Source organism: Glycine soja, chromosome 1 (genome assembly GCF_004193775.1).
Source record: "Glycine soja cultivar W05 chromosome 1, ASM419377v2, whole genome shotgun sequence".
In the NCBI taxonomy this organism is placed as follows: Eukaryota; Viridiplantae; Streptophyta; class Magnoliopsida; order Fabales; family Fabaceae; genus Glycine; species Glycine soja.
Window position 1 is genome coordinate 18195150 of NC_041002.1, and position 72089 is coordinate 18267238.

Consider the following 72089-nt stretch of genomic DNA (forward strand, 5'->3'; position numbering starts at 1 on the left):
CTTGGAAGTGCGCTAAGTGCGCCTGTTGTGCTAAGCCTGAACTACTCTCTGTAAGTTGAAGCTTGATGTTACGCTAAACCTCACATCTCAGGCTAAGCGCATGTTGTAGAAAATTTTGTGTTGCAGAAAGCGCTAAGTGCAGCCTGCTGCTCTAAGCCCCAGATGCTCACTGGACCTTACAACTTCAAGTTGGGCTTAGCGCAAGGCTAAGCTAAGCGCTAGTGTTTTAAACTCAAACGTCACATTGGCACGCTAAGCGCGCCATACAAATTTCAGTTTTTAAAAATCAAAGGCAGAGGCACTTAGGTTGCTACCTTTGCACCCAAACCTCTGCACCCTCTCAACTTTGAGCAAATTCTTTTACTTTCTGCTACGTGTGTATTGCTTCTCTGCATCATTTTTACTTCATTTCAAGAACAATCCAAGTAAGTTAGCACATTTCTATTTTTACTTTTCATTCTTCAAACCTTAGGATAGATGACTTCTTGTTTTTCTTAGTTAGTTGTTGTTAGGTTAAGGTTATTAGTTTTAGGGTTAGTCAATGCAGGATTTTTGGCAACCTAGAAGCCCATTAGAGGCAATGTGGCTGAAAAGGGGAGAAGACCCCTGAAGTTCTATCTGGAAATCACGATGAACGCGCTAAGCGTGCCTGTGCCCTTAGCCTGTTCATCACAACTGTAAAAATTTTGGATTTCCAGATAAACGCACTAAGCGGACCATGTCACGCTAAGCACGTTCATCCCTGCTGATGAACTTAAGTGATAAGCCCGCTAAGCATATTTGTGCGCTAAGCGGGACCAGTGCTCTAACATTTAGGGTTTTGAAAATTTTTGTTCAGCACTAAACCAGACCTGTACGGCTAAGCGCCACTTTGCTTCTATAAGTTTCCCTTTGTAATAAGGCTAAGCGTGTCTGTGTGCTAAGCCCTTGTTGTGTATTGAGCTAAGCGCTCAACTGCGCTAAGCTCAACTCCCTCGCTGTCTTTTAAGTTTTTGTAGTCAGGATAAGTGCGCCCTGTGCGCTAAGCCTGATTGTCTTTCTGCTGAGGCTGAGCTAAGCGCCAGCATGCTGCACTAAGCTTCAATTCTTTTTGGTTTTGAAAGTTGTAGACTTAGGCTAAGCTCAACTGTGCGCTAAGCCTATTCTGCAGAAAAAAATGTTTCATGTGTCTTCGAGCTAAGCATCAGCTTGTTGCGCTTAGGAAAGCACCCTTTACACCTACCCAAGCCAGATTTGATAGATCCAGATTCACATCCCAAGAGGCTTTGGAGAGATACACTGACATAGTGGTGTCGCGAAAGCTACTACCAGAAAGGAATGTGGTAGTCTATTATACAGAGTTTGACAAGTTCAAGGAGGAACTCGAGAGATGCCATTGGGATGAGAAGCTGACTGATTTTTCTGACAATAGTATAGACATCGCCATTGTGAAGAAGTTTTATGCCAACCTTTATGACCCTGAAGATCACCTAAGCAGGTGAGGGTGAGAGGTCATTTAGTGAAGTTTGATAAGGATACCTTGAACTCATTTTTGAAGACCCCTGTAGTGCTCGAAGAGGGGGAGAACTTGTGTACACATTCCAGATTTGCACTCCTGAGGCCTGATCCTCAGGAGTTGGCTGCTAAGCTTTGTATCCCAGGGAGGGGATTCGAGCTTAGTGCTGATGGGCAGCCTTTGAAGATTCTGACGAAGAACATGACTACTCTAGCTCAGACATGGAGCGTTCTTTCCTTTTCTAACCTCATTCCTACCTCCCACACATCTGATGTGACCTTGGATAAAGCCAAATTGATTTATGGGATTATTATGAAGATGGACATGAACCTGGGGTACCTCATCTCCCACCAGATCTCTCTTATTGCATAGCATGACACATCCAGACTTGGATTCCCTGCCTTGATCACAGCTCTTTGCAAGGCCACAGGAGTTCAGTCAGACTCTAGATCCCTGGAGAGCTTGAGCCCTACCATTAACGTGGCATATATTAAGAAGAATTGTTGGAATCTTGATGATCCAACAGTGACATTTAGAGGGCCAAGGAAGGCCAAGGGTAAGAGATCAGAGGCCCCTACCATTTCAGCACCACCTGAGACGCCAACTCCTTCTTCTTCCATAGCTCCAGTACCTTCCTCAGCTCCAGTTATTCCTCCTACACCTACACAGATACCACTTCCAGCTCCTATATCTACAGAACCATCAGATTTTATTTTTACACCACAGATGCTACACTCCATGCTCCAGAGCATCCACAAGGGGTAGTCCATTATCATGCAGAGCCTTCAGGGCTTGGGCTTGCCATCCATCATGAGCATGGAGGAGTTTGATGCACAGGTGGCCTGGCTAGGAGGCTAGCCTTCTGCTTTTGGAGGGGGTGGGGCCTTCGCAACCCAGGAGCCTGCTTCTAAGGAGCCAATAGCAGCAACAGTAGAGGGGGAGGATGAGCTCACCCCTCCTGAGCCCTTTTATTTTGACGGAGATGCACACATGGCTCAAGAGGAGGGTACCTCCACAGATCAGATACTTGAGTCATCCTTTGCACCTGCTCCTGAGGAGATTCAGCCATCTACACCCGTCATAGAGCCAAAGCAGCCTATCCAGGATTCATCAGCAGCTCCAGCACTGGATCTTAATGAAGATCAGCCACAGGATGAGTAGGTGATGCAATCCTACCACAAGCAAGCTTCCATCAGTAGGACATTTAAATTTGTGCATCTTGAACATTTTAGTTTATTTTCAATTATTTTATGATTTATGTTTAGTTACTTTAATTTCAGTTTTTATGTTTCAGTTATTTAAAATTTCAGCACTTTGAGTTGTTTGCTTGTACCAAAAGAATGTTTGAACAGTGAATTGATTGAAAAAGATATGCAGTGGATTGTTTGGTATGAAATGAGTGTTTGAGAATGATTTGAATGATCAATTGTATGATTTGAATGGATTGGAATGGTTAGATAATTGTTTTGATCAAGCTTGTAGCCATTAGAAGAGAATAAGCATGTGATTAGAAGTATGACTGAAAATGTTAGTCAGTTTGTCAGATCGATTGTGAAGGAATGCATTAACCATATCCTGGTGAGAGTGTGATCCTTAAATTTTGAGAGAAATGACTATCATTTAGTACTGATTTTTGAGTGAATCTTTGAAGTATGGACTAAATGCATGAAATTGAGGATGATAAAGGCCAAGTTTGATTGTGATAGCCACTTAGCCAAAAAGTTGACCATGTGCTTGAATGAATTATCCCTTGTACCCAGGATGAGCTGAATGAATTATTGATTGACTGAACCCTGAGCCTATACAGTGTTATCTCCTGCTACCATGACCTACGTTGTAGGAAAGCATCATCCATTGGAAGTTCGGTTCAAAGCAAATTTGTCCCAAATTTGGGGGAGTAATTATCAAGGTAAATTTGTTCCAAATTTGGGGGAGGCACTGGGTAAGAATGGAAATGGTCAAAGTAAATAGCATACACACACTATTTTTGTACATACACATAATATCTTTGTATATATTGTGTTTAAAAAAACTATAAATACAAATGAAATTAATAAGTGTTTATGCTGCAAAATAATGAAATTAAGCTGAGTGTTTAACTAAAAGGCAAGTATGGGATGTGAATGAATGAAAAAGTGAAGGTTTATCTATGGATGAATGCTCTCCTAGAACCTAAGCTTTTGAATCCTAGAAAAACCATGATTTGTTGGAATCCTAACCCCGTTACAAGCCTAGAAAGTCCTTCGGACTCAATTTTGTGTGTTGATTGCCGTATGACATGAGATGAAATGCAAAGGTTGGGACTTGTGTTAGTTGTTTATGATGGAATGAGCCTAAACACTTGAGCTTGAGTGAAACAATGACCGTGAGGTTTGGTTGATGATCCTTCCTTGATTTTTGCCATCTTTACTAGCTTATTTCAATTATGACTCTAATGTGCATGATTCTATCTTTGAAAAGCTGCATGTTTGTGAAAATTAATTGATTGAAGCAGTCCATGATATTCAGTTCATATGGTTGAATTTCTCTGTGAAGCAAACACCATTTTTGAGTGATCACTATAGCTTGTCACTTGAAGACAAGTGAACTGTTCTTTCTTTGCTTGAGGACAAGCAAAGCTGTAAATTTGGGGGAGTTTGTTAGTCGTCTTATACGACTAACTTTTGTATAGAAAAAATTTTCCAAAACTTGTATAGTTCCCCAATTTATCATTATTTTGTAGTGATTTTTGTAAATAAATTTTGTTTTATGGTTAAAGTTGTCTCTAGAATATGTCCATTGGATTTAATGATGAAATATGAGCAATTTCAAGTGAAAATGAGGCTAAGTCATGAAGTGCTAAAAGTAATAGTTGAGCTTAGCTCATCAGTGGGCTAAGCGCGCATCCACCACTAAGCGCAGCTTCAACGCGCTTAGCGTGACAGAAGAATCTGGCAGGGCATCAATATCAAGGTCGTGTGCTAAGCGCGAGGGTGGCGCTAAGCGCAACGTCAGGAATTCAGAGCCTATTTAAAGCCTGTTTTATGCAGAATTAGGATAACAAGGGCCCAGGGAAAAGAATTCTACAGCACACCACAGTTCCTATTTCAGGAAAAGAGCTCTGGAGGCAGCAAGAGGAGCAGCTTTTGCAGAAATACCTAGGTTTTGAAAGCTTATTAATGTTAGGGTTTCGTCTATAATGGCTGGCTAAACACCCTTATTGGGGATTTCTAATGAACAGGTGATGTAATTATTTTCATATCTAATTGATTTTGTTTCTTGTGTTAAATGCTTCTTCAGTGCTTAAATTTTGTATGCTCTTGGTCTGATCAACCATTTGTGTGCCTAGTTAGGTGATTTTAACATTGGGAAATGTATTGTTGCCTTAGAACTTGAATGAAACAGAATTGAAACTTAGTCTTACAAGAGGGATCTATGGATTAAGTTTTGGTTTTAAGTATGCTGTTACAATAATGTTGTTTGGTCTAAGTCTAGTCCAACAAGAGGGATCTGAGGACAAAGCTTAGGCTAAATTAGGCTAAACTTTCGTAAGCTATTTAAGCTAAGTCTAGTCCAACCAGAGGGATCTGAGGATGAAGCTTAGTTTAAGTTAGTCTAAACCTAGGAGGGCTGTCTAAATTAAGCCCATTCCAACAAGAGGGATCTAAGGACGATGCTTGAATTGATTCAGTCCAACTAGGGATCGAGGCTTAGTAATTTAGGCTACAGCATAGAACACAAAAGCATGATCGATTAGAGAAACATCCTTATATGTATCACCTGGTCTATTAGAAAGGCCCAACACTTCTACCTACTATTGTCAATTTTACTTGCATTTTTACTATTTTTTATCCTAGACCTAGTTTAATTATGTTTTAAACCATCAATTATCAATTTTTCTTTCAACAATGCCTTATTTTTGAATTTAACCCGGTCTTAGACTAGTTTCCCTGAGTTCGATACTCGAATTTATCCGTTTTGATTTTTAAATACTTGATGATCCGGTGCGCTTTCCGAAAAATCGAATTTCCCTTAAATATATTTGTACGAAGAAAAAGTGGAACAAAAAGTAACCGCGGGGGAAATCCAATAATTATTCAACAATTAAAGCAATGAAAAACACACAAAAACAAGCTAGGACTCAAAGAGAAACCTAGAATGGCTCTAGAGTAGAGTAGAAAAACTATAAAAAAAAAGACTCCAGAAACCTCTAGTTTTGGCACCTTTTTTTGGCATTAATTTTCAATTTAAATATCAAAACTAAGATTGGTATAAAATAGGCACCAATTATAGAACAAATTTTGAGCCAAAACAACAAGCACACTTCTCTTTCACTTTTTTTTTCCTGGACACTAATTTTCATGCCAACTTGTCTGATTTTTCTTATTTTTTCCTTTTATCCAAATCACTTGGTTATTTTTTTCTAATTTTTTTTCCAGATTTCTAGAAAAATTAAGTAAAACTTTCAGCTCAAAATTCAAAGTGGCCAATTCCCAATAATTTTTACAAGTTCATATGTTCAAGCTACCAGCACCAGCGATTTCAAACTTCGAAATTTTTTAAGCATGGTATATTGATTGCCTTAGGCTTACTTTCAAGCTTCGTATGTATCTTGAACTCACTAGGCTTGTTTGCCACACTTTTAGGAGTTCAATATTCACTTAGGATCAAAATTTCAGCCAGCAATTCAATCACCAAAACTCAAATTCACAATAGACACAAGCATAAGGAAACCTAAAAGTTCAAGAAAAGGTTCACAATCAAAGACTCTCTTAGAATTTTGCATGAACATGTTAAGGAATAATTAACATGCAAGATTTGACTCAAAATTCAAATGATAGGCTAAGAATTGCAAGAATACATGAACAAATGTATCTAGAATTCAATCAACAAAATTAAAATTTAACACAAACTTAGAACATAATGTGACTATTATTATGACTAAACATGACTCTAAGACAACAAGAATGAAGTGATTTACACTTAGATTTTTGTGTTTTATTTTCTAATTAATATTTTGCAAGAAAATTTAGATCTAAAGGTTTAGCACAAGAATATTATGACTGAAAAATGGTAGAACCAAAAATCAACACAAAAACATGATTCAAGAGTATATCTATAAAATTTGAACCATAGAAATGCAAGAACAAGTGTAGATCTAAGATTTAATCGGTTTACTTTTTTGAATCTACTCTAAACATCACCAAAACACAAGACAATGAATGAGATACATGGAGAAGAAGATGAAGAACAAGTAATTAAAGTGAATTGACCAAACAAAAAGATAGAGGAAGCAAAAGAATATCACCTAGTTGAAGATGCTCTGATACCACATGATTAGCTTCTTGTGAAGCCTGTAGACCTTGGATCTTCTTCATCAATGGAGTCCTTTACTTCTTGAAGATCAATGGCAGCGAAATGGAGAAGGAGGAAAGGTGATTGGAGACGCCACTTCAAGGAGAAGATGAGTCAAGAACAAGCTCATCACCATAGGAGGTCATGGATAAGAGCTTGAAGGTAGGAGAAGATGAGTGGAGGGAGAGGGAGGGAGGGGGGAACGAATTTTATGCCTCACATGAGGTCTTCACTTTGAAGTCTAATTTCTTAAATTATCAAATTTGAAAAATGCACACACAATGCCTCTATTTATAGCCTAAGTGTCATACAAAATTGGAGGAAATTTTGAATTTCTATTCAAATTTCACTTGAATTTGAATTTGAATTGGTGGAGCCAAATTTGGAGTCAAAATTTCACTAATTATGATTAGTGAATTTTAGTTATGGTTCAGCCCGCTAATCCAAGATCAAGTCCAAGATTCTCCACTAAGTGTGCTTAGGTGTCATGAGGCATGTAAAGCATGAAGGACATGCACAAAGTGTGACTATATGATGTGGCAATGGGGTGTAGCAAGCAAATGCCCACAATCCCCTTGAGATGGTCCAAAATTTAATTGCATTAAGCTTCTCCCAATTCAATTAAATTTATCTCCCAGGACACACACATCAAATAGTGCACTTAATGCATATGAAATTACAAAACTACCCCTAATACAAAAACTAGTCTATGTGTCCTAAAATACAAGGGCTAAAAAATCCTACATTACTAGGGTACCCTCCCTACACTATGGAGCCCTAAATACAAGGCCCAAAAATAATGAACCTTAATCTAATATGTACAAAGATAAGTGGGCTCATACTGAGTCTATAGGCCCAAAATCTACCCAAAGGCTTATGAGAACCCTAGGGCCTTCTCCTACATCTTTGGCCCAATCTTCTTGGAGTCTTCTATCTAGTGCCCTTGGGGGTTAGGATTGCATCACTTATAAGTGAGGAGACTAAGTTTGTTCCTCTTTACCTGTGAGGTGCCCTCATATGTTACAACTCAGGTGTCCCATATTTGTTTGACACTCCTAAAGTTGTGTACCTTTGTGTACTCCTCTTCTGAGAGAGCACACAGCATTACATTCCTGGCCTTGAAGTTTAGAAAAAAAATTAAGCTTTTTCTACTTGATCCACTAGCTTTTGGGGATATCATTTAGCTGGTCATCATATGGTATGTCATCTCCATTTTCCACCACATCCCATAAATTTATATGAATAGATTCAAAATGGGCTATCATACGCTCCTTCCAGTAGTCATACCTTATCCCTCAAAATAGAGGTGGTTTGTTGGTGGCAAATCCTTCTTCCATATATTTGATATATATAGGATCTTTTCCATAGTATTGATAGATACTCAACCCTTAAGGCCAAGCTCTGATACCAATTGAAACTTCAAGAAACACATTAAAAATGGGGGGTGAATAGTTTGTTTATCAAAGATAAAAAAATTCGCAATAATAGAGATAGTATGCATAAAACATAGACAAACACTAGTCATCCACAGATAACAAATAGACTACAAAAAAAGAACAAAGTGGTCGTCCAATGACAGCTAGGAGTATCTTAAAACAGTTTTTCAAATAAGCACTTGGCGTAAAGTGATGTTAGAAAAAGGTAATAAGAATACTTAATAAAGTAATATGGAGAGAAGTAGAACATCTTGGTTTATACTGGTTTGCTCAACCTATGCTACATCCAGTTCTTCTTTACTTACTAGTAAAGGGTTCTACTAATCAATAATTGATTACAAACAAGTATTCTAACCCGCCACTCCTGGCTTTACAAGTATTCTTAACACCACTTTTGGTATCTTCTTAGACTCCCCTGGATCTAAGAACCCAAGTATTTTTTAACACTAAGCCACTCCTGGCTTTCACAAACGAAAGTTTAATTCAATACAAGTATTCTTAACACTCAAAGAGTGAATACACAGTTAAGCACAAATACGAACTTCTTTGCTATACAAAGGATAATAACAATGTAAAACTTCTTGTGTGAATAATAGAGTTTCTCTTCAAATATTTCTCGTGCTCTTGTTCTTTCTTTTTCTCATTTTTTTGCAAGTTGTTTCATTGAGGTTGACATCCTTTTATAGACTTTAGTGAGATATCCATTACGAGATTTGTGTCGTTATCTTGATAGGACCATTGTCTCACATAAAGGAATTGGTCAATGTGTCAAGCTCTAACTGGTGAGGATATATATGAAGTACAAACAACATCATGTGCTTTTTGTCCGCTTTGAAAGTGACCTTCAAGAGAATATTCCATGCAAGCCTTTTATTCTCTTCTATACTGTCTTTTTCTTACATTCAAATGTTAGCTATTCAAATGTATGAGAGGCAAATAGAATGTGAATAAAATAGTACATGAGAACTTCCTTTTTTCATGATACAATCTTTAAGAATGGACACACGAGTTTACATTATCATAGCGTGTTATATTGTTATTCACAAGAGTGGACGCTCACTAAATATAGCGTGTTAGGTGCCAAGTTAAAATAGAGCATACTTTCTATAGATGTGGACGATATTCCCCTGACATAATAATCATGTCCACTTTTCAAAAACTCATTAGAATATCAATAATTTATACTTATGTTATACATCAAAATCTAGGTCGAATGAGACACATGGTTGTCTAGACCTAACAGCTACATGACTTGTTCGACGAATCGTCATAATCTGAATCTAAGTCTTTTTCATCTATGGGTTGACAGACATCTTCATTTACCAGCCCTTGAGAGAAAATAGGATCATCAGGTCCTAGGAGAGTTAAGATCTAGATTGCGTTGTTCTCATCCCAAGATATATTCAAAGACCTTAGTTGGTCCATATGTTGAGGGTCGCAAATCAATTTAACTCTCAGGTGGAATAGGAGGAACTATTAAATTAGAATCAGACTCCTTAGCTTCTCCACTGATGGTTGAGATACTATCCTTGTCAATATTAGAAGTTCGCAACACGTTATAAGAAGGAAACTGACTAGAAGTTTAAGCATGCTCTTCAATTGCTTCTTGGCTGGAATCAACTCCAAATGTGAGCAGGCTATCTTTGCATTTTAGGAACTTTTTTTTGTAAGAGATTTACAATATTCAGAGGAGGGAAATTCCATGTATTGAGGAAACTCAATGGCACTTTAGGAAACCTAATGTAGCTCCATATAGAGCTTGTAGGCCTTGGATTGTCTTCATCAATGGAGTCTTTTGCTTCTTGAAGATCAATGGCAATGGAATAGAGAAGGAGGAAAGGTGATTGGAGATATCACTTCAAGGAGAATATGAGTCAAGAACAAGCTCACCACCATAGGAAGCCATGGATAAGAGCTTGAAGGTAGGAGAAGATGAGTGGAGGGAGAGAGAGAAAGAGAGAGAGAAGAAGGAGAATAAGGTCTAAACTTTGAAGTCTAATTTCTCAAATGATCAAAGTTGTCAAAATGCACACACAAGGCCTCTATTTATAGCCTAAGTGTCACACAAAATTGGAAAGAAATTTGAATTTCCATTCAAATTTCACTTGAATTTGAATTTGAATTTATGGAGCCAAATTTGGAGCCAAAATTTCACTAATTATGATTAGTGAATTTCAGCTATGGTTCAACCCACTAATCCAAGATCAAATCCAAGATTCTCCATTAAGTATGCTTAGGTGTCATGAAGCATGTAAAGCATGAAGGACATGTACAAAATATGACTATATGATGTGGCAATGAGGTGTAGCAAGCAAATGCTCACCTCTTCCTTAGGTTGGTCCGAAATTTAATTAGATTTGGATTCTCCCATTTCTCTCCCAACACACACATCAAATAGTGCACTTAATGCATGGAAATTGCAAAACTACCCCTAATACAAAAACTAGTCTAGGTGCCCTAATATACAAGGGTTGAAAAATCCTACATTACTAGGGTACCCTAAACTTGTGGGGTACCTTCCCTACACTATGGAGCCCTAAATACAAGGCCCAAATAATAATGAAATCCTAATCTAATATGTACAAAGATAAGTGGGCTCATACTTAGCCCATGGGCCCAAAATCTACCCTAAGGTTCATGAGAACCCTAGGACCTTCTCCTACATCCCTGGCCCAATCTTCTTGGAGTCTCCTAGCCATGGCTCTGGTGATGGGTCCCCTCCTTAGGAGAATTGCATCATCCCCTCCCTCTTGAAAAGGATTTGTCCTCAAATCTGTAGACCCCTCATCATCTAAATTAGCTACACCTACAAAAGGAACCAAATTAGTAATGTTAAAGTAGTTGCTAACTCCATACTCGTCTGGGAGGTCTAGCCTATAAGCATTGTTGTTGTTCCTCTCCAAGACCTGAAAAGGGCCATCACCTCTGGGGATAAGTTTGGACTTTCTCTTAGTAGGAAATCTATCCTTCCTAAGATGGAGCCAAATCCAATCCCCTTCACTAAGCACCAACTCCTTGTTTCCTCTATTTCCTTTAGTTGCATACACCTTTATTTGGTTCCTAACCCTCTAATGTGATTTCTTCACAAACTCTAACCTAGATACCCTTTCTTTATGTATAAAAAAAGTGTCAAGTGGAAAGGGAAGTAGGTCCAAAGGTGTGAGAGGATTGAACCCATAAACAACCACAAAAGGTAACTGTCTGATAGTTCTATGAAGCCCCCCCTGTTATAGGCAAACTCCACATGAGGAAGGTACCTATCCCAAGACTTGTGATTGCCTTTTAGGATAGCCCTTAACAATATGGATAGAGATCTATTCACTACCTCTTCCTGCCCATTGTTAGTCGTCTTATACGACTAACTCTTGTATAGAAAACTTTTACAAAATGTATATATTTTCCCCAATTTATGGTTCTTTTTGTAGGATTGTAAATAAATTTTGCTTTGTTTTTATTTGTGCTTAGTATTGTTGGACCTTGTGGCCTCAATAATCTTAAGACGGATAGGCTTAGAATGCAGAAGAAGCAACAACAATCAATTTAATAATGTTCTATAAACATGCAAGGCAAAATTGATTGCAATAACATAAATGAGATAAGGGAAGAGAGAATGCAAACACAGTTTTATACTGGTTCGGCCACAACCCGTGCCTACGTCCAGTACTCAAGCAACCCACTTGAGATTTCCACTATCTTTGTAAAATCCATTACAAAGTCTGAACCACACAGGAACAACCCATCCCTTGTGTTCAGGAATCCTTTACAACAAGAGACTCACAGTCTCTTAACCAATCTCATTGAATAAGAAGAATGGAAGAAGAATTCTCTCTTCAAGAGAAGAATATTACAATGAAGATCATGTAAGAATCCTTATAGATTTTGCAAGTGTTTGGTCAAGGATTTCTTTTGAGAGAGCATTTGACAATGAAGTTCTTTTGGAATCTCTCTCATTGTCTTTTGAGAGGATAAGACATTTTGGACCAAAAATACTCTCTGTCTAAAATTCGTGCCCAAGTCACCTATTTATAGGCCTTTGATGACCATTCACAAATCTAATGAAAAGATGTGACTGCTGGCAGATTTTCTGAAAACTTTCCACTGGTAATCGATTACAATGTTTGTGTAATCGATTACACAGTTATAATTTGAAGGGTTATGACTTTTGAATTTGAATTTCCAAAGTTTCGTTGCTGGTAATCGATTACAGACATATGGTAATCGATTACATGTTGAAAATTCAAATTCAAAACCTTTTTCAACAGCTATTTCTCAACCCTGTCTTCTGGTAATCGATTACACTTCCTGGTAATCGATTACCAGAGCCTTGCATGTCTTGAAAGCACTTTGTTTTAAGGCAAGGCTTGGTCTTTAGTGAATCTTGAAACAAGACTTTGTTTGTTGAAGCAATCTTGAATTATTCTTGAAGCAAATGCTTATCATTTGAAGCAGCCTTGTTAGATTCTTCTTTGACATCATCAAAATCATGTATACATACATTCACATTCTCCCCCTTTTTGATGATGACAAACATGTGATTTCTTCTAGACACCATCAAAGCTTGCATGATTTACATCTCCCTCTTTCTCAAGCAAATTCTTCTTGATATCATCAAAATCTTCATGATTTACAAGTATAAGCCTTGTGTATGGAATCAATGTCAATTTCTCTTCAATTTTAGGAAAAAAGGAATTATTTTGAAGAAGTGCTAAAGTTGATGTCTCGCTAAGCGAGCTCAATGCGCTTAGCGAGTGTCATTTGCTAAGCGAGGCATCAACACGCTTAGCGGATAGGAGGAATCTGGAAGGGAATCTGTCACGCAGGCACGCGCTTAGTGTGTCATCAGCTCACTCAGCGAGTCATTTGTCACCTTTAGGGCTTAGCGCGAGTTTGGCGCTGTGCAAAAGTTCACTTACTCGCGCTAAGCGCAAGAATGGCGCTAAGCGCGACGTCGAGGTCAGTGAGCCCTTTTTAAGCCTGGAATGGCAGAAGAGAAAGGGAGGCTGAAATACAGAGCGTTCAATAGTCGTCAGAGCTTGAGGAGTGAAATACACAGAGGCAAAGAAGCCAGGTTTTGATCTTTTAGGAAGATTTGTGAGTTTTTGAGTGATTGTGAGATTCCTAATTCCTCTTCTTCATTGTAAAAGGAGCTTCCTTGCTATGGAAGGCTAAACCCTCAGTTGGGGATTCTTGCTGAGTAATTGATGTAAACTCTTTCCCTATCTAATTAAGGTTGTTTTATGTGTTCATTGTTTCTATCAGTACTTTATTATTGCATGCTTGTGGCTTGATCACCCATATGTGTGTACTGTTAAGGGTTTTAGCATTGAAAGATGTATTGTCTTCTTAGAACTTGATAGAGCAAGATTAGGTTACCGAATGTTTGGACACGAAGTTCGGTAATTTAGTTTTTATTATGTTGTGATCATAAAGCTGTTCAATTAAGCTAAGTTCAATAAGAGACATCTGTGAACGAAGTTTAATTAGAATTAGGCTAAACTCACGAGATATCAGTGTTTAGTACTTGAGCCTTCAGCATAGAACACAGAAACATCTTTAATTAGAGAAACATCCTTAATTGCATCAATTTTCTCAGTAAGAGGACCCAATGCCTTTAGATATTTGTTTACACACTTACTTGCTCACGTTTATTGCGTTGTAATTAGAATAGAACATACTTTTACTTTCATTCACAATCATGATTTCTGTTTGCAAATGCCTGCTTATTGAATAAACCTTTACCAAATGAACAAGTTCCCTGAGTTTGATACTCGGTTCACACCGTTTTAATTATTTACTTGACGACCCGGTGCACTTGCCAGTAGATTTCGCATCCACACAAATAAGTAGTATCCCAGAGAGCGAAACAAGTATTTTGGCACCATTGCCAGGGAACGTTTTCCATCTGGAAAGTTTAGCTCAGTTTGAAGGCATTAATTCATTATTCTTTGATTTATTAATTGTTGTTTTTGTTAATATTTGTTTAGTTCAAAATTTATTTTCTTCTTTAATTGGTTAACTGTTGTTCCTGTTAGTGTTTGCATGCATAGATCTTCTACAAGTGAATTGGTTCCATTGGATTTAGAAATTGAAGCAACCTTCAGAAGAAACAATGCAAAGAGAAAAAGAAAGTTGTTGCACGATAGAATAGTAGCATCAATCCTTGAAGAGGCTCACTTTTCTGAGTCATCATCTTTTAATTCACCTGCATCCAGGGAATCTCAAATAGCAGAAATTGAAGTCGAAGTCATGGCTGAAGAGCAACCTCGACGAGTGACCCTAGAAGATTACTCAAGTACATATGTGCCGCAGTTCTTTACTAGCATTGCGCGGCCGAAGGTTCAAGCACAGAATATAACCTATACACATTCATTAATTCAGTTGATTCAAAACAATTTGTTTCATGGTCTACCCAATGAAGACTCGTATGCACATCTAGCCACTTATATTGAGATTTGCAACACTGTCAAACTGGCTAGTGTGCCTGAGGATGCTGTTAGATTGAGCTTGTTTTCATTTTCCTTGTCTGGACAGGCTAAAAGATGGCTTCATTCATTTAAAGGTAACAATCTTAAGACTTGGGATGAAGTGGTTGAAAAATTCTTGAAGAAATACTTCCTAGAGTCCAAGACTGCTGAAGGAAAAGCTACCATCTCATCCTTTCATCAATTTCCAGACGAGTCCTTGAGTGAGGCTTTGGAAAGATTTCATGGATTACTAAGAAAGACACCTACTCATGGATTTTCAGAACCGATCCAGCTCAATATTTTCATTGACAAGTTAAGGCCACAATCCAAGCAGCTTTTAGACACTTCTACAGGGGGAAAAATAAAATTGAAAACACCTGAAGAAGCCATGGAATTGATTGAGAATATTGCTGCTATTGACCATGCAATCTTGCGTGATAGAGCAGACATCCCAACCAAAAGAAGCCTGCCAGAGCTTTCATCACAAGACGCTTTGTTGGCCCAAAACAATATGCTATCCAAGAAACTTGAAGCTTTAAATGAAACATTAAGTAAGTTGCCAACTCAATTGCATGTTGGACAACCTTCACCCTCTTCTGTTTTGTAGGTTGCAGGTTGTGTTATATGTGGTGGAGCACATGATTCTGGTTGTTGCATTCCCACAGAAGATACAACACATGAAGTGAACTACATGCGGAACCAGCCAAGACCCAACTTTAATGCAGGTGGATATTCTAGATTTCAACATGGCCAACAATATAATCAACAACAGGGATAGTGGAGAACTTACCCTGGTAATCAGTTCAATAAAGACCAGGGTGGGCCATCTAACAAGCTGGAAGAGATTCATGCTCATTTCATGCAAGTATCCATGTCCAATCAAAAGAGCACAAAGTCAACCATCAAGAATCTAGAAGTCCAGGTGGGACAATTGGCAAAACAACTGGCAGACCAACCGTTAAGCAGCTTTGGAGCCAATATAGAGAAGAATCCTAAGGAGGAGTGCAAGGTTGTTATGACTAGAAGCAAAATGGTGAGCGTGAATGAAGGTGAGAAGAGGATAGGTGAAGAAAAACAACAGCTGGTGACTAAACCAGCAATTGACCCAGTGGTGGAACCTTTGAGTGAGACTGAGGAAGAAATGTAAGCAGAAGATGATCAGCAGAAAGAGATACCAATAATTATGAGTGAAAATGAAATAAGTGAGAAGGAAAAGAAAGAAAGAGAGAAAGAAAAAAATGAAAAAAATGAAAAAGAAAAAGATAATGAGAGAAAAGAAGAGAAGAGAAAGACCAAGAGTGAGCTAGCTAGAGAAAAGAGAAAGGAGGCAAGTCCAAGCAAAAGGGAGGAGGTGCCATATCCATTGGTACCAACAAAGAAAGACAAGGAATGGCATCTGGCTCGTTTCCTTGATATCTTCAAGAAATTGGAGATTACTATGCCCTTTGCAGAAGCTCTTCAACAAATGTCGTTGTACTCTAAGTTTTTAAAAGATATGCTCACACGGAAGAATAAGTACATTCACAGTGAAAACATCATTGTGGAAGGAAACTGCAATGCTATAATTTAGAGGATTCTTCCACCTAAGCACAAAGATCCTGGGAGTGTGATTATTCCGTGTTCAATTGGTGAAGTTTTTGTTGGCAAGGCTCTTCTTGATTTGGGAGCCAGTATTAATTTGATGTCGTTTTCCATGTGCTGGAGGCTTGGAGAGTTGGAGATAATGCCGACTAGGATGACTTTACAGTTAGCAGATCGCTCTGTCACCAGACCCTATGGAGTGATAGAAGTTGTTTTGGTTCGGGTCAAACACCTTATCTTTCCTGCTGACTTTGTGGTAGTGGACATAGAGGAAGATACATATATTCCCTTAATTTTAGGATGTCCATTTAAGGCTACTGCAAGCTGTGTAGTAGACATAGGAAAGAAGAATCTAGAAATGGGTATTGAAGACCAAAAGATTAGCTTTGAGCTATTTGATGAAGAAAGGAAATTGCTGGACCAGAATGTTTGTCTAGAGGTGAAGGAGAGTGAAAAAAAAAGGTTCTAAAGGAGAGAACCAACCTTGATCCGGGCTGACAAAGACTTTTGCGTCAAGCTAATGACGTTAAAAGAGTGCTTATTGGGAGGCAACCCAATCCTTTTTAATTCTATTTTTCTTGCATTTAGTTAAGTTTGATTGCTTGTGATTGTTTGAATTCAGCATGTTTAGTATTGGAAAATGGGTTAAAAAGCTTTTGTGAAGTTGTAGACAGAAAAATAACTTGAAAAAAATTTTGTTGTCCATTCGCTAAACGCATTCCTCGCGCTAAGCGCCATCTTCTTCACGTGTTAAGCGAGCTGTTGTTCGCGCTAAGCGCATCGACCCCTGATCATTGGTTGTATGGTCCTGCTAAGCGCGTCACCTGTGCACTAAGCCCAATAAACTCTCTGTCCATTTAATTTTTGGAATTGGGCTAAGCGAGTTATCTTGCTAAGCGCGCAAATCTGGTTTCGCTATGTGTGTTGACACACTAAGCGCTATTCTTCTCTGTCTGGTTAATTTCAAGAATTGGGCTAAGCGAGTGCTCTCGCTAAGCCCAATTCCTTCTCTGTTTGGAATAGCACTAAGCGAGACGAACGCGCTAAGCGCAGGCCACTACTGCATTTAAGGAGCATTTTATTCGCTAAGCGCGGCCTTGGCCCGCTAAGTGAGAGTTGTAGGACCAATCAAAGTAGCAAAACTCACCCAACGCGTACCTACGCGCTAAGCCCAAAAGCTTCTTTGGAATTTTATAATTTTGTATTGGGCTTAGCGAGCAGATTCGCTAAGCGCATGAGCTTTAAAACTCAAACATCATGATGACTCACTTAGTGAGGTCATGCGCTAAGCGAGTCATTCGAAACTTCCAGTAAATAAGGCAATTGCCTTAGGTAGTTGCCATTTTACTTCCTCTGGGCATTTTCACCCTCTGCAAAGTACTTTAATCTCCCCGCATTGCTTGCATTTTTGCTCCCTCTTTGCACTCATATTCAACAGCATAAGTAAGCTTCTTGACTTTGTTTATTTTATTTCCAAATTTCAAACTTTAGGCTAGTTAACTTAGTAGTGTTAGGTTGAATTTCTGTTAATACTTAGTTATGTTAGGTTAGTTGTTCGTTAGACTAGAATTAGGGTTTTATTGTGGATACAATGTGCTTGTTTTGATTAGGGTTAGATGGCCTAATAGGGGCCTAAGTGAAGGGGTGAGAAACCCCTGTTTTTTCTGTAAATCGCAATGAGCGCGCTAAGCGTTTTATTGCACTAAGCGAGTTCATCATTTCTATTGAACATCTGGATTTCCAGATGAACTTGCTAAGTGCGGCCTTGTCCCGCTAAGCGCGTTCATCTTCTCTGATTGAAAATTCAATTGCTAATGAACTTGCTAAGCGCGTCTGTGCGCTAAGCGAGTAATGTGTTCTCAGACACTTAGAAATTTGTGTTTTGTTGTGTGCTAAGCGTGCCCTATCATGCTAAGCGCAATTATCTCTCTATTTTTCAAATTGTTGGAATTGGGCTTAGTGAGCTTGCTCGCTAAGCCAGTGTTGTCCAGTAGAGTAGTCACGCTAAGCGCGCCTTGCCACGCTAAGCGCAAATCCTTATCTGTTTTGAAAATTCATGGAATTGGGCTTAGCGAGCTCGCTAAGCCAATTCTACAGAAAAAATTGGATCTGTGTTCACTCGCTAAGCGCGTGGCTATCACGCTTAGCGCATGAGTCATTTTTCCTAAGGCATGCTAAGCGAGTCACTTGCGCTAAGTGCCCAGTCTGATTTGCAGTTTTATTTTCTACTTTTCAATTTGAATAAATTCCTGTCTAATCTTGTGTTTTGATTCTTTTGTATTGCAGATGGCTTCCCGTAAGAGAAAAGCCACGGCTTTAGTGTCTCATGCCGGTTATGATAGATCAAGATTCGTATCACAGAAGGCCTGGGACCATTACTCAAATAATGTGCTTGCCAGGAACATTCTGCCATAAAGAAATGTCAAGTTGTATATCACTAAGTTTGATGATTTCATAAGAGAATTGATTAGAAGAAACTGGCATAAACAGCTAACCAACTTGACTAAGGGAAGCATTGATGTGGCAATTGTGAAGGAATTCTATACAAATCTTTATGTCCCAGACGACAAGTTTCCCAAGCAAGTTAGGGTTCGAGGGCACCTGATAAAATTTGATGTTGATTCCCTCAACACCTTTTTGGAGATTCCAGTGGTCATGGAGCAAAGGGAGAGCTTGCCTTCTTACTCCAGGTTTTCTAGACTGAGGCCTGATCCTCAGGAGCTTGCAGCCTGGCTGTGTATCCCTAGGAGGGGATTTGTTTTTAATGCTGAGGGTCTGCTGTAGAAGCTCTTGAGGAAAGATCTTACCACTCTGGCCCAAACCTGGAGTGTTCTATCTTATTCTAACTTGGCCCTGACATCCCATACTTCTGATCTTAATCTGGATAGGGCCAAGTTAGTCTACGGGCTTGTAATGAAGATTAACATGAACTTAGGATCACTTATTTCTAGTCAGATTTCACTCATTGCTCAATCCAACTCCTCGCGGCTTGGATTTCCAGCCCTGATTACTGCCTTGTGCAAGGCCCGAGGAGTCACCTCAGATTCTTTTACCTTCGAGTCACTCAGCCCAGCAATTAATTTGGCTTATATTAAGAAGAATTGTTGGAACCTGGATGAACCTTCAGTCACTTTTCCAGGGACCCAGAAATCCAAGGCTAGAAGATCTGAGGCCCCATCTTCTTCAGCTACCCCTGCTCCCCCTACATCAACTCCATCTATTTCTGCTCTTCCTTCACCACCAGCAACTCCAGTTCTTCCAGGTCCCTCTGCTCAAAGCTCAGAGCCTTCCTTGTCTATGCTACAGAGCCTGCATCAGGGCCAGCTCCTGATCATGTAGAGTTTGCAGGATGTGGTCCAACAACGGACAATTATGAGTGTCGAGGAGTTTCTTCAGAAGGTGGCCTGGCCAGGAGTCTTGCCTTCTCCTTACAGAGGGGATGAGGCCTCTACAGTCCAAGATGTAGAAGCAAGATTCATGATGATGATTCAAGTATGAATCAAGTAGTTTTGATGATGACAAAAAGCCCAAAAGAATGACTTCAAGATTGAGTCAACAAGTTCAAGATTCAAGATTCAAGAGAAGTTGATTTCAAGATTCAAGAGAAGATGAATTCAAGATTCAAGAGAAGAAATCAAGAAGACTTCACAAAGAGAAGTATTGAAAAGGATTTTTCAAAAACCAAACATAGCACAGTTTATTGAGAAGAGTCACATCTTTTCATAAAATGCATTGTGTAATCGATTACATGATTATGGTAATCGATTACCAGTGACAAGTTTTGAATAAAAGGTCAAGAGATGTAACTCTTGACATGATTTTCTCAAGGTTATAACTCTTCCAATGGTTTTCTTGACCAGACATGAAGAGTCTATAAAAGAAAGACCTTGACTTGCATTCAATAATCTTTTTTGAACATCTTCTTGAACAACTTTTGAGAAACCTTTAAACCTTTATTACCTTCACAATTCTTTCCTACTCATCTTTCTTCTTCTTCTTCCTTTGCCAAAAAGCCTTCTAAGTTTTCTGTTTTCCAAATCTTGTTCTTCTGCAAGTGAAAATTCTGCAGAAAAACAAAGTGTGCTATATCTTTTCATTCTCTTCTCCCTTTGCCAAAAAGAATTCAACAAGGACTAATCGCCTGAATTCTTTTTGTGTATCTCTTCTCCCTTTTCCAAAAGAATAGAGGGACTAACCGTCTGAATTCTTTTGTGTCTCCCTTCTCTCTTTCCAAGAGAATTCAAAGGACTAACTGCCTAAGAATTCTTTTGATTCTTCCCTTTCCCATAAACAAAAGATTTCAAAGGACTAACCGCCTGAGATATCTTTTGTTTCCCCTTACAAAGATTCAAAGGACTAACCGCCTAAGATATCTTTTGTTTCCCCTTACAAAGATTCAAAGGACTAACCGCCTGAGAATTCTTTGCCTTAACACATTGGAGGGTACATCCTTTGTGGTACAAGTAGAGGGTACATCTACTTGGGTTGTTGTAACTGAGAACAAGAGAGGGTACATCTCTTGTGGATCAGTTCAAGTGGAGGGTACATCCACTTGGTTATTCAAAGAGAACAAGGGATGGTACATCCCTTGTGGATCTTTTCTTGTAAAGGATTTTACAAGGTTGAAAGAAATCTCAAGAACCGGTGGTTGCTTGGGGACTGGATGTAGGCACGGGTTGTTGCCGAACCAATATAAAAGTCTTGTGTTTTTCTTCTTCTTCCCTACACTTTTTAATTTCCGCTGTGCACTTTACTTTTACACTTTACTTTTGTTTAAGTTACATAACTTAGTAGTAAAGCCTAATTGAATCTAGTAACATTAAGAAGGATAAGTTTTAATTAGTCAAGGTACATTAATAATTAATTTAACCCCCCCCCCCCCTTCTTAATTATTCTGATGCCACTTGATCCAACACGGGAGCCTCAGTTGGACCAGGAGGATGACATTCTAGAGGCCTCAGATCCCACTCCACCTGAGCCTTTCATTTTTTAGACTGATCTTGTAGCAGCTACTCCACAGCCTCCACCAGAGCCTTCCACTGCAGTACTAGATATGTCTTCTTCTTAGCCTGAGCCATCTGCACTAGTGTTAGACCTGCCCCTTCCTCAGGATTCATCAGCAGGCACTACTGCACTGGACCTAAATGAGCATGCCATGGACTCTGCACAGGATCATTGACAAGATCAGCATTTTTACTTCTTTGTTTTTCAAACAGTTTTAATATTATCTCGTCTTTAGTACATTTTATAATTTATATTTATGTTTATGTTTCAGCTTTTAAATTTCAGTTATAGTTTTTATTTTGGTTGATAGCTTGTACAAAGCGTGATTGAACAATGCATTTATATTATCTAGTGGTTGATACTTGATTTTGGAATTCAGTGTTTGTGATTGGTTTGAATTGATCAATTGTATGATATGAGTGAATTGAAATGCGTGGATCATATGCCTTCAATGAGCATGCAGTCATTAGAAGAGAAAGAACATGGAATTAGGATCATGACTGGAAATGTTAGTTGGTTTGTCAGGTTGATTGTGAAGGAATGCATTAGCCGCACCCCGGTGAGAGTGTGATCTTTAATTGTGAGAGAATGACTAACGTTAAGTAATGGTTTTTGCATGAATCTCTGAGTATGGAATGAATGCATGAAATTGAAGATGATGAAGGCCATGTTTTGATTGATGATAGCCACTTAGCTAAAAAGCTTACCTTGTGCATGATTGATTTATCCCTTGCACCCATTTTGAGCTGAAAGTATGATTATTTGATTGAACCTTGAGCCTGTACAGTTTATCTCCTTCTACCTTGTCTTAGGTTGTAGGAGAGCATCATTCATAAAAGGAAATTTTGGTTCAAAGAAAATTTGCCCAAAGTTGGGGGAATTATGGGGTGAAAGCTTGTAATGGTAAAAAAAAGAGCAACACACACAGTCATCCAATAAGCAACACGTATTTCAAAAAAAACTGTAAGTATAAAATAAAAGTGTGTGTGCTGCTATTTAAGAAAAAGAAAAGCTAAGTGCCGAAAGGCAAGTAATAGAGATGGAATAAAAAGAAAAAGGTTGATCTATGGATGAATTCTCTCTTAGAACCTAAGCTTTTGCATTCTAGAAAAACCATGAATTGATTGCAGCCCAGCCTTGTTACAAGCCTAGTAAAGTCCTTCAGATTCAATTTGTGTGTTCTTGACTGTATGATATGAGATGAAGTGCAAAGATTGAGACTTATGTTGGTTGTTGTTTGATGGATAAGCCTAAACACTTGTGCTTGAGTGAAACAGTGACCGTGAGGCTTTGGGTGATGATCCTTCCTTGATATCCATCATTCTTACTAGCTTATTTCAGTTGTGTTCCTTAATAATGATGTTCACATCTTTGAAAAGTTGCATGTCTTGTGAGAAGCTGGGATGAAGCATTGTATGTCATTCATTTCATGTGATTGAATTCTTTGGAGCAAACACCTTGTGAATAACCACTATGATTTTGTCACTTGAGGACAAGTGAACTGTTCTTTCTTTACTTGAGAACAAGCAAAACTGTAAATTTGGGGGAGTTTGTTAGTCGTCTTATACGACTAACTTTTGTATAGAAAACTTTTACAAAATGTATATATTTCCCCTAATTTATGGTTCTTTTGTAGGATTGTAAATAAATTCTGCTTTGTTTTTATTTGTGCTCAGTATAAGCCTTGTGTATGGAATTAACGTCAATTTCTCTTCAATTTTAGGCAAAAAGCAGTTATTTTGAAGAAGTGCTAAAGTTGATGTCTCGCTAAGCGAGCTCAATGCGCTTAGTGAGTGTCATCCGTTAAGCGAGGCATCAACGCGCTTAGTGGATAGGAGGAATCTGGAAGGGAATCTGTCACGCAGGCACGCGCTTAGTGCGTCATCATCTCGCTCAGCAAGTCATTTGTCACCTTCCAGGCTTAGCGCGAGTTTGGCGCTAAGCGAAAGTTCACTTACTTGCGCTAAGTGCAAGAATGGAACTAAGCGCGACGTCGAGGTCAGTGAGCCCTTTTTAAGCCTAGAATGGCAGAAGAGAAAGGGAGGCTGAAATACAGAGCGCTAAATAGCCGTCAAAGCTTGAAGAGTGAAATACACAAAGGCAAAGAAGCCAAGTTTTGATCTTTTAGGAAGATTTGTGAGTTTTTGAGTGATTGTGAGATTCCTAGAGGTGGAGGAGACATCCCCACTCCTTTGTAAGCAAGCAATTTCTCCTAATTCCTCTTCTTCATTGTAAAAGGAGCTTCCTTGCTATGGAAGGCTAAACCCTCAGTTCGGGATTCTTGCTGAGTAATTGATGTAAACTTTTTCCCTATCTAATTAAGGTTGTTTTATGTGTTCATTGTTTATATCGGTACTTTATTATTGCATGCTTGTGGCTTGATCACCCATATGTGTGTACTTTTAGGGGCTTTAGCATTGAAAGATGTATTGTCTTCTTAGAACTTGATAGAGCAGGATTAGGTTACCGTATGTCTGGACACGGAGTGCGGTAATTTAGTTTTTATTATGTTGTGATCATAAAGCTGTTCAATTAAGCTAATTTCAACAAGAGACATCTGCGAACGAAGTTTAATTAGAATTAGGCTAAACTCATAAGACATCGGTGTTTAGTACTTAAGCCTTCATTATAGAACACAGAAACATCTTTAATTAGAGAAACATCCTTAATTGCATCAATTTGCTCAGTAAGAGGACCCAACGCCTTTAGATATCTGTTTTCACATTTACTTGTTCACATTTATTGCTTTGTAATTAGAATAGAACATACTTTTACTTTCATTCACAATCATGATTTATGTTTGCAAATGTCTGCTTATTGAATAAACCTTTACCAAATGAACAAGTTCCCTGAGTTTGATACTCGGTTCACACCGTTTTAAGTATTTATTTGACGACCTGGTGCACTTGTCGGTAGATTTCGCATCCACACAAATAAGTAGTGTCCCGGAGAGCGAAACACCCATCAAGTTGTGGGTGACAAGTGGTGGAGAAAGGGAGCTTAGTTCCTAGCTTAGCCCATAAAGTTTTCCAAAAATGGCTAAGGAACTTAGCATCTCTATCAGACACAATAGTCTTAAGCAAACCATGAAGCCTCACAACTTCTCTAAAGAAGAGTGTTGTGATGTAACTAGCATCATCTACCGTGTGACATGATATGAAATATGCCATCTTGCTAAACCTATCAACCACTATAAAGATAGAGTCTACACCCCTCTGGGTCCTAGGAAGCCCAAGGACAAAGTCCATACTAATATCTACCCAAGTTGCAGATGGAATGGGTGAGGGTGTGTATAACCCATGAGGAATCACCCTAGACTTTGCATGTAAGCAAGCCACACAACTAGTACAGTACCTATGGACATCTTTTTCCATATGGGGCCAAAAGAATTTTTCCTTGAGGATGACAAAAGTCTTATCAATTCCAAAATTCCCCATTAGCCCACCCTCATGGCTTTCTTGAAGATTAGTCCTATAAGTTGGCCTATTAGAAAGGCTTGCTCCGGGGACTAAGTCTATTTGGTGTTCTATTCCCCTAAGACGAGGTAACCCAAGGGGTATCTCTTTGGGGGAATGGTCTCAAGTGTGGGAATTGTGGCAGTGCTAAGGGAAGTCTCCCTTGAGAGGAGAAGGTAGAAAGCTTTCTTGAGAAGAAGAGCTCTCTCAATATCTTCTTTTGTTGTAAAATGACTCTTCTTCTTTATAACTTTCTTAGAGAAACACTCTCCCTTTTTTCCTTCTCCTTGACCTTTGGAGCTAAGGCCTTACTATCCTTTTTTTTCTTTTGTTTTTCTAACTTTTCCTCATCCCTCTTGTCCATCATTGAAAGTTGATCCTTAGCTACCTATGAAGGTGTTTAAGGATGCAACACAAATTTAGTGCCAAGATGGGTGAGGGTAATCTCATTAGTTAGGCCATTGCAAATGATCTTGTTATCAAATTGGCATGGCCTTCCTAAGAGAATATACCCTACATCCATGGGAATTATATCACCAATAACTTCATCCTTATATGTCCCAATGGAGAAAGGTACCTTCACTAGTTGGTTAACTATCATTTCCCCTTGTTCATTGAGCCATTAAAGATTATAAGGTTTTGGGTAGGGAATGATAGTGGGGTTCAACTTGGAAACTAATCTTGTGCTACAACACTTGCAACAAGATCCATTATCCACAATGAGAGAACAAGTTTTATCTAAAATTTTGCATCCTGTATGAAAGATGTTCTCTCTTTGGGATTGGGATAGATCATAAGATTAGCCTCCAAGGAGCCTTCTAACCATTAGGAGGTCACCTTCTTCATGGGGGTAGACTTCCTCACTAGACGGGGAAGAAGTAGTCTCCTCTTGACTACTATAAATGTCTTGACTCCTCTTAATCATGGTTTTCTTTGTGGGGCATTGAGAGGCAATGTGACCTCTCCCAAGACACTTGAAGCATTTAATGAGGCAATGTGACCTCTCCCAAAACATTTGAAGCATTTAATGTTGCTAGTCCTTGCCTGGGAACTAGTCTTAGGGGTGGGTTTCTCTATGGTCTTACCCTTATCTTCCTTGGGTTTTGAAGGTGTAGCCCCCAAAATTCCTTGGGCTTGGTCCTTCCTTGGATAAGAGTGAAAGCCATAGCTCATCTAGGTCTGGGTGTTGCTAGGTGCACCAGCCATATTGCTTGTGCACCCAGCAAAAAAATTTAATTCCGAAAATGCTCTTATTACTTTCTTCTTCCCTTTAAGTTTTTTACGCAGTCATTCTTTCATTTTCTCAATCCGTTTCATATGGTTTTTTTATTGTCGTGAGAGGTGAATTGTGTCGCTTCGGTCGAGGTGATAGTGTTAAGGAGTTACGTCGGTAGTGGTTGTTGCAGTGGTTGCTTTGGTTGTTAAAGGAGATACGTCGGAGGTACGTCACCATTAATTTATTTTTGCATATATGGATTAAAAAATCCATAATTTATATAAAACTTACTGATTAATTAATCTGTAAGTTTTATTATAACTTACAGATTAACTAAGCCATATTTCTTTTAATTTTAAATAAAAATTAAAAATCTGTATGACTTATACAGATTACCTAATCCGTATAAGTCACACGGATTTACTAATCCGTATGACTTATACAGATTAGGTAATTAATCTGTGTGACTTATCCGAATTAGGTAATCCGTATAAGTTATACGGATTTTTAATTTTTATTTAAAATTAAAAGAAATATTAAATGTATAATTTTTTAATTATAAATATGTTAGTATGATTGTTAAAAAAAATTAAATTAATGTGTATAAAAAATTTATTTGTTGACTTGTTTATTTGAAATGTAATTCATTGTATTGTTTTAAATATTTTTAAATAATTGTACATTGATAATTAATTTGTAATTACTTATTTTTATATTTTGGAAATGGTATTAATTGTAAGATAATTTACACTTGTAATTTATGTATAATTTATTTAAGTTGTCGTTGTCTAAAATTGATTGTTTTGTGTGGTCATAATTTTATGAATTACAATTAAGTTTATTAAAATAATTTATTCTACTACATATAGTTCGGTTATAATTTTTTATGTATTATATGGTTATGAATTGTAAGTAGAAAAATTTTATGTTATTGGTTATGAAATTTAATGTTTTATAATATTATATTCAATAAAAAATTATGTAGGATTTTGTGTGATAGTATATGTATGATGCGGTTATGAGTTGTTTCTTTGTGATGCTCAAACTTGTGAATGTGTTGTTAAAATGGAGGAAGATCAATGGATGTATAGTAGTATAATGTCTGAAGAAGTTGATATGAATGAACAAAATGAAGATGAAGCTGGTGTGAATGAAGAACATGTTGATTGTTCTGAAGCGTTCAATACTTCTCAGGTATTAATGTGATTTATTGTTATTAAATTAATAAAATGAATGTCCCTTTGAAGACTAAACTTGTGTGGATTGCTTTGTAGGTGTTTGCTACCCGAGATGATGTTTTGCAGTGGGCTCGATCTGTTGCTTATGAAATTGGATTTGTGGCAGTGATTATGAGGTCAGACACAAACACTAGTATGAGAGGAAGGACTTCATTTGTCTTAATTGGTTGTGAAAGGAGTGGTCAGTATAGGTCTAGGAATAAAGATTTTGTAAGAAGAGATACTGGCAGTAGGAAATATGGATGTCCCTTTAAGCTTTGTAAGAAACCAGTGGTTGGAGGCCAAGGATGGATGGTGAAGTTAATGTGTGGAAGTCACAATCATGAAATGGCAAAGTCATTAGTTGGATATCTATACGTTGGTCGATTGATTAATAAAGAAAAGACAATTATTGTTGATATGACAAAGTCAATGGTGAAACCAAGAAATATTCTGCTAACATTGAAGGAGCATAATGCCAATAGTTGTACAACAATCAAACAAATATACAAAGTAAGAAGTGCATATCGTTCTTCGATAAGAGGCAATGATACTGAAATGCAACATCTAATGAAGCTTCTTCAATGGGATCAATATATTCATTGACATGGATTAAAGGATGAAGACGTTGTACGTGATATATTCTTGTGTCATCCTAATTCAGTGAAGTTATGCAATGCATGTAACTTGGTAAAAGATAGATAGTACCTACAAAACAAACAGGTACAGGCTCCCATTACTTGACTTTGTTGGTGTGACACCAACAGGGATGACATTCTCTGTTGGTTTTTCCTATTTGGAGGGACAACGTCTAAATAATGTGGTTTGGGCTCTAGAACGGTTTTGAGGTCTTTTTCTTAGATGTGATGCCCCTCCTGGAGTTATTGTTACCAACAGAGACCTAGCATTGATGAATGCAGTGAAAACTGTATTCCCTGTTTGTACCAACTTGTTGTGTAGGTTTTACATCAACAAGAATGTCAAGGCAAAATGTAAATCCCTAATTGGTCAAAAAAATGCATAGGATTATGTCATGGATGCCTGGGGGAGTTTGGTTTATTGTCCTTCTGAGGATCAGTTTGATGATTGCCTTAAGAAGTTTGAAATTGCTTGTTCACTATGGTCAATATTTGTTGACTATGTGTGGTGTTTAACAAATTTTTCTTTATGGATAATTCCCCATAAAGAAAAATTTGTTAAATCCTGGATGAATAATGTGATGTACTTAGGAAACACAACAACAAACAGGTATGAAAATTCTCATTTCTTCATTAGGGGAATTAATGGAAAAAATACTTGTATTTGTTTTTTTTTTTGTGTATTTCATATGTAGGGTTGAATCTGCTCATTGGGCTTTAAGAAGACTATTACAGAATAGCCTTGGAGACCTATGTAGTGTTTGGGAAGCCATGAACAACATGATCACGCTGCAATACACTAAAATTAAGGCATTCTTTGAGACAAGTACACATGTGGTTGGACATGTTTTTAAAGTTACCTTATACAAGAGGCTACTTGGCATGGTATCAAGGTATGCTTTAAATCAGATTGCTGCTAAGTTTGAGTGTGTACATTATGCTGGCAAAAACCCTTCTCGTTGTGGATGTGTCATGAGAACTACTCATGGTCTTCCATGTGCATGTGAGCTATCCAAATATGTTCTTGGTACTATACCACTTGAGACAACCCATATGTTTTGGTGGAGGCTAAGTTTATCAGACCAAGGGTTATCTAAGCCCCAAGTGACCATAACCGAAGAGATGAAAACCATATCCAAGCGATTTGAAGAGCTTGATGTTTATGGCAAAGTTACTCTAAAGAGTAAACTCCGGGAAATTGCCTACCCAGATCTAAACTCTATGTGTCCTCCTCCAGAAAAGGTCAACACCAAAGGTGCTCAAAAGAAACCAATCACCAAACATCAAAGGTCAACAAAGCGTGATCTGTCTTACTGAGAGTATGTTGATGTTTTACATTTTGTGCAAAATAGTAATTCTTCAGTCAAACGTAGTGCATCATTATCTAACTAGGCAATTCCAAGAAGGACTATGCCGATGTTGGATCAATTTCATCCGTTCATTCACGATTCCATTTAAAACATTGTTGATGTCAAAGATGACGGTAACTGTGGATATTGTGCAATTACTACCTTATTAGGTATGGGTGAAGATTCATGGTCGTTGGTGCGCAACCATTTGCTTAAAGAACTTGCCAAATGGTCTGATGAGTGTATCAACCTCCTTGGTGGCATAGACAGATTTGAGGAAATAAAGAGGTCCCTACTTGTTGATGGATTATCCATGGTATGTAATTTATGTTTTGTTTTTTATTTAAAATTTAGTTTAACTAAATGTAATTCGTATAATTGGTTCATGTAAGTTACTATGGATAAGTGGATGCATATAACCAACATGGGATATGTCATTGCATCAAGGTATAATGTTATCCTTGTATTGTTGTCTCTGCAACAAAGCATGACGTTTTTTCCTCTAAGAAGTCAACTACCAACAGATTCTTCTGAGCATCACGTAATATGTATTGGTCATGTCTATGGCAATCATTTTGTTCAGGTAGATTCATCATAATCCTATTTTTAAATTTATGAAATTGTGTTATCATAACTTGAAATTGTTTATGCATGTGTAACAGATTTATTTAAGAAACTGTTGTCCCTTACCGCCTCTAACTTTGTTATGGTCTAGGAATTTTCATCCTCAGGAAAAGCAGTGGCCAACTGCATATATTAGTAGAATGCAGTAGTATAGAAATTTGATGATGTTGAAAAGAGATTATGTTGATTTAAGTGAATAGTCAACATTTAGGTACCTATGACATTGTCATGTACTACAATAATATATAGTTGTCTCATTGGAAATTCACCTAATTATGTCTTATACCTTACATTAAAATGGTTTAGGGCTACTATAATACTTAGGGTTTAGTGTTACATGCGTTGTTAGAGTTAACTATGACATGAAAACCAAGGTTTAGTAAAACATCAAAAACTATGGGTTTTGCAGACTAGGGTTTAGTGTTACGCTTTAGGGTTAAATAATTTATGTTTGTCAATAGTAATATAAAAAACAATTCAAATAAAATTGTTAAAACAAAAATGTTGTCAAATAAAATTAAATGATAAACATAGTCTGTAAATTTTCCTAAAAATTTATAAATGTCTTCATGTGTGACCCGTGCACCGCCTTCATCGCGACCGCGCATATACATTGAGATCCACAGTGACAACACTAGCAATCCTTAGGCAATCTTGCATGACATTGTATGTTTCAGTGCCTTTAGTCACTATCCTTAGGTTAAGCAACTGCTCTAACCTTTCAGCTTTTGCTTGGCAAGCCTCCTACGAGATTCACAACAATGAATTAGGTATAACCAAATTGCATGTTTGAATTAAATGAAATTAAGAGCAAGATGAATATAAATGTTACCACTGCATGTCTAAGCTGCTCCACATCAGAAGGTGCATGCGCAAGTGCTTCCGCCATAGTTATTGTCGTTGTGGCGTCCCTAAATAATGACTGGTTTAATAGTAATAATTTAAATAACAAAAACCATGGGAATTTTTTTTTCTATTCTTTTCTCTCTCTTTTCACGGTAATTAAATTCAGAAGGAAAATTATCACTATAGAGTCCTGAATGGCCAGTTCACAACTCTATTCGGAGTCATTTCTTTCTAATCACTCATAACCTCTAAACTATTTTGCTCTTTCAAAAAGAAAAAAAATATACCAGCCATCATTTTAGGTCGTCACGTGAAAAATAATAAAATGCGGTCGATGAACTCTTTTCAATAAAATTTGTTAACACTTTCTTTTCAAATAACAAGATTAAACATAATTACATTCATCATCTAAAACTGTCCAAAATATGGGAGTTTGCAAAATACATAGTGACATCCAGAGCAAAGGTATCAATTGTGGTGGCTTCAGCCACATATATACAATCATCAAAATTTCTATACAATAGGTCTACCCACCCAAAAATCAAAAGAGTAAACCTAGCAGTCTGTACTAGATACACCCACCCACAAAAAGTATGTAAACCTAGTCTAAGGAGTCGTCTGCTATGATGAAGAGTCTTCACTATTCGTTGTCCCTCCAGGGCCACTCTCCTCTGTAGAGTCTACCTTAGATGCTGACATGATATCCTCTAGAGAATCCACGTCAGGGAGTGGGTCCTCATCATCCTCTGGAAAGTCAAGAGCATCTACAGCAGGCTCAAGAGGTAACTCCTCTGGGTCCTCTTCAGGATCTTCTTCAGAGGATGACACCTCTATCACTTGAACTGGCTCCACTAGTCGATATGGAGTAGGTGTAGGTAGTATCCACTCCACAGGCTGCTGAAGCGTGTGTGCGGGTTCCTCTGGATGTACCAATGAAGTAGAAGTGAGTCGAATCGTGCCACGGAATTGGCACCTCTCATTGCCTTCGAGGGTCTCCCAAACTCCCTCTAGGCACTCCATCACCACGCAATCATGGATTAACTGCGCTGCCATCGCGATCTACAAGAAATAAAAAAAAAGAGGGTAGACTCTTTCACAAGAAATCTAACTACAGGCAACAATACAATGCGTCCCATAACAGCTACACATAGTCAAAATATCCTCCTCAAGGGATTTCCTCTCTAGTAATCGATTACCAGTGCCCAAACTCGAGTTACACAGCTTCTGCACATGGAAACCTACAAATTACACTATGTAATCGATTACACCTAAATGGTAATCGATTACCAGTGTCCTATCTCCCTGTGTAATCGATTACACCCAACTGGTAATCGATTACCAGTGCCCTGTTACTCTATGTAATCGATTACACACCATTGGTAATCGATTACCAGAGGCCATCTTAACATCCTGACTCCATTTTTAAGCCTTGTAATCGATTACACACCCTTGGTAATCGATTACCAGAGGCCAAATTCCAGATACCACTCAAGATTCATAGCTGGCCAGCCGCCACACAAGCCTCCTTGCTTTGTGGTCTTTGTTCTTTTATTGGTTAACTGCCAAGAGCTCGCCTGTTTAGGTACGTCACAGGTTCTCACTGACTGACTATGTCTGGATTGGGTCGGGATTGGTCAAGCTTGGTTTTGGGCAATAGCACCCCACCTGACGTCCCCAAGGTCTCCTGACCCCCGCGACATATCTCCAGGTACCACTCTGTGGTCAACAAACAAAAGTAGGAAGACTGACTCTTCCACTCTTTCTCACATCAAGCTTGTTGGATTATGGGGCACCTGTCATATGTGGTACTAGGTGGCGATCGGGCGATGGCGCAAATCAACTCTCCCACTTCCACAAATCAAACATGAACCCACCATCCCCAATTGCCCACCTTCAGCTGAGCTTACGTACTCCTACGTAGCCCTTATCCTCGTTCCTCTCAACACCGGGTCCCCATCAACCCCTCCAAGCTTCCACAATATCCAAGAAATTCAATTTCCAAACATCATGAACTACCCTAAACCAAGAAAACGGGGCAGAGGCAGAAAACTCTGCCCAAAACACATTCACATATTACAGCTTTCCTTACTCAAATACCCCAGTAGCATTCTCTTCGTTCCGATTCGTTAACCGTTGGATCGACTTGAACATTTTACTGGAGGTTCCTAGTACATAAATCTACATTTTGACCGTTGGGATCTGCTAAAAAGTGTCCAGAACCCAATATGTACTACATTTCCCATAACCAGCAATGCACAAGCATTTTCTGCACAAGAACAAAAATTCTGCTGCACAAATTTGACAACTTTTTGCTGCACAATTTGGTAGATTTCGAAATCCATCTTGCCCACATCCAATTTTGCTCAAATTGGATCCTACAAGTCCTAAATCATGTATAAATCATATTTAAACCAAAAACAAGCTTCAGACCAAGGCAATTCAAAATCTAGGTATCTAAAACCCATCAATTTAGTGGATTTTCAAGGTTTGAGAAGTGAAAATGAGAATGGGGTAATTTTGGAGTAAACTCTCATCTCAAACAAGTCTATAACATTAATTTAAACTTGCTCAAACTGGTTTTACGGCAAAAACTCCACCGATTCAAAATTTGACCCCTCAACACCCAATTTACCCTAGAAATGGCTCTTGCTTTCACCTTTGTCACTCACTTTTCTCATTTGCTCTGCCCAAGCCTTCCTACAAGTCCTAATTGACATTTTAAAACTAGGATTAACTCACTTTAGCCTCCAATTACCAATAACCCCAAATTTAGCTTTTCAAACCCTCAAAATCTCACACTTTTCCACTCACATCACTACCATTCTCACATTTAACCCTAGGTTAACTCTCCCCATCATCTCTACCAGTTTTCTACCAACGATTTCAGCACACAAACATCACAAAGCATCATCACAAAACCCTAAAACAGAATGGGTAAATTTGGCTCACATCAAACATGTCAAGCTTAGCATGCTTTCAACAAATTCCTTCACAGATAACTACCATAAGGCATAAACCTAGTAGAACTACCCATCATATCTCCCAAAGACCCAATACCCACGAATTTCATGTGAGAAGAAGTCCACCCATACCTGAAATTCGAAGTCCCACAACGTAGAGGTGCGCTTCACGACTTCGAAAATGGCTTCCTTTTGCAATTTGGAGTAGAAGTGATGAGCAAAGTTTGGAGCTTTAATGGGCAACAATGGTGGAGGAGAAAGGGAGAAGAAAAGCAACGTGGGAGATGAGGAAAAAGCTTCTGAAAATCTGCTGAGTGAAGTGAGAGAGTGTGGCTTTTTAAAAAAAAAATTTTCTTTTTCCTATTGTTTTATTTTTTAAAAGCACTTGCCACTTGTCCCATTTTGAGTGGAACAAAAAGGGCCCACTTTTTCTCTTGATGTGACTTCATACTCAGCCACAAGGAAAGAAAAATTTGACTTTTTGAATGCTAAAATTCTGCCTCAGTTTGCGTGTCGTTTCTCTGGTTTCAGTCTCTGCGTTTCTCTACACCCGTCGGGGCCCGTTTTCGAAAGTAGGCAATATATATATATATATATACACACACTGAATAATACTTATATATATAATTATTTAAAATATATCGTTTACAAAATTTCGGGTAGAAATTTCCAAGATGTCACAACCGCTACCGGGTACTGAGGCATATTTGGTTCCACATATGTCTCATCTTGCACGATAGGTGGATGTTTGGGTGGATCCTCGAGCTGTATCGGCCTCGTAAATGGATGTGAAATCATGTAGAACTAGTCGATGTAGTCTGGTGCACACTGTCCAAGCACAACACAAATTTGGGCCACTGATGCAAGGTGATTAGAGAAATGAATCCATCTGTCGTCAATATCTTCTAAGCATAATCTTGAACCCAGACAGTGTGAAGTAATTGTTTGAACATACCCAAACTATCGCACAACCCTCTCTGGTCAGTGTATGACAACAACGGGACCCCATCGGATATGTCCAGAAAAACATGAAATCAGGTCAAACTCACTGCACTATGGTCACCATAAGGCATCCAACAAACCTCAACAGTCGTCAGTCAATCTAGACATTTCCGATGCGTCGACGCTGGTAATGCCTTCGTAGAGGTCCAACGGCAGGCACAGGGTGAACTTTCACCATTGTCTTCATCTGTAAAAGTCTCAACAATAGATGGAAAATGTTCATAAATCCAACACTACAAAAATTTTCAAAACAAAAAAAAAAAATCAAATCAACACATGAGAAAAATTTAAAAACAAAAATTAAATAAGATTCAATGACAATTACCTGGAATAGTGTGATATATCCAGCAAGTTGTCTGTTGTCGCTCTTACAAGCATCATTCAAACTATCGTACATATGCACTAGGGCAGTGGCTCCCCATGCGTAGCTTCCACTCTGACTAAGGTCTCGAAAGGCGTCCAAAAACACCATATGCATGCACTCTTGTTAGCAAAAAAAAAGTGCAACCTAGCAAATGCAACAGATAAGCTCGAGCTGCTACAATCCAGTGTCCGGCCTAACACTTGCTATAATAAATATCTCGTAACCAAGATAGTCGTACATATGCCCCATGACACTGTACTGTCTCAGCTCTGGCTTCATCTCCATTGACTTCAAGTAACTCCACTAACATCAACACCGCTTCGTCGACATGAAGAGTCTCATAGCTGTTGAATGCGCCTATGATGGGCAGATGAAGCAAAAAGGCCACATCATCGAGGGTGATGGTGACCTCTCCTACTCAAAGATGGAAACTGCTAGTTTCCTTATGCCACCTCTCCACAAAAGCTGATATAAGTTCCCGATCGCCAGTGTCCAAAAGACTTAATCCTGTGGCAGCGACTAACCCTTCAATCTCAACAGCATGCCTCCTGAATTTCTAAACCTTCCTTCCATGGGAGGATAGCTTCAATTCAGGACGTTCCTTAAATAATTTAAACAATTTAAACAATAATAACAAATACTTATTGAAATATAATTAATTTAAAACTATAAATACCTCTCCATTCCAAACAAGGATTGCAACATGATTAGCATAGGCAGTCAAAACTGATGTGTCACGCGGCCCGCCTGGATAACCCTGGTCATCAACAACTGCTTCTTTATGTTGTTCGAAGACCTCTTCAACTCCGTCATCTACATGAGGAGCATCCTTAGCAACAGCGGCAACTTCCCGTTGCCTACGTGCGAATGTTGTAGGCCTTCGCTGTTGGGGAGCTTCATCTGAATCACAATTATCTTCTCTCCCTATGGCTCTTCTTATAACTCTGCCTAAAGCATGACCTAAACCTTTGGTTCTAACCATAATCTACAAATTTGAACATACATATAAATTTATGTCAAAATTCAAACGATACTTCAATCAATTACAATACAATCATTCATAAATTAAAAAGATTATATATATATATATATATATATATATATATATATATATATATATATATATTCAAATTTTATTTTTAATTAATTTTGTATAGTGAATTAACTTCTTTATTAAAAAGCAACTTAAAAAAACTATAATTATTTCAGAACATATTTGAAAATAATATATTTTAATTTTAAAAAAACAATAAATATTTCAAAACATATTTGAAAACAATATATTTTCATTTAAAAAAACTATTTCAAAACATATTTGAAAATAATATATTTTAATTTAAAAAACAATAACTATTTCAAAACATATTTCAAAATAATATATTTTCATTTTAAAAAAATAACTATTTCAAAACATATTTGAAAATAATATTTAATTTTAAAAAAAACAATAAGTATTTCAAAACATATTTAAAAATAATATATTTTCATTTTAAAAAAACAATAACTATTTCAGAAAATATTTTAAAATAATATATTTTAATTTAAAAAAATAACTATTTCAAAACATATTTGAAAATAATATATTTCCATTTAAGAAAACAGTAACTATTTCAGAACATATTTGAAAATAATATACTATTTAAACAAAAAAAACAAAAAATATTTATAAATATAATTGAAATGTTTTTATTTTTATTTAAAAATCAACAATAACTATTGAAAAAAAAAACCAAAATAATTGATTTATTTTTAATAAAAAATTTAACTATTTCAAACAAAATTCTAAATAATTTATTTTAAATAACCAATCACATTAAATATCAAAAAACATGTTTTTTTACATTAATAATTTAAAAATTAGTAAAACATATGGATTAACTAATGCGTATATTTCATACGGATTAGGTAATTCATGAGTTATATGGATTAAATAATCTGTATAGCTTATACGGATTATCCAATCCGTATGAGTTATACGAATTAGTTGATCCATATAACTATAAGGATGACCTAATCCATATGAAATATATGGATCTCGCAACCAAACAACTCACCCACCCCCACAAATAACGCAAGAACGAAGGAAATCACTTACAATGACTGTGATGGTGGTGGCAATAGACACGATGGCGACGATGACTGCAATGGTGGTGACAACGGACGCAAACATCGGAGAAGGGAGGGGCGAGAAGAAAACCAAGGAGAGTTGCTAACGACTGTACGTACACGAGGGAGAAGCTTCTCCTTTTAAATTTTTATTGAAGGACATTTTTGCCACTTCAGGTTATTTGTTGGGTGCACCAGCAACTCTATTGGGTGCACGTAGTTATGCTTGTTCATTCCTCCTCCCTAAGTCCAACTATTAAAAAGAATAATTTCATTTGTTGTCTATATTCTTCGACACTGATACTCTCTTGTCTAAGTCTTTTCTGGAGCTTGTCCATAAGCTCCATTTCATAGTAGGAGGGAATATGCCCCTTCCTAAGGGCATTCTTAAGATCATTCTAATATTCTACTAGAGGATCCCCATGAATCTGATACCTAGCATTCGAGGGCTAGGAAACCTCCCACTGCGCGTGCCCTACGAGGAGATTGAAACTCGGGGAGAAGAAGGAACGCAGGTTCAGAGAAGAGAGGGAGAGAAGGAGTTTGAGAGAAAGAAACTTCTGGAATTCTTATTATGTCCTTTGCAAGTTAGTTACAGCTTTTATAGTGGAGGACCCATGCTTAACCATTTACGGTTAGCTGTTATTGCTAAGCCCTAACAATATGAACAATACGTAACTACCTTTCCCGCCACGTTCTACCCACAACTTGTACCCCATTTCCCAGCCTTTCCTACCCTAGTTGATAAATGTCCCAATGCTTGGGTAACTGCTTCGTCCTAGCTGAGCGTCTTTGGTGCATAGCTTCATCCTCCACGTACGTATCATCCCCCCGTTCTTCAGACACAACCTTGTCCTCAAGGTTGTAGCATTCTTGAAGCCCTTGCCAATCTTCCCACGATGCTTCTTGTCGGGACGAACCTGGCCACTAGACTAATACTTCGCAGTGCATGCCATTAGTGGTAGCAATCAACTTGGAGTCAATGATCGTGAAGGGAATGTTGGTGGTCTCCTCGGGTCGCATGTCTGGTAGGAGGTCTGCATGAGCTGCTATAGGGTCTCCCACAAAAGCTTTGAGCAATGATACGTGGAAGACGAGGTGGATACGACTGTGCGCAGGGAGCTTCATCCTATACGCGACTTTACCCAGTCATTCCTGCACCTCAAAGGGTCCATAGTAGCACTTAGTGAGCTTCGAGTATGTGGTTTCCGACACTGAGACTTGACGGTGAGGTCTCAATTTGACTAGTACCCAATCCCCAACACTGAATTCTTGAGGTCTACGGCGAGCATCAGCGGTTAGTTTCATCTTTTGCTCTACCTTGAGCAGCTTCCGACGAAGCAACTGCAAAAATTCTTCTCGTTGACGAAGCATTTCATCGACCTCCGTCACTGCTGCAGCTCCCCCCAAGTACTCTGGAATGGCTAGTGGCTTTCGACCATAGATGATCTCGAAGGGGGTGACCCCAGTATCGGAATGACACGAGGTGTTATAAGACCATTCGGCCCATAACAAAAACTGCCCCCACGACGCCGGCTTCCGGTGAACAAAAGCTCGTAGGTACTGTTCTATGATACGGTTGGCAACCTCTGTCTGCCCATCAGTCTGTGGGTGGTAGGAGGAGCTGAGACGAAGCTTCGTCCCACTTAAAGCAAATAAATCTTGCCAAAACCTGCTGACAAATAACGGATCCCTGTCGGAGATAATGCTTCGAGGCAAGCCGTGCAAGCGAATGATCATGATTGTGAACAGCTCCGCCACTCGTCTTGCGGAATGTTTAGTGGGTAACATACCCAAATGGAGCCCCTTAGAAAAGCGATCCACCACAACGAGGATGCATGTAATGCCCCGATATGATGGTAACCCAACAATGAAATCCATGTTGAGGTCTTCCCATGGCCGGTATGGCACCGGAAGAGGGCACAAGAGCCCTGCCGGTTTGCGGTTATCATACTTTGTCAACTGGCATGTGACACAAGCCGCGACGAAGTTGTAGACATCCTTGCGCATGGAACTCCATGTAAAGTTTTCTTGAAGCCTTTGTAGGGTCTTCTGAATCCCATAATGACCTCCGGTGGGGGTACTGTGAAATTCTTCCATGAGTAAGGGAATGATGGTGGATTCCGATGGAAGCCAAAGATGCTGCTTGTGGATGATCAGGCCATTCTCGAACTTATACTCTGGGGCTATTGTGGGTTCTTTCTGGAGTTTCTCTAGTAATGCCAATGCTTCAGGAAGAGTGACTAACTCCTTCTTAAGATCAGCAAGAAAGGCGAACTGGAGAATGGATAGTAGGTACAAGGAAGCCTGGGCGTCTTCAGCAGCAACTCGAGATAATGCGTCTGCGACGCCGTTCTCACGCCCTGGCCGATACTGAATGCTATACTCGAATCCCAATAGCCTGACGAGGTATTAATGTTGCTCCGGCGTTTGTACCGCCTGAGTCATAAGGTCCCTCAGACTTTGGTGATCAGTGAGGATCACGAAAGGGTGACCTAACAAGTAATGTCGCCACTTCTTAACCGCCATTGTAATAGCTGCAAGCTCTCGAATGTAAGTGGAGGAGGCACGAAGCTTTGGGCAAAACTCCTTGCTGTAGAACGTTATCGGATGTCCATTTTGTGAGAGTACTGCTCCTACGCCGGTGCCTGAGGCATCTGTCTCTACCACAAAACGTACATCGAAGTTAGGAAGCGCTAATACGGGTGCTGTTGGGACTGCCTCTTTGAAGGAGATGAAGGCCGTGGTGGCTGAGTCTAACCACTGAAATTGACCCTTACAAAGCAACTGGGTGAGAGGTGCTGCCATTTTTGCATATCCTTTAATGAATCTTCTATAAAAGCCTACCAATCCGAGGAAGCTTCGCAATGCTTTCACTGATTGCGGTAGAGGCCACTCATGAATAGCCTGTAACTTTTCTGGGACTGGTTCAACTCCATTGCCGGAGACGAGATGTCCCAGGTACTCCAGTTGGGACTGGGCAAAAGCGCATTTGGGTCGTTTCAAGGAGAACTTCCCTGAAAGCAAGAGCTTGAACGCTGTTTCGAGGTGACCCACATGGTCCGCCATGGTTTTACTATAGACCAACACATCATCGAAGAAGACGATGATGAATCTGCGTAAGCAGGGCTGAAAGAGCTGATTCATAGTAGCTTGAAAGGTTGATAGAGCATTACACAAACCAAAGGGCATTACTCAGAACTCGTAATGCCCTTGATGGGTTCTGAATTCCGTTTTGTGAATATCATCATCTTTCATAAGGATTTGGTTGTAACCATGCATTAGATCCAACTTAGAGAACCATCGTGCCCCGCCAAGCTCGTCTAACAACTCGTCAATGGTTGGTATAGGGAACCTGTCGCGAATGGTGATGGCGTTGAGAGCCCGATAATCGACACAAAATCGCCATGATCCGTCCTTCTTCTTCACCAATAACACTGGTGATGAAAAGGGACTGGCGCTGGTTCGTATGAATCATTTATCCAACATTAAGCTGATCTGCTCCTCTATCTCTTTTTTCTGATAATGCGAATACATATATGGTTTCACGTTGACTGGTGTTGCTTCTGGAAGGATGTTAATGGCGTGGTCAGTGTCTCGTGAGGGTGGCAGTTCCAGGGCTGAAATAACTGTGAATACTTATTAATCAGCTCCTCAACTTTGAGAGGTAACGGGTTGATATCAGGTTGTGAGGTTTGGCAAGGTTCCAACTGAATGTGAAACATCATACTAGTGCCATTTGTATGTATCATACGACGAAGCTGAGAGGAAGAGATAGATTCAAGAGCCTGTTCATGTTCACCACGTAGTTCCACAAGGTGACCGGCGGCCATGAATTTCATAGTGAGGGTGGTGTAATCCGTCAACACCGGTCCCAGCGTTTTCAGCCATTGGACTCCCAAGACTAAATCAGCACCACGGATAGGTAAAACATGGAAATCGATGACGAAGGAGTGTTGCTGGATAGTTACCTCAACGTTAGGACACGTGTGCTGGCACTGAAGTTCCTCGCCGTTGCCCACCGTGACCCGCAAAGGTGAAGTCACCGTTGTCGTTAATCCTACTGACATAACCACCCTGTGGTGCACGAAATTATGTGTGCTACCACCATCGATCAATATGCTTACTGGTTGGCCACGAATATACCCTTGCATCCGTAATGTTTCCAGTACCACGTGTCCGGATAAGGCATTGAAGCTCAACTGCGCAGGGGGTGGCTTCGGTAGGATCTCTGGCAAGGTGAACTGTGGATCATGGGATTCTGGTACTTCCTCACTATCCTCCATAATGAGCAGGAACAAGGAGGGAGAACACTTATGACCGCATGAGTATTTTTCATCACATTGGAAGCATAATCCTTTTTCTCTGCGCATTGCTAATTCCTCCGACGTGAGACATTTAAAAGGAACTGTGGACGAGTTGGTACGCGTCGGTGTAGGTAACAATGGAGTAGTAGATAAGGGTGCAGATGCTGAATGTTGGAGAGAGCTTGAAGATGCTCCTGCAACAGGTCGAAACGCTTTTCGAGCATCGTTTTGCTTCTCCTCATGTAACTTAGCGTAAGCTACTGCTTGACTTATGGTTGCTGGTTGCATGACTTGAACTTCCCGGCGAATGGAAGGTATCAAACCCGAGATAAAACAGCTTAAAGCCATGGGAGCAGGTAAACCGATAATTCGATTAGCTAGAGTTTCAAAATCGGAGAGGTAACTGCTTACCGTCGACCTTTGTTGGAGCTTGCATAGCAATCTCGTTGGATCCTCATAAGTGGTTGAAGCAAATCGTGAGTGGAGGGCATGAAGGAATGCAGGCCAGGATGATAGTTGACCATTTCGGTGCATCCATTGGAACCAAGCTAATGCTTGTCCTTCCATGTAAAATGATGCGATGGTGAGCCTCTCATGATCTGGAGTTGTGTGATACTCGAAAAATTGCGTAATTTTAAAGATCCAACCAGTAGCATCGGAGCCGTCGAACTTTGGCACATCCAGCTTCATCCGATGCGGCACTGCAATAGATCCTGACGCCGGAAACGAAGATACCTCAGGTTGTGCTTGCGAAGGATTGAATCTACTAGCTTCAAGATGTGCTAGTCTCTCCGTAACGTCTCCATCTTTGCTTCCACCATTGTCGCGAATTTCGCGAACAATTCCTCCATTTTTTCCGATGATAAAGCTTTCGATCTCGTGCCTTCAGCCATGCGTCAAACCTTGTGCTCAATGAAAGCACCAATGATACCTAGCATTCGAGGGCTAGGAAACCTCCCACTGCGCGTGCCCCACGAGGAGATTGAAACTCGGGGAGAAGAAGGAACGCAGGTTCAGAGAAGAGAGGGAGAGAAGGAGTTTGAGAGAAAGAAACTTCTGGAATTCTTATTATGTCCTTTGCAAGTTAGTTACAGCTTTTATAATGGAGGACCCATGCTTAACCATTTACGGTTAGCTGTTATTGCTAAGCCCTAACAATATGAACAATACGTAACTACCTTTCCCGCCACGTTCTACCCACAACTTGTACCCCATTTCCCAGCCTTTCCTACCCTAGTTGATAAATATCCCAATGCTTGGGTAACTGCTTCATCCTAGCTGAGCGTCTTTGGTGCGTAGCTTCATCCTCCACGTACGTATCAGAATCCTTCTTTTCCTAATAAGGGAAGTCCATCAATAGAAGGCATATCCTTAGAAGCTAAGGCTCCAATGGAACTTTTCTCTCTTTACTAATATGATGGCAAACAAAGAGTTGTTCAACCTTTATTAATCAATCTAGTTAGGCCTCAACATTATTTTTTTCATGGAAATATAGGAAGCTAATGTTAACCTCTTGGGGGGTGTCACACATCCTAAAAACTTATGAAATTTTTTGTAGCAATAAAAAATGGAGGGATATAAGAAGTGTAATATATAATGTAAAGAAATTTTAGAAAGAATTTATGCATATATATATATATATATATATATTTGTGCTGAGGAGGACAAAGCCCAAAAAAACTAAACAGGGACACGACGAGGCACAGTCCCATAGCCTCTCTAAGAATCAACTGGTTACACCACACTGGTGCATCCTGAAAAACATAAAAATCAATAGGCTGACAATGAGCCCAAGAAATTCTACGGAGACTTACCCGAAATTCTTGCTAAGTAATTCTGCCTACGGCTCCACTATAGAATACCCACTACAAATATTATATTTATGCAAATCTTTGAAAACTTAGTTGAATTATTTATATTATTGATTATTGATTAATTAATCGTGTTATATAATATTATTAAAACCTTTTATCATGCTAACTACTTTTGATTAACCAAGCTTAACAATTACGTACCAAAGTAACATTGTTACGCATTTTAATTTAATAAATATTATTAATTATTTTAACCTCAGAAATAATATTATTATTTTATTGAATTAATTGCACTATTTGTCCCCAAAAAGTTTTACAATATCGTAAATTTTATCCAATTTGTGTCCCTCAATTTATAAAACATTACAAATTCAGTGCTCGCATAAAAACTTGTCGCAAAATTTCTAAATAGTGGAGAATTAAAGAAAAACCCTTTGCAAAATGTCTTAATTGTGCTGATTTTTCTACCTATAAGAAGAAAATTTGAGATGTTTTGTAAATTTGAAGGGAAATTTTGTGAATTTTTTTTAGGCCCAAAATTTGCAACAATGTGAAACTTTGAACACAAAAAATATTATTGAGTCTATTTTATTTAATGTGTTTAAAATATTATATATGTTTGGTAAAGATATTAATTGACTAAAAATGCCATAGTATAAAAAAAATTCTTTTTTTTCTTCTTCAGAAAATAGGTGATATATTTGGTAGTGTAAAAGTAATTTTACACCATCATCCATTTACAAATTGGCATGTAAGATAGGTTTTTCTACATTGATAATGGTTATCTTAAAAATGATATTAAAGATAATTTTTATTGATTGACAGTTATAACCATTAATTTTTTAGAGTAAATAACTTATAATTTATGAACTATGCATTCACAATGACAATTTAGCTCCTATATTTTTAAAATGATCAATTTAATCATCAAATATATAAATATTGTGATAAATTAGTCTAATCATTAAGCATATTAACAATTTAAACCTTAAAGTATGATATTTAATTTGAGAGTAGTCCTAAAATTATACTACTTATTGACAAATTGATCTATCATATACATGATTTATAATAAATTATTGAATTAATTTATGACAATATTTATATATTTATAGGCTAAATTTATCATTTTGAAACTGTAAGAATTAAATTCTCAGCAAATACATAAGTTAAAAACATAGGTCATTTACTTTGTTTTTCATTTGAGTGACACGCAAAGTTCATGGCTTTGGAGTCACAGAAAAGAACAAGAAGAAAGTCACAAATACACTGCGGAGTGCACATGCAGGAATAAAAATAATGCTGAAAAGAACGAAAAGCGAGTTTGGAAGAAGCAGAAACTGCCTTAATTGTTGCCAAATATTTGGTGAGCCTGTCTAGTAGTGATGCAGACAGTCACCCACGTGAGACGCGGTCTGTAACTGTGAACCGTTGGATCATCCACGTGGAACGAGTTAGTTTGTTCAACCGTTAATAACCTTCATTAACGGCTACATTAACGAACAAAAAAGTTTCTAATTAATCCCTTTCACCACGATTCGTATATCCTTGAAAGAGACGACGTCGTCCTTATACGACTATATTCACCGACCTATGTCACCCTAAAAATCAAAGTGGGTCCCAAACGCCCATGTGCTTTAAATTGCCCCTTCTGTAAATCCTTCCACCAAACACGTCAATGATGTTAATTCGTGAAAAAAAAGTGACTTATTTGTTACATTAAGTCTTGAAATATTTGTTTATGTTTTTTTTTTGTTATTTTTTGTTTTTCTTTAGTTTGACTTGATAGGTTATTTTGTTTTAAATTTGTCTCTAAAAAAATTAAAACAAAATGTTTTATAATGTAACTGCTACCGATGGGTAAATGCTTTATAATCTGGATCTAGCTTATATAAGTTCAGTGTCAACTTTTTTTCTTTTGAAAGAAGTTCAGTGTCAGCTTAAAAATATAAATAAAAAAACTGTTAATTGTAGATTCTTTGTTGTCCATTAATTTAGGATTATATGTTTTTCACTCCCTTGAATATATGATTATAAGTGGGTACTCCTCGTGTATCATCTGCTCATTTTCTTTTTTAATGAGCTCTATTCAATTGATTGAATAGGGTGTGCCAGTCTTTGATATTATCTTTTTTCACATGATTATTATTACATATTAGGAAAGTCCATTAAATTATTAGAAGCATTTAGTAAGATATGTTTTAAACTCTATAAATGAAGTTTTCTCTTTAATGAGTAGACAATTAATGCGTATAGTTTTCTTTTCATATACCATCTAATTATTGCTATAAATACAGAACAAATTTATGTAATTCATCGTCATTCTACATTTTTTCATTCAATCAATTTTGATGTCATTTTCTTTTTTATTTTTTATTATTGTAATCATATTATATTATACTATTTTTTATGTTTGTTCTAATTTTAAATTATTTTCTTTTGTTAAAGGAATATGTTAAATTTCCTAACCATCAGGTAAGTTCTCTTATATATATATATATATATAAAAGGAAGCAGACGGGGTAGTTTTGGAAAAAATAGTTCGAATAATGCTGTGAAAAAAAAGAGACTTTAATTGATTAAAAAAATCTAATCAAATCAAAATTAATGAGTAAAAAAAATTATTAGGATATAGGAATTAGTGACAATTTAAAAACGTCTATAGGCAATATATTAAGATTAGTCTATGCAAAAGAAAGAAATAAGAAGTTTGATTGGATAGTATTAAATCAACTTAATCACCATTATTTTCTTCGCATGAATTTAGTTTTAAAAATTAATTTATGCAAATAATTATTTTTTTTATTTATTATTTTCTTGCCTAAATAAATTATTCAAGATTTTTTTTCACTGAACAAATTTTAAATTTCATTTATATATTAATATGTATATATCAATATGTTAAAATAAAAACTTACATATAAACGAAAGGAAAGTTCAGTGATGAATTTTTTTAAGCAATAAGTACAAAATATTTATACTAAATTCACAGCAATAATATATTTTAACTGATTTTTTTTGTCCAATTAAAGTTAAATTTTTTTACATATATAATTGACATATAATGCATGCAAAACATGCAAATTAAATCAAAATAATCAATTAATCACTATCATTTTTTCCACGTGTAATGACCCGCCTTGTCTCTACAATATCACCATTCTAAACCGTGAAAATTTCAATTTTTAATTAAAAACTCCGTTAATTAGCTTATGAAAAATGACAGTAAATTTTTCACGATATACATTCACCAAACAACACACTATTATATATATATATATATATATATATATATATATATATATATATATATATATATATAGAGAGAGAGAGAGAGAGAGAGAGAGGTATACCAACTTAATACACATCATTCACATAATAAAAAGTAAATTAATTCATACATATAATTAATTTTGTGATTTACATCCTCAATTAAAAAAAAGAATTATGAAACCAACTACGGAAGAGTTGATTAACAAAACACAACTTTTTTCCAAAACCAAATGTCATCATGTCGGCTTGGCGGCTCCACAAAAGAATCTCACTTCTAGTACTCTACTACTGTCATTATGCTTCTACGAACAAAGGTTCACGATCATCATCAGTACCAATCACATAGTACAAAAATTGCGATGGTGAGTTTATTATAAAAGAAATTAATACAGAAATCAAATAACCATAATTAGTAAGAAAATATTAACAAATACCATAAGCATACACAAACATCCATTAGTCCAACATACACTCAACAAGTAGTCATATCATCTATCCATAATTCCAATCAATCATGCTCAGTATGATGCATGCACCTGACCTCAACTCTCAAATGCAATGTGGTACCATTCATCAAGGAAATAGCCTGAGTGTGTCAACACGACACTCTCACTTAGGAAAACTAGACAATAAGTGTCGAGGTCACCCTGTCGTGCACAGGCAACTCTTTCCCTCTCCCACAGTGATCAGCCTGAGTCTCAAGGGAGTTCCAAATTGATTGACATGCCCCCAAGTACAAGTATTCTTCCTCATGAGAAACTACAAGTACTTACTGACAAAATTTATACTATTTTCATGCAATATGAAGTATGAAACATGGGCACCATCAATGCATTGATCGTGGATAATTAAAGATTCTAAGTCATTCCCTTCTAGAGATGCTTAAAACTCTTTAATCACTCTATTTCCCCCCACCACGGATATCCAACAAGGTCATTGCACCCCCCATGTACATACACAACATACATCATCACAATGACATCTTCAACATCTCATCTCAATGTCATTATCAACATCAACATCATCTCATCTCAATGTCATTCTCAACATCAACATCAACATCATCTTATCTCAATATCATTCTCAACATCAACATCATCTTATCTCAATGACATTATCAACAACAACAACATCATCTCATATTAACATAATCATCAATAACAACATCATCTCATATCAACATAATCATCAATAACGACATCATCTCATATCAATATTATCATAAACACCAACATAGTCTCGTATCAATTATTGTCAATATCATCTTCAATAACAATATCATTCTCTACATCAACATTATCATAAACATCAACGTCATCTCATATCAATTAATGTCATCAATAATAATATCATTAGTAAGTCACATTCCGCATATGCATACATACATAGTTCATGCCTGAGATTCACACTCCTTAGGTCTTCAGACAACACAAGTCTAATAAAAACAATAATGTCATTTATCAATAATAGACATATCGCATCTCATTAATCAAAAACATTGTTTTCTTGAAAACTAGCATGCAACAAGGATATGCATACATCCTCATAGTTAGGTTCTATGACCCCAACTGTGGTATTAAAAACTGTAAATTATAATAAACTTTCCTCACCTATCATGAACTCTACATCAGTTCCTCTTTGCGTCGCTCAGAGACCTTTCTCGTTCACGTTCGTCTATCCAAACACAATGTTATATATACCAAATTGAAGTAAATTTAGTATATATTTCAGAAATAAGGTTAATGACAACATTTGGGGTTAATTACCCTTGTCAAAACATAAAGGGCCAAGGGGATTTTTTTCGGATTCTACAAAAAGGAGATGTCATTTCAAAATTTCGATCACGCCAATGTGACCGGAGTTCAATGAAGGTCACAAAAATAACATCAATTTTATAAAAAGATAACTTTTATAATGTCTCATTTTCAAGGGTTTTTGAATCATGCAGGTTTCAAGTTTTGATGATGTCAAAAAGAATTTTCTTGATAATGATTGTCATCATCAAAAAAGGGGAGAATGTGAATGTATGAATACATGGTTTTGATGATGCCAAAGAATAATCAAACAAGGTTGCTTTCAAGATTAATTCAACAAACATTCAAAGGTTAAGCATTGTTTAATTCAAGATCATCAAGCAAACAAGATCAAGAAAAAGATAAGGCATCAAACAATCTCATTGGTTGATCAAGCTTTTGCCTCAAAACACATTGTTTCCAACAACCAAGGCTCTGGTAATCGATTACCAGGCAGTGTAATCGATTACCAGAAGACAATTTTGAAAATAAGATTTTAAAAAGGTTTTTGAATTTGAATTTTGAATCATGTAATTGATTACTAGATGTTTGTAATCGATTACCAGCGACGACACTTCAGAAAACACTCTGAAAAGTCATGACCCTTCAAAATATAATTGTGTAATCTATTACTAGAAATCTATAATCGATTACCAGTGAAGAATTTCAGAAATTTTTTTTTTGAAAAGACACATCTCTTCTAACCATTTTGAAAAGGCACGAAGGGCCTATATATATGTGTGTCTGACTTGGAAAAGCAAGAGAGAGATATTCTAAGAGAACTTAATTGTCAAATGTTCTCTCAACAACTCTTGGGCAAACACTTGCAAATCTATTGAGAATTTATCTAGGAACTTCAAATTGTATTATCATCTCTAAAAGAGAGAAATTCCTCTAGGATCATCAATTTGTATCATCTACTCTAAAGGAGAGAAATCTGTTTGTTCATCTCAGAAAGTCAGTTATAATCAAGAGACTGATTGTCTCTTGGATTGTGAGAATTGTAATTTAGAGACGGGTTGTCTCTTGGAGAATATTGAACACAAGGGTGAGAGATCCCAAGGTGTGTTCAAAGTCTGTAAAGGATTTACAGAGATAGTGGAAAATCTCAAGTGGGTTGCTAGAGGACTGGACGTAGGCATAGGAAGTGGCCGAACCAGTATAAATCGAGTTTGCAATTCTCTCTTCCTTTATCTTATTTATTTTATTACAATCAACTTTGTCTTGCGCAGTTAAAAGAACATTAATAAATTAATTGCTTCTTTTTCTTCTACTTCTTCTTCTGCATTTCGAGTCTATCGTTTAAAAGGGAGTTAAAGTTTGTTAGTGGAAAAATTTTGAAACTTAATTCACCCCCCTCTTAAGTTATTGAGGCCACTTGTCCAACAGGGTTTTTCCAAGGAAGTGAAAAAACACCCTATTATAGTACCCAAAACACAAGATACACTAAGAGAAACTCAAACTAACCAAGAGAAAGACTTAAAAGTCAAGATTACCTCAGAGAAACTATGAAAGGAAGGATTGAATGAATTTTCTCCACCGAACCCTTGATGTGGATTCTGAGGATTTCACTCCAATTAAAGCGTTCCTCTTGGTGTAGGGGTTGGACGGCAAGCAACGGTGGCTCGTGATGCCACCAGTGGTTGTGGGTGGTGGAGAAGAAGGTGTTTGGGTGAGTATTTGGAGAGGAGGAGAGTGAAAAAATCGTGTTTTCCATGCTGAAGAACCTATTTATAATCTGCAGATCTCACTTAGCGGGAGTCCACTTTGCGTACGTAGCATGACAATTCACGCTGAGCGCAACTCCCCTTGCGCTAAGCGCAACAATTCTCGCTCAGCGCAATTCACTCTCGAGTTGGAATTGCGCTTAATTAGCGCGCTTCTCGCGCTCTTCTTGTGCTAATTGAGAGATTAAAAGATGTTATTTTCAAAATCCCAACGGTCAAACTGTGGAGAATTGTCTTAGGAACCTCCAACAAAAATTTGAAGACGATCCAACGGTTAACAAATCAAAGATCATGAGTTTACTGAAATAAGTTTAGGTAAAATTTGAAATCTCATAATTTCAACTTAGCTCAATAAAACTTCACATAAATCAACATCCACATCAAGCAAATCACACATGACTAATTCAAGTCATACCTCAACTCATTCAAGTCAACCATATAGTTAAATAACACGATAAATACAATTAAACATCAATTTATAATTAGCAATATTTTAGGATGTTACACCACGCAAAATAATTATTCGTTTATTTATTATCTTCTCATATAAATTAATTATTCATGTTTTTTTTACCTGGATAAACTTTAATTTTATTTTAGACATTAATATGTATATGTTAATATATCAAAATAAAAATTATATATAAAATACATAGTTATGTTTTTTTTATAAAAGAAAATAGAAATTTACTTAAAGTCACATTAACATGGTGAATTTTTTTCTTATAATAAATTTAATTTAAAATAATTTTTAATGGTTGTTTATATCTTAACTTAAATACTCTATTGAATACTTTGTTCTATGAACATGGAAAATATAAAAATATATAACAAATGGCGATGAATGTTTTTCTCGAAAGTCTTAACAAAAATTTATACTTACTGAATATTTTAATTTCACGATAGTATCAACAGAAATTTCCACTTAATTTATCATATAAAGTATAACACAGAAGGATGAACATTTTTTTTATATCAAATCAGGTAGAAAAATTTATACTAAATTCAAAGAGATAAACTTATTTATTAAAATTTTTGGTCCAATCAAAGTTAAATTTCTTTTATATAATTAATATATATTTAATTACATAAAAAAAATCAAAGTAAATCAACATAATCATTATGCACAAAATTAATGTCTAAATTAATTTTAAGCAAATAAATTATTCATAATTTTATTCTACCTGGAAAAAATTTAATTTTCTTTTAGACATTGATATGCATACGTCAATATATCAAAATAAAAATTACTAATGAAATATTGCACATAGTCATGATCTTTTTTAATATAAAAATAAGTAAATTTTTTCACTTAATTCCCAGGATGAACACTTTATCCGTAATCGCATTAATATCTTAATTATTATGATAAATTTATATTTTTTATTATAATAATTTTAATTTGAATGTAATTTTTATGATTTTCTCTTTCTTCATTTAAATAATTTATTGAATATTTTATTTGATGAACACACGTTGATAAGCTTTAACTTAATATATAGGTGCCCTATATATAAAAATATAATAATCACGTACAGTTAGCCTTCTACGTCGTTGTCCAATCTTAAAATCATTTCAAAACCAGACCTTCGAAGTCTAAACTCGCATGTTACCGTAGTTTACGTGAGTTGCAATCAGAAAGGAAAATGGTGAATATTATACTCCAAAACACTATTATTTTATGGTCACTTTTTAGGTATACAATAATTATGTTTAAAATGCATGTTATAATACAAATGGAGGTAGACTACAGTGAAAGGGGTTAGTCTCTTGTAACATAGTAAATTAATACTTGATTTTTTTTAGAAAGATGCTCATATTTAAAGTATGTTTGATCCAGCTTTTTATTTTTTTATTAAAAAGAAAAATTGTACCAAATACATATTTTACAAAAAAAAACTCTTAAAAAGTAAGTAACATATTTTTATAGAATAAAATTTAAAAACAATAACTTTTAATTAAATTAGTTGGGAGAGTTTTTTATACTACTTACACGGAACTTGTTTATGCATTCCCTTCTTCGAATCCCATCTAGATCAATAATTTTCACTTATTTCTCAATTTGAGTGCTTCGGTGACTTTTGTATGGAATTATAAAGTTAATTTGGTAATTGAAGAAAAAAGTGGAGAATCCCTTCCACCAACAATAAATAACAAATTAACAAATAATATTAGTTGATAAAAGAAACAAAACTGGCCTTTTCATTAAATAATTTTTAATTTATTATAATAAATTATGCTTATTTGTTGTGAGGTCTTCATTTGTTTTATATTATTTTTTTTATATGAAATTGTAGTGCTAATGCCTCATGATAAAATAGAGGCATACAAATTATGTTGACACCCTTCACCTATCAATCCTATGCATTAAACAAATATTATTCCAAAAAATAAAAATAGAGAATACATTGGAGGACCAAACCAAACCCATAGAGAAAAACTAAGAGAAACAAAAAGAAGGCAATCCGAATTTATCATAGAAAAAAAAAAATCAAAGCTAATAAAGGATGGCATATCATTCCACCAAGTAATTTCTATCTTATGATCAATACCATATTTAGCCAATTTATCGGCACATCGATTGCTTTCACTGAAAAATAGGAGAAACTTGAAAAAACATTTGAGAGCAAAGACAAAGACACCTCTTTCATTAGTTTTTAACCTCCCAAGGAACCATTTTAGAATTTTTAAAAGCAGTCAATGTTAAAATTTTCTATTTCACTTGCAGAAAAACAAGATTTAAAAAAGAAACTTAGAAAGCTTTTTGGCAAAGGAAGAAAAAGAAAAAAGATGAGTAGGAAAGAATTATAAAGATAGTAAAGGTTTAAAGGTTTCTTAAAAGTTGTTCAAAAAGATGTTCAAAAAAGATTAAGATTTTTTAATGCAAGTCAAAGTCTTGCTTTTATAGACTCTTCATGTCTGGTCAAGAAAACCATTGGAAGAGTTATAACCTTGAGAAAATCATGTCAAAAGTTACATCTCTTGACCTTTTATTCAAAACTTATCATCGGTAATCGATTACCATAATCATGTAATCGATTACACAATGCATTTTATGAAAAGATGTGACTCTTCTCAATTGAATTTGAATTTCAACATTTAGATACACTGGTAATTGATTACCAATATATTGTAATCAATTACACCATTTAAAAATCATTTGGAACGTTGCAAATTCAGTTAAAAGCTTTTTGAAATCAAATTTTATCACTGGTAATCGATTACAGGAAACTGGTAATCGATTACCAGAGAATAAATACTCTGGTAACTTAGAAAAATTTGAGAAAACTCTTTTGTAAAACAAAAATTGTGCTATGTTTGGTTTTTGAAAAATCTTTTTCAATACTTTCCTTTGTGAAATCTTCTTGATTTCTTCTCTTGAATCTTGAATTCATCTTCTCTTGAATCTTGAAATCAACTTCTCTTAAATCTTGAACTTGTTGACTTAATCTTGAAGTCATTCTTTTGGACTTCTTGTCATCATCAAAACTACTTGATTCATACTTGAATCATTATCATGAAGCTTTCTTTTACAATTTGATGTCAAGTTTTTCAATTTTGAATTACTTTATACTTATTTAATACTTTTTGAGTAATTTATTAAATGCATTTTCATGTATATTGACACTATCAAATTCTATTGAAAACAATTATATTTTATCCTCTAAAAATATTATTGAACGATATATTATACAAGTTCTTTTAATATTTTATCTTTAGTAACTAGTTTATATTTCTCATTTTATATATGGTAAAATATTTTAAATTATATTTCTCATTTTATATATTATAAAATATTTTAAATTATCTTTGAATAGAATTTTATTAATTAAAATAAATTTTTACATTTTTAAAATAAAATTTTAAAATGTATTCACTACATGAAATAATTAAAAAAACGTTAGTAATTAAAATGTGTCAATAATGTATAGTGAAATAAAATTTTGATATTTTAAAAATATTTATAATTTTATTATTTTAATTTAATTTAATTTATATTTTAAAATTTGAAAAATATTTAATTTCTAATTTTGTTATTCATTCTTTGACTATTTTCATTCACTTTTATTATTTATAATTTACAATAATTTAAGTATTTTTGGATCATTTATGAAATTCATTTTATTATATATATAGACATTATTAAATTATGTTTACAGATTCTTTTTTGCATTAGAAAATAATTTATTTTTTCCATAATAAAATATTTGTATATTATCTTTAAAATTAAATTTTATTAATTAAATTATTGTTAAAATTTTTTAAATTAAAATTTTAAATGTATATATTTTAATATCTTATGTATTTTCTTATCAGAAAAATAATTTTATTTTGATTAAACTAATTTTACAAAATATTTTTTATTCTCTTCAATGTATTTTCCCATGGAATGAGGCAATTATTTTCAAAGAAATTTAAGTCTTTTTACAAAACAAAATTTAATTTATATGGAGCTTTAAAACTAAGAAAAAGGAAATTATTAATAAACTTCTATTTTATTTTTAAAGATATGATTTTTAATATTTAACTTTGAAGTAGCTTTTAAGAAAAAAGGGGGCCAAATATAACATTAGTGTTTAACCGTGTCTTGAACACAATTATTATTATTATTATATAAAAAAGGGTACCTGTGGCAATTGAAATAAAAAAAATTTATGTTATAGTATTTAAGTGTTCAAATACATTTATCTCAAATTGGTAGAATAGGTTATTTTGAAACGGCATTTTGAAAAAATAAAAATGTTCATTTTGAAAAATGAGCTTAGACCATGTCATTTTTCCAATTTGCGTTAACAAAAAAATCTCATACAAACGGACTCTTATGTATTGGTCTAATATTCAAGCCTAAATATTTAATACAAAAAATTAAAGCATCGGAAATCTTTAATCATGAGTCCAACAACATGAAACTTTCAATTTGCTTTATATAATATTTTTTATTACCGTACATTTGAAGCAATTGATTATTAATTTCTGTCAAGAAAATCTGACTGATCATCTTTAATCGAGTTTTTCTTTTTAATCATGTTTTTTTTCCATTCACAAGATTTAATCTCGAAACTTTACTTAAGGGGATTGAATTCAAGACCACTTAAACTAATGACTGGTTGATTGCTTTATATAATATTAACAAAAACACAAAAAAAATACTTCCTACAATGTGAATCAGCTTTTGAATTAGTAAGAAAAAAAATGTGGTGAGAAAGTTATGTGTAGGTGAAAAAAAAAATGTAATAAAAACGTTATATGTGTAGGTGAGAAAGTTAAGCCCTCATTTATAATGATAATTTTGAAAATGAAATATTATTCATTAATGGAGAGAAATGTTAAAAAATTATCATTTTCAATCACTAACATATGTAAACTCATACATAATCTGTTTATGACAGTGCAATCTTGCAGAAGATATTGTCTAGAGGATGATGAATACCTGAACATGTCTCGTACCTAAAATTCAAACATCTGATTTGTCGTATTCTTTGAAGATAGTGAGGCACAAATCTCTCCGATGGATTAAGCATATTCTTTTAAATTGCCCAGTGGAATATTTTTACTTTGGAGCAATTAATTAAGAACCCGCGCAATTTCCTCGTTAGTTCTCTATAAATACCACACTTGCCATTGCATGTTCCTCACACCATAAATCACACTTAACTACCAACTACCTAAGAAACTAACAAAAATCTTAGTGGTTGTGATAACATGGCTCTTACACTTCAACGTGCATTATCTGAACTACTCACCCTAATAGCTATTCTCTCAATATTCCTAGTGATCCCTTCCTTTTGTTTCAACCCCAAAAAGCTTTATAATGCTTCATATTATTCTCCATCTAGTTCAGATTGGTCACCTGCAGTGGCCACTTGGTATGGACCTGCCAATGGAGATGGAAGTGAAGGTAATAATACAAAAACTTAGTTTTTCTCTTCATGCAAATTAAAGATGTATATTAGAGATCTCACTTTAACTAGTGATATATATGATCAAATTAAAGTATATAAATAAAAGTATTTCTCACCTTATAAATGGGGTTTTCTGGGATTGAGTTAGGTTAAAAATTAAATTTTAGTTTTAATGATTAATATATCTGATATTTATGTATGTAGGTGGAGCTTGTGGATATGGTAACGCTGTTGGGCAACCTCCATTTTCTTCTTTAATATCCGCGGGAAGCCCTCTTATATATGACTCTGGCAAAGGATGTGGTTCTTGTTATGAGGTGCGAATAATGAACATGTATAGTTAAACATCTTTCAGAACAGGAAGGCTCTATCAGCCTATCACACTTCTAACACACTATGCTCTTTATTATTTTCGGACTTGTGAAATGATGTGTAATGAGTCACACTATAATTTTATATGTTTCCTGAATTCCAATCAACAACTAAATTAAAAAACAGTGAGAGACTTTTTATACTATTTTGAAATTATCACAATATAATACTATACATCTCTTAAATAAGGTTTAATTTTGAGTGTTGTAAATAGAAAAAAAATATGATTGAAAAAAAGTTTCACCGAAAAAATTAGTCATGAACACCGTAAGTAAATTGTTCAACTAAATTAAAAAAGAGTAAGAGACTTTTTATACTATTTTGAAATTATCACAATATAATATTATATATCTTTTAAGTAAGGTTTAATTTTGAGTGTTATAAATAGAAAAAAAAATATGATTGAAAGAAAGTTTGATTGGAAAAATTAGTCATGAACAACATAAGTGAATTGTTCACATCAATGTCATGATGACTAAAAAAACTCATTATATGTGACAAGTTCATTGACTTTCTATAATGACTCTTAAGATGATTTCTAATTAATTAGAACTATATAAAACTTTTACATTCACTCACAGTTGTAAAACTCTAACATTATGTTAGATGGAATTCAAAATGATAACAAATACTTCTGGTTTTTGTTTCACTTTCAGGTGAAATGCACAGGGAATTCTGCATGCTCAGGCAACCCCGTGAAAGTAGTCATCACTGATGAGTGTGCTGGGTGTGGCTCAGATGCTCAATATCATTTTGATCTGAGTGGCAATGCTTTTGGAGCAATGGCAATTTCGGGCCAAGATGAGAATCTACGCAATGCAGGAAAAATAAACATTCAGCACAGAAGGTAGGTTCTAAACTTATAATTAATTCCTCCCATAGTCAAATTGACTAATTAATAATATATTCCTAGTGAGACAATTCTTGATTTACAACTTTCCTAATAAATACTTCAACTTTCTTGACTTTCAGTTGTATTTTTTTGACATAAATGGTTTTATGTTTTTGTCCTCAATTACCATATTTTCTTTTTTCAACATTTTGGTTACAATATTGTAACTAACAAAAGTTGATTTTTTTTTTCCTTCGCAGAATTGAATGCAACTATCCCGGTAGGTCAATAGCTTTCCACGTGGATTCTGGCTCAAACCAAGAATATTTTGCTACCTTGGTTGAATATGAGGATGGGGATGGTGACCTTGCCAAGGTTGAACTCAAGGAAGCACTTGATTCAGGGTCATGGGATTCCATGCAACAATCATGGGGTGCAGTTTGGAAATTTGACAAGGGCTCACCACTGAGAGCACCATTCTCTATCAAGCTAACCACACTTGAGTCTGGCCAGACCATTGTGGCCAACAATGTGATCCCTGCAGGGTGGACTCCTGGTCAGACTTACAGATCGATTGTGAATTTTGCAACCTAAGGATGTGTCCATCATTTTGCATCACCAGCTTGTAGCTATACCCTAATTATAATATTATATATGTAGCTGAAGATGTATAATCAAATGTCATCCTATTAGTGGACTTTTGATTGTCTTCTGTAATCAATTATGAATGCATTGTGCTAGTTACTATGTTAATTATTATGTTTATGGGTTAATATCTGATTTTTTTTTATGAAATAAAGGGAAACCACTCCAGAAAAGTACTATAAATCATGCGGAAACACGGTAGACTTTATCTCCGCCATTACGACGTTTAAAAGAAAAGCAGGAACAAAATTTAAATCCTTCAACTGCTTTTGATCTTCTAAAGAATGTCCAAACTTGGACAAAACATCAGCAACTTAATTCCCCTCATGAAGAGAATGCAACTACAAACTAAATATCTGATTTTACCTATGGTGAAAGGAATATCAGTATATCAAATTCATTATTGAATGAATGGACTAATTAATTAATTAAGTAAAATTAAAAAGACTTAATTCTGTAATTGGAAGAATTTATTTTTGTTATATATATATATATATATATATATATATATATATATATAGAGAGAGAGAGAGAGAGAGAGAGAGAGAGAGAGAGAGAGAGAGAGAGAGAGAGAGAGAGAGAGAGAGAGAGAGAGAGAGAGAGAGAGAGAGAGAGAGAGAGAGAGAGAGAGAGAGAGAGAGAGAGAGGACATTTAAGGTGAAAAAAATATTAATATGAGAGATATTGAGAGTGTTGGATAATAATCGTTGGATCTTAATTTACGGTTCAAATTAGATTTCTAACTAAAAAAGGTCACCCCTCTCCTCTAAACCCACGCATGTTGTCTCTTCTTTCACGAACTTCCCTTCCCTTCATTTCACGATTTTGGCTTGACGCACGCACTGCTTCATGTTACGATCGTTGTGGCTTGTTGCGCAGACTGGTGGTGGTGAAGAAAGGAAATTCAAGCACACACGTTCTTCTTCCCTCTTCCCTCTTCTCTCCCTTCCCTTCTTTACCATACAATTTTGTCACACCATCCAGACCTCTTTGTCTAACAAATGATAGTTTCAATATTCTTTTCTTTGCCTATTTTGTTATTCTAATTATTATGTTTACTAGAGGTGCCATGTCATTGGTGGAAAATCAGTTTTGTTAGGTATATTTTGTTTTTATTTTGGGATGGTGTCGTGATTCAAGTATAGAGTAAACAACTACTGGAATTGTGTTGGATTATGCATAACAATCATTGAGGGCGCGGAAAATTGCAAATTGCATATTGCACTTTTTAATAGATATTCTTTAATTATAATATCCAATATATTCATATGCTAATTTTTTTATTTATATGATCATTGTACAGGTCACTGTTATGGAAGAGGTGCAAAATCCTCTGCCCCATGCCACTTCTAACACCAACCCAACAAGTCTTATGTCACCGACATGTGTGGTAACCTCTATCAAACCATTAATCACATGTTATATTGTTATTAACAACATATTAATTTTTTAAAATAATTTTGTTTATATTATGTGTGTTTTTAGGCAAATGATTCGTTACCAAATGCAAATTGTGATGAAGACTAAAGTTGGACAATCACTACTAGAAAAAGTAGTTTTCATAACATAGCAACGACATCGGTCAAAAATAACTGCTGTAGTATAACACGTGGTGGCAGTTTCGTAATTATCAGTTAAAAAATGACAACGGTGCTGTAGATGCCCGTACTCGAATAAGAAAGCTGAAACTTCCACAACGTTTGTTTCATGGAGACCGATGTGGTGTGCACGGCATGTAGATGGTCACGTGACACTCAGTGATCTCACTCGCGTTTCTGTGGACCTCACTCACGTTTCAGACCTCACCGAGGACCTAGCTTCTTCACTCAATTGCCCTACACAACTTTTGCCACTGCTTCAGTCACCTCTTCGGTACTCTCCCTTCCGTGTCGGCCAGCACACCCCGTGACTCAAAGGTGAAACGTATTTGGCCGCTGTTCGTGAGAGGCTTGAGCAGTTACAATAAACCTCGTAATCATTCTCGAAGAAGGCCGGACTAAATCCTAGCCTTCTCATCTTGTAAGGTTTCTTTTTTCTTCTCTTTGATTTTTCTATGTGTTTCATTTTCTACTTTCTTAATAGCTTTATCATAAGTTAGTTTTAGCTTTTGGACAAGTGCATGTGTAGAACCTTATGTTTTAGCTTCTGAATGAGAAGTGTGCAAACCATAAAATGACAGACATTGAGGGTTAGATAAGCTGCAGAAAAATAAAGGCTAAAAGAAGATGTCATTTTCTGTCACTCAAGGACGGGCACTGCCTGTTGCTCTATTTGAGCCCTTGTTTGGTGTTTTCCCTTTGTGTAATCATTCAAAGACACACCATTATGCTCCATTATCCATAGCCATTTGGGTTTCTCAAGCCTCAATGTCTTCAATTTCGTCCTTACCTACTTAGGGCTTCTATCACAATTTCTATCAAAACATCCAACCTCTATCTTCTGCCTAACCATATCTGCATATTTTACGATTTGCTATTATATCTGATTTCTGGATCCGGGTATATTTCCTCTTCCTTAATTTGGTTATGTCATGATGTGTTCTTTTTCTCTTCTTAGTAATTCCCCCTTTCAATGAGATTTATTCCTTTCTGATAAAAATAAAAACTAATTAAAGTATATATAGAAATTAAAGCCCAAAACTGGTTTCAAGTTTTGGGAGGTGGACACCATGTCTGTGTATTGGTAAAGAAGATAACGTTTTCATCATTCATAAGTTTCTAAAGTTGCAGATATAGGTATTTAGATCTGGGGTTGTTTTCGGTTTGATATTTTTATATTATTTTAATTTGCTACATAAAAAAATTTGGATCTCAGTACTTAATCACGCAAGAAAGGGTAAATGGATCTAGCAAGAAAGTTACTAATGTACTATATGTGTAAGAGCTACAGTATGCTACTCTATACTCTAGGATATAGGGCATCAACCCACAGAGTTCCTTTCTCTTGATCCTGTTTGTTGTTGCTTTTCTTTATTTAGAAAAAAAATTAATAAAAACGATAAAACAAATGTCTCAATTTTTTTTTGTGAATTTTATCATATAAGGATTTATGGATTTAGCAGTTAGCACACCAAAGATGTCTTTGACTGGTCTTGTCTGGTTTTGGTTTCTTCATCTCTTTCTCAACGGACATCGACTTAAGCCATTCCTCATGAACCCTTCTTTAGTGGACGTAGTGGTGGAAGAGACTTCCTTACTCCACCCTACTCTTCCTCCACCATGACTTAGGGAGTTTTTCTTTTCCTACCTCCTTCTTTGCTTTTATTACACTTGTCCGATTCTCTTTGATGATTTAATTGTTTTTAATCTTTTAATTGTGCTACATTGAGGACAATGTGTTGTTTAAGTATGGGGGGGAGTGTTCTTTAGGAAAACTGAAACAGAACACACACTAAACAAAATATCAAGATACTAAATGACACTAACACACATACTAACACAATACTAACAATTAAACATAAAACACGAAAGAATTAAACACACAACGCTAGCTATTATGAACCTTTGGACACTGCTCCCCGGCAACGGCGCCAAATTTGATCGAGGCCGTACCCGAATCAAATAAACATGAAAATGCAGTAACTAGGAAGTGATCCTAGGTCGTTTCCCAACGAGCAGTGACAAACCAAATGTTCATAATATACTTGCAGTAACAGTAATGATTGGGGGGGTTTGTTTGTTTTGTGATTAAAGAGCAGAACAAGTAAACTGGAATACGAAACTACTAATATTAAAAACAGGTTGTTTCTTCTGATTTAGAAGTCATTCTCTTATCCTGGGTTATGGAGAATTCGTCCCTAACAGTCAACCACTTAATCCAACCCTATTTCAATTTACTAAGCGAAAATCAACTTAGGGTTTTCAATATGTGATTAGGCACCACATACACCAGTTAGCCCTTCGTCCATTAAGCATGAACGCAAGTTAGGCTCAGAGGCAATTAATCGAACACGAAGCGTGCACTGATTAATATTCACGAATTTAGGATAACTGGTGAAGGGAAAACTGCCAGGAAACCACATTACAAGCGAAACCTCAAAGAGAGTTGGGCTTCATCCTCAAAAGGAAACAACACCAGAAAATCTAGCCTTGCATGGATTCAAACAGAAAACGCAAATGAAACATGAAGCAGAAACGTAAATGAATAGAAACGTAAATGAACAGAAACGTAAATGAACAAAAATGTAAATGAAATAGAAACGTAAATGAGAGTAGAAGAAGAAGCAAGAACGAAATTGTAATTAGAAGCAGAAAACGTAAAATTGCATTACGTGAACAGTAGCATCAAAGCAGAAAATGTAAAACCCTAAAACAAAAGCTCTGAATAATGAATAGCATAACAGAATGGCCTTGCATGAATCCCAAGGCTGCTATTTAAAAAGAGTCACTCAAAGTCACTAGGCCCTATTACAATACTCTGGCCCAAAACGAAATAAACACTGAACAACATAAAATAAAATTGTGAAATTTCCTAATTAGAAATTAACTAAGGTAAGCGCTGCTTTATTTGCCCTCTTCAAGTCCATAACCAAAATCCGGATTAAGCCCAATGTTTCATTAATTCCTGAAATTAGATTAGAAACATCAAATTAGCTAAATGAGCCCAAATAACAAAACTGCCTGATTAATTGACAATTAAGATCAATCAGTAATTAAAATGGTGCAAAAAGGGTTTAGAAAATAGAAGAAAATGATGGCACATCAATAAGAGATCAACATCGTTGCTTAATTTAAAAATGATGTAGAAAATAAGAGATCAACATCGTTGCTTAATTTAAGAACGATGTAGAAAATCTGCCTTCAAAGTCATTGTTGACGTGAGCAGCGTATTTGAAACTAAGGTTTCTACATCAGTCATTAGTATAACATCGATTTAGAAAAAAAACAGCTTACTACAACGTTCGCTTATGGACTGTTGTTGAAATTTTTAAGTTTCAACATCATTATAATCAAAAACGGTCAAGCACCATTGTTGAATCGCGATTCTGACCAATGTAGAATATGCATTTTCTAGTAGTGAATTATTTGTGACTTTAGACGAAGGTAAACAATTTTACATAGATTATATATACCATTGATGTTGGCTTTAGTGTGTGTCGTTTATCGAAGACTAAAGTTAATGAAGGGAATATACTGTGGAAGTATTTTGTTTGCTCAAAAGAAGGTTATAGACCAAATAAGAAAAAAGTGGTGGGCGAAGGCAAATCAACTGTTAAGACTAGAAGAAGGAGTTCTACTAGAGTAAGATGCAATGCAAAGGTTGTTTTCAAATGGGTAGATGAAGGCAAATATAAACTTGACCAATTTCATGAAAGTCATACACATTCACTTTCTTCACCTACGAAGAAACATTTTTTGAGATCAACAAGAATAGTTAATCCTATTCACAAGTGATTATTGTTTGCATTTAATTAATAGAACAAATGTTGGGGCTTCTAAAACATTTTTGTTATTCAAAGAGCAAGTTGGGGGCTATAAAATATTGGGTGTACACAAATGGATCTCCAAAATTATTCAAGAGATTTAAAAACCTTGCTTAAAGATTTTGTTGCACATGTTTTTATTGATAATTTCAAGAGGAAACAAAAAGCAAATCCATCATTCTATTATGCACATAAGGTAGATGGCGAAGGTAGACTAAAATATGTTTTTTGGGTAGATGGTAATTGTAGGAAGAATTATTCATTATTTGTGGATGTGATCTCATTTGATACTACATATAGAGCAAACAAATATTCAATGGTTTTTGCCTCATTTACCGGAGTAAATCACCATAGATAATGTGTTACTTTTGGAGTAGGCTTTTTAGTCGATGAGAAAATTGATTCATTCATATGGTTGTTTGAAAAGTTTTTGGAAGTAATGAGGGGACGTCAGCCAAATCTTATAATAACATATCAAGACCATGCTATGAAAGTTGGTATAGAGAAGGTTTAATTCTTCTTCTCATAGATTTTGTATGTGACATTATGAAAAAAGTTTATGAAAAAGCGGGTGTCACTTTGAATGCTAACAAGGATTTCAATGAGAATTTCAAGTCTTGTGTTTGGAAATCAAAGACACCAGATGATTTTGAGCCAACATGTGAATCTATAATTACTATGTTTAAGTTAGAAAAGAATGATTGGCTCTCACATATGTATGATATTCGAAGCATGTGGATCCCAACTTACTTTAAAGACATTTTTTTGCTGGGGTATTTAGAACAACATCATGATCAGAAAGTGAGAATTCTTTCTTTGGTAATGTTTTGAATCCGTATGTTAGCTTGGTTGAATTTTGGGTGAGGTTTGATTCTAAAATAGAAGCACAAAGGCAAGATTTATTGGCTGACAATAATTTGCTTCATTCCTTGCCGTCACTAAAGTCAGATCATAGTTTAAAGAAGCATACAAGAGATGTTTATACTCATGATAACTTTTATATTTTTCAAGATAAGTTCTGGATAAGATGTTTAAATTATGGAGTTAAAGGTATGAAAGAGGGAGATGGAGAGGAAATATTTCATGTAACTAATAACATTGAAAATAAGGGTAAACTATAAGAAGTTGTTATATAATCCTTCTAATCACACTACAATTTGTTCTTGTAGAATGTTTTAGTCTCAAGGCATACTTTGTCAGCTCATACTTTTTGTCTTGAAAGGGAAAGGTTTAAATGAGATACCAAGTAATTACATTGTGCATAGGTGGACTATGTTGGCGAATAGAAAACCTATTTTTGATATTGCTAACGATTTCCTAGAAAACGTTCTAAGCCAGAAAATGAGAGCAAGATGATTTCAGATGTATGGAACCACTTATTTATGTGTATGGACAAGGCTGGACATTGTAAGGAAAAATTGCTTCTCATGATGAATGGAGCTATGAACATTGAAAAGAAATTGGCTGAGTATGACTAATGATTTGAAGGTCATTATTGGCTACAATATTCCTATAGATGTGGAAATTCTTCAACCACAATTGTCCAAGACAAAAGGAAGTGGTAAGTGAATCAAGGGTGGTGAGGAGAAAGCTATTGAACAAAATAAAAAATAACTCCGCTATGTAAAGCATATGGTCAATATGCATTTCATGATAGTTTTAATTGTCCCCAAAAGTCATCTCCCTATTTTTGGTAAGTTTTCTTGTCAATTTGAGCATGTTGTCAAATTATTGTACATTGTCAACTATGACTTGCTGTCTAATATAACATTTGTTGTCAAAATTTGTGTTTTTATTGTGGATATCAGGTTGGAGGAATGGCATAGGGTGTTCTTGAAGAGGGTTACACAAAGACAATTGCAAAATGTCGCAACCTACCCTTCAACGGGAGGGCGAGGCGAAATAAAATGAGTCGTCTTACAAAAAGGAAAATGTGTGGGAGTCGCCACCAACATTTATTCGAGGAAAATGTTAAAAAAACCAAAAAGAGGTCTACGGATTTTGAAAATAAGGGTTCGAGAGTTGTTTATGCATGGGGAAGGTATTAGCACTCCACGCGCCCATCACAAGGGACGACAACCTTTAATCGATTGTGCAAAACATGACTTCAAAATTGTGTATTTTCCCTTTTTATATATTTTTTTGGGGTCAACAAGGGTGTTGCCCTTACTCCTACATATCCTCAGGTGCGATGAGGAATTCAGACCTACGTAGTTCTTTAAAGAAAGAAAGTTGTGTGTTGAATTGGTTTTAGGCTTTTGAAAGATCCATTTTAATTAACAAAAACAAAAAACGGTCATGAAGGCATTGGACATTGAATGATCTCAAGTAGCTTTAATGGAGATAAATTTGGTTATATATTGATTTTATCTCGGTTTTGTTTATTAACTTTCAATCTCTTTAAAAGATGACTCGCGACATTAATTATCGGTTACAATTTACTTTACAAAAGAAAAGAGATTACCGATGATAGAAGAAGAAGATGAAGATGCACAAAACAACAAAGAGGACCCCTAAGGTTGCATAGATCATGTTCAAATCTCTAAAAACAAATACTAACCAAATGACGAACGCAGAACACGGAGCGGTAAACGGCGTAGGGATTGATTACGATTGTGATTCGGCAGTGCCTCGACCTTGTTTTCCTCTTCTTTCTTCTTCTTCTCTCTTATTTCTCTCAATTTCTTCCTTCCTCAATGTTGGAATGCCTCCTCAACCTCCCTAGCATGCCAATTTATAGGAAAATGGGCACTTGGGGAAATGACAACTCGCCCAGGCGAGCCAAGACTTACTCCTGAAGTAATTGGCTCGCCCAGGCGAGCTGGTTTCTTTAGGCTGAAGTCTTTTGGGGGCCCAGGCAAGCCAGAGGCTAGCCTGGGCGAGCTAGGGTCTAGGAAATTCAATGAAAAGACCCTTTTGCCCCTCTTTTTTGGTATTTTTTGCATTCTTGATCAAAACATTGAATGATTTTTCGTCTTGTGCGGTAACTGGCGTTTAACATCATAAGTTGACTAGCAAGGATCAAAAGATCAATGAACGATAGTCCCCGGATGAAATTAAGGTATGATAGTTGCCTCTTTTTACTTATCTTTTATTGGAAATAAAAGGGAAGTAAAGATAAGGACACAAATTTCGTTCGAGTGACCTTGCTATTCGATCGGGCAACTGGCGAAAACCAAGGAAGTGAAACTAAAAAAACAAGAGGACATTGAAGCCTTATGAAACATAAAATGGAGGACATGGTAGTCCTGTAAAGTAGAAGACATTTGAAGTTTTCTTTTTCGAAGTGTAGAAACAGAGGACACTGAGTCCTAATAAGCACAAAGATAAGGACATTGAGTCCTATAAAAGAAAGAAGAAGTTGAAGTCTTATAAAGTGTAAAAGACAGAAGATATTTAAGTCTTGTAAATGTAAAAGACAAAAGACATTGAAATATGAATGAAGATATTGTAGTCTTTTGAAAGCGTAAATGACTGAAGACATTGAAGTCTTTGAAATGTAAATGATAGAGAACTGTGAGTCCTACGAAAGAGTAAAGACAAAGGACTTTGAGTCCCATGAAAGATAAAGGAGAGGACTTTGAGTCCTATGAAAGATAAAAGCGAGGACTTTGAGTCCTATGAAAGATAAAGGAGAGGACTTTGAGTCCCGTGAAAGATAAAAGCGAGGACTTTGAGTCCTGTGAAAGATAAAAGCGAGGACTTTGAGTCCTGTGAAAGATAAAAGCGAGGAATTTGAGTCGTATGAAAGATAAAAGTGAGGACTTTGAGTCTTGTGAAAGATAAAAGCAAGGACTTTGAGTCCTGCAAAAGATAAAAGCAAGGAAGTCCTATGAAAGATAAAAGCGAGGACTTTGAGTCCTGTGAAAGATAAAGGCGAGGACTTTGAGTCCTATGAAAGATAAAAGCGAGGACTTTGAGTCCCATGAAAGATAAAGGCGAGGACATTGAGTCCTATGAAAGATAAACGCGAGGACTTTGAGACCTACGAAACAAGCCAATACGTACCAGTACCAAAGGGCTTAACCTTATTAGAAATCAAGATGTTGAATTTTTGAGAGGGCGGTCTCTTATCCTAAACTCAAAAGATAGGACATTAGATTTGGGAAATTGGTATATAAAGAGAAATGTATGCACTTATAGCCTAATATGAACATGATTTTTGGGATGCAGATGCATGCAACCTTCATCTTAAAATGCAGTAAATGTAGGCTTTGTATCCAGTAATGCAAAAGGTTTTGAATCATGAAAATTGTGTAATGCTCATGACATTCTTTCCTATTTTTGTGATTTTGATTTTGATTTGATTTGATTTTTTTTATTTTTGTGGAAAAAATAGATGGACTGTCTCTTTTTGAAAGACGTGATAACTCATCCTATCTTTTTGCAAATCTCTTCGGGGACTCCCTCAGAGTGCATGTTTTGTTTGATTTAGTCACTTGACAATTTTGGAGTGACGACAATGGAGCCGTTTGACATTTAATCAATCAATCGAAATATTGATCCTAGGGTTTGTCCCTTTTTTTTTGTTTAAAACCTTCTATTATTCTACACAGCAAGGAAACATAAGGCTTTGGGATTGATCGTGTCCCCCATTGAAGGATGGCAATGGATTGTCATACTTTGGTATGTGACCAAGTGAAACTTTCCTGATTTAAGGTCATAGAGTGATGCCAAGGGTCTGTCGATCCCGTTGAAACTTTATGACATGAGTTGATCACGAAAGAATTTATATAACGAAGCTACCCTTGGATTTGAAAAGAATCCCAAAGAGTTTGCATGAGAGACTAACATTAGATGTACCTTACTATCACAATTGTCTTTGGGCATCTTCCACGAGCTCCTGGTCAAATGAGTTTTCTTTTCAAATGTGCGAGTGCAAACCTCAGGGTTTTTTTTTATATATATTTTTTCAACAATCACAAGAGTGTGCGGGTTCCATTCTAGAATCCAAACTTTAAAAGCAAAATTAGTCATTCCTTAATCCACATGGGCTTTATTGGGCTTGTAACGTGGTCAGGGGTAAGAAGGCTATGAAAGAAAAGATCAGAGAGGCCCAAAGAATGTTTAAGGGTTATATTGAGTAAGAACCTCGAGAGCATCGCTTGTACTTTTATTCATTTCAACTTTTGGGTTGGGCCTTACTCCTTTTGTCTTATACATTAATCCTTATTGCACTTTGTGCCTTCCTTATAAAATTTGGAGATCTTTTGTCTCTCTTTTTCTTCACTCTCTGGCGGATTTTTTTCTTAATTTTTTTTTCATTGTTGCCCAATTTCATGCATGTGTAGTTTGCATTGCTCTTCCCGTCGGTTTAGCGGTGGTTCCTACTTGGGGTTTCTATTTTGTTTTTTTTGTATTGTTTTTAGAAAAAAAATATGCTTTGGATCGGAGGGGGTAACAAGGGATAAAGTAGTGTTTGGGATGTTGAAACATGACCATGTGTCATTTCAAATCTTGACTTAGATCCTTTTGTAGTTTGGATTTCGGGACCAATCCCCTGATAAACACGCTCCTGATTGTTTTTTCCTTTTTTATTTTTTTACTAACCCTAATTTTTGCCTAGGCCGCCCTTTCGGGTTTTCGACCTATCAGGTAAGAACTTCTAATCTGCCCCTAGGTTCGCTTCAGACTCATGCATGGTGCCTCTCATTGCCCCAATGTAGGGCTCTAAGGTATCTGTTGTTGTCTTTTGTCCTGACCTTGTAGCAATATAAGAAACTGTGCAGGTTCTTGAAAATTAATTTTCAAGGACGAGAAATATTTAAAAGATTTTCAATTGACAATTAAGTCAAATGACTCTTGTTCTTGATAACTCACTTTTCTCTCAAAAAGAAAACTTTTAAGAATGATAAAATGAGGTCACATGAATGTCTGTACTTCTTATTTTTGATTTGGAACACAGTCAATCATACTCAGGAGCACCCTCACCAAACGTGGAGAACGAGCAATTTCTGATTGAACAGACTTGGAGATCAACTCAGGAGCGCAGGTCACTTGAGCAAACAAACCAACGGCTTATATTCACATTCCAGTGAAAGTTAAATAAGCAAAGATGTAATTGTGAGAGAATGAGAGACAAGGACATCAAATTTATCCATATTATTAGCATTATGACTGTTGTTTACAGTAATGGCATAAACCTGAAAATCCTAATGAGTCATTGGAGACATCTAACAACAACCTTCAAATTGTTCCAAGCATCATACAAAGTATTGCTTGACGACATCAAAATTCACGAGCGATTTTCCTCCTCGAATCTCAGGCAGCCTGCATCAATCAGACTTTGCACCTTATGTTTCAGGGTCATACAATGCTCAATGGAATGCCCCGGAACTCCCCCATGATAAGCACATGCCACATTGGGGTTGTATCCTCTGGGAAATAGAGGTTGAGAAATCTTTGCTCGGCTTATAACTGCCATTGCATTATCGAGCAGATAGAGGAGTAAGTCAGCATATGGCATTGGAATTGGGGTGAATTCTATAGGCTTATTTTCTGGAAAATTCCTTCCCTGGTTGGTGTTTTGATTGGTATTAGGGGTGGTATTTGGTCTTGGAGGTGCATCGGGTGGATTTTGTGGTCGATTTGGGGATGGCCTTTGTTGATGATTGGGCGTTCTTGGCTAGCAAGGTAATGAGAAGGACTGATATTGGCAGAGTATTGATATTGGTGGGCTAATGAGAAATTTGGCCATGTAGGAACGAAAGCCACAACATGTTTTTTTCCCTCCTTCTTATTCTCTCCATTTGCCCCAGGCTTCATCAAAGCAGGAAAATCAAATTTGCCTCTTCTTAGACCCACTTCGATCCTTTCACCGGTGAAAACTAAATCGGCAAAGCTTGAAGGCATGTAACCCACCATTCTCTCCTTTTGGTATTTTTCGCATTCTTGATCAAAATATTGAACGATCTTTCGTCTTGTGTGGTAACTGGCGTTTAACACCGTAAGTCGACTAGCAAGGATCAAAAGATCAATGAATGATAGTCCCCGGACGAAATTAGGGTATGACACAAAATATCAAGTGAAGACTGAAATATAGAGTTAAAAGCATATTGGAATAACTAGTAGTATTAGGGTATTTTGTTTAGCATTTATCGTACATTAGTGTTTAGAGAATTAAAACAGCCAGTTAACTTTTGAGGTTTTGGATTTGGACTAATTAAAATAATTGCCTACTTATATTTAGTTCTTCCATTGTTTATTGCAAGGTGTAGTTTATAATTTGAAAACTTTCATGTCATCTTCTTTACTATCCCTTGACTTAATATTTTTAATGAGCTAGTTTATGTTATTGACAATTTTGGTTTTATGCTATGTGATTTTGCTGTGATTCAACATAAATGAATATTAGGATGGGATGAGGTTCAATGGCAGATCATTATGTTAGTAATGTTTGGAGGCTAGTATGTTAGATCAAAGTTTGAAGCCCTTAGTTTTTAGTTTTGGTTTGATAATTTTGCAATGCCTGACATGTTTAATAGATAAGGCTTTTGTATTGAATGTTTTAGACTAGGCATGTGTGTGATATATTCTTAGTCTTTTTCATGCTTAGGGATTGATCAAATATGAAGTGGATGAAGTATTCTTATTCTCTAAGTCTCTTACGAACTTACTTCTACTTGAAATTTGGCTAGCAACATTGAATTAATTGATTGTCTCATTTGGTAACTGATAATGATTGCTGAATCATTCCAAAAACAAATAAAACTAGGAAATTATGCAGTACAAGACTAACCTAGGTTGAATCATAAATACAATTCAATTTGGTTCATACCTCAATTCACTTATAACAACAGGGGGGAATTTCAACGAATAGTTTGTAGGTGAATGTAAAGGAATGTGAAAACACAAAAATAAAGATGAAGAAACAGAACATAACAAAAATAGAATACGAATCAAATTTAATAGCATCAATCCAATTCACCAAACTGATGCAAATTGAATTATCACAGTTACTACAAATGATGTCCAGAGTGTGAAAGTTCAATCAAATGCATTAGAGATAGTTTAATCGAATCAAACCCTAAATTGTTTGAGATCGCAAATTAGGTTGCAAAATCATCCAAACAATCTGTGATTAAATTTGAAATTAGGAAATGAATCCATAACCTAATCCATTTTCAATCCTAAGAATAATCATAATCATGAAAATCGAAAATAGGATTGAAGAAAAAGATGAACATTCACAAAGATTAGAAATACTAAACTATAACTCAAGTTCAGCCTTGCTTGGAATGGATCATTGGATTGATTAAGTGTTTAGCCTTTCATGATCATCACCAATGGAAAAGCCATGAAATTTGTGCAAGAGAAAGGAAGAACATCAATGAAAAGAGGAAGAAGAATTAAGAACAATTGAGAGAAAAAGAGAGAAGAAAGTTTGATCCTAAAGATTGTACAACAAGTAACTAAATCTATTTTTGTACAAAATAAAGTAACTAACTAACTAACTAACTAACTAATTTGCACTAATATATAGAGTGACTAATCAGAAGGAAGGGATTGATGCAATCTTACCCCCCAAGGGCATTAGATAGAAGACTCCAAAAAGATTGGACCAGAGATGCAGAAGACCCTAGGGTTCTCATGAGCCTTAGGGTAGATTTTGTGTTCAAGGGCTAAGTATGAGCCAACTTATCTTTGTACATAATAGATTAGGGTTTCATTATTTTTTGGGCCTTGTATTTAGGGCTCCATAGAGTAGGGAGGGGACCCTAGTAATGTAGGATTTTTCAGCCCTTATATTTTAGGGCACCTAGACTAGTTTTTGTATTAGGGGTAGTTTTGTAATTTCACATGCATTAAGTGCCATATTTGATGTGTTGGGAGAGAAATTTAATTGAATTTGGAGAAGCCCAATCCAATTAAATTTCAGACCAGCCTAAGGGGGAGGTGAGCATTTCTTGC

The 72089-nt window shown here is 36.1% G+C and overlaps 2 protein-coding genes across 2 annotated transcripts; one reads left to right on the top strand and one right to left on the bottom strand.

Annotated features, from left to right (window-relative positions):
* Window positions 1-40286: 40286 nt before the first annotated feature.
* LOC114412790 lies at window positions 40287-42613 on the bottom strand. The gene is made up of 3 exons (XM_028376872.1): window positions 42609-42613; window positions 40641-42281; window positions 40287-40551 (listed from the first exon to the last, which is right to left on the bottom strand). The coding sequence occupies exons 1-3, from the start codon at window positions 42611-42613 to the stop codon at window positions 40287-40289; spliced, it is 1911 nt and encodes a 636-aa protein (XP_028232673.1).
* Window positions 42614-55625: 13012 nt separating this feature from the next.
* On the top strand, window positions 55626-57885 carry LOC114413024 (putative expansin-B2). The gene is made up of 4 exons (XM_028377177.1): window positions 55626-55904; window positions 56113-56225; window positions 56937-57127; window positions 57373-57885. The coding sequence occupies exons 1-4, from the start codon at window positions 55709-55711 to the stop codon at window positions 57704-57706; spliced, it is 834 nt and encodes a 277-aa protein (XP_028232978.1). The 5' UTR covers window positions 55626-55708; the 3' UTR covers window positions 57707-57885.
* Window positions 57886-72089: the final 14204 nt, after the last annotated feature.

Bases quoted from the DNA above. Each gene is read 5' to 3' on its own strand.
- LOC114412790 (XM_028376872.1), bottom strand. The intron at 40,552-40,640 runs GTGAAACCATAT...CATACGAACCAG, and splicing joins CAGAAGCAACACCAGTCAAC to CGCCAGTCCCTTTTCATCAC.
- LOC114413024 (XM_028377177.1), top strand. From the start codon at position 55,709: ATGGCTCTTACACTTCAACGTGCATTATCTGAACTACTCACCCTAATA. The intron at 55,905-56,112 runs GTAATAATACAA...TTATGTATGTAG, and splicing joins CAATGGAGATGGAAGTGAAG to GTGGAGCTTGTGGATATGGT. The intron at 56,226-56,936 runs GTGCGAATAATG...TTTCACTTTCAG, and splicing joins GATGTGGTTCTTGTTATGAG to GTGAAATGCACAGGGAATTC.